Source organism: Crinia signifera, chromosome 6 (genome assembly GCF_055691185.1).
Source record: "Crinia signifera chromosome 6, ASM5569118v1, whole genome shotgun sequence".
Taxonomy (NCBI): domain Eukaryota; kingdom Metazoa; phylum Chordata; class Amphibia; order Anura; family Myobatrachidae; genus Crinia; species Crinia signifera.
In genome coordinates, this window is record NC_139222.1 from 3,892,415 (window position 1) to 3,953,362 (window position 60,948).

Below are 60,948 nucleotides of genomic sequence, written 5' to 3' on the forward strand. Positions count from 1 at the left end.
ACATTCAAGGTTACTATCTTTAGTTCAGCCATAGCATTCCATGGAACAGTGGTGATTGGTAGATTTCCTTCTTCTCAACAATAACAAGCAATAAAATACAGTGCCTCCAAATGAGATTAACAATCTTCGTGACACATATAACTCTGACAAGGGGAAAAAACACGAGGGGGAGACAAGGGGTAAGCAGGGGGAATGGGAGAATCCGGGGGGCCGGGAGCAGGGCCACCACAACCATTATACTGGAAAAAAGCAAACATTGAGTGAGTAAGGTGGACCAACCCCGACGTCCCAGCATCCCACATAGAACGTATAGTAGTAAATACAAAGAAAGACCTCCGGAGTCCCAGCAGCAGAAGCGACTGCTGGGTACCGCATCCCCTGGGGGGAAGCAAGTCACAAACATATAGCATTAGGCTCGCCCCAGCCTTATATATATATATATATATATATATATATATATATATATATATATATATATATATATATATATATATATATATATATATATATATATATATATATATATAAACTTTTCGGGGCCAACGTGGAGGGGGGGGGGGGGGGCGGGGTGCCAATACAGATCCCCATCCCCCTCCCGGGCACCGGGGTAAACATTCAAAACACGCCAAACAGTAAATTCAATTCTTAGTAATCAACTAAGCGCCATAGCAAACAAGGATCAATGCAGCATATCAAACTTGAATCAAACTTTTAGCAACGGATTATGGTTATGGCCCGGAATCCAGAGAGTATCAGGCCGTGTGAGAACGTCCAGCAGGGCCGCATGGCCGTATAGGTAAGTATCGCTGCAAGGAGAAAGGTATCAGGGCATCTGCCACACATAAGTGTGGTGAGAAATAAGTGATGTCCGTCCAGAGTTACAGATCCGGGTCCTCCTGCATGTTATCAGGGCCCGCCGGGGAAAAGGTAGCCTGAGCTTGGTCAAGTAAATAAGCCTCTGCATCCTGTACTGTGCTGAATTCTGTGAAAGAGTTTCCTGAGAATAGACGCAGCTTGGCGGGCTAAAGTAGGGCAAACTTCACTTGGTCTTTTACTAGCCTGGTGCAAAGTGGCGAGAATTCTTTTCTCGCTCTCGTGACCTCTGCGGAAAAGTCCTGAAATATCAGAAGTTTGTTTCCATTCCATTGTAGGGATCGGTTCTGTCTAAATGCAAACCACAGGGCCTCTTTGTGCTGAAAGTTAAGGCACTTAAATATCACAGCACGAGGTCTGTTGGTACGGCCATCACGGGCAGGGCCGAGCCTGTGTGCTCTCTCAATTGTCATGCCTGTACAGGCGTCTGCTACATTTAATAAGTCGGGGAGGGTTGTCAGGAGAAAGGCATATAAGTCAGGGCCTTTAAGTGTTTCTGGGAGCCCAATGATGCGGAGGTTGTTCCTCCTGGAACGATTTTCCAGGTCGTCCAGTTTGCTTTGCATGGCATATGAGGATTTCTGAAGCAGCTCAGTGGCAGATTTTAGGGCAGAAATGTCCTGAAAGGCTTCCCCCATGTGAGTCTCATTAGTGGTCACCCTTTTGGAGATCTGTTTAAGCTGTGACTTTATGTCTTGGACTGACTGCTGCAGCTTAGCAGCATGAGCATCCAGGATGGGGTTAATAGTGTCTTGTATGGCTCTGACTATATCTGCATAAGAGAGTGCAGGACCCTGAGATGAAGATGAGGGGGGGGTGAATAGCTCAGGTTGGGTGAGAGGTGTAAAAGTGTTCTCCCTGCCACTTACTTGGGGCTGTGCTGGTGCTGTCACAGCATGTATCTGCTGTGTGACTTGTGGTGCGCCGGCGGCCATCTTGGATGTGGCGCGCGGCGGAATGGAGGGCTGGAGCTGAGTCTGTGGGCTCCCCTGAGTGAGTTGTTTTTTCATTAGTGGCAGCGGGGGGTCTGCGGGTCCCTCTGGGTGGGAGCTGACAGTTTTCTGTAGTTGTAGGGCTGCTTGGCGAGGCTGACTGGTCCCCTGTGCGCCGGCGGCGGCCATCTTGGATGTGGCGCGCGGCGGAACGGAGTGCTGGCGCTGCTCCTGCGATCTTCCCTGCGCCAGGTATCTGTGCATTGGTGGCAGTGGGGAGTCTGCGGGACCCTCCAGGCGGCAGCTGGGGTGGCGAGGCGGCTGTGGGGCGGCGTGTCGGGGCTGGCAGGCTGGGGCAGAGACGGAGCTCAGCACAGTGCTGCTGCTCCCATGGGGGGCGGAAACGGAAGTCCGTCCCTTGCCGATGTATTTCAAGTTACACGGACATATAATCATGTACACAGCGTGTGTCGACAGACATCCTAGGATGTGGCGGATCTTGTATCTCTTATCTCCTATTGCATTTGTAAATTCTTTTGTTACTATCATGTGGGAGCAGGTGGTGCATTTGGGGCATTTGTTGTCAGGAACCAGTTTCTGTCTGTTTGGCATTTTTGCTCACTGGTGACCTCCAGTGGCAGGTCTGTTGCCATTACAGCTTTGTGTTCTGGGAGCTTAATTTATTCACTAGGCTGTGAGACATTAAGCTAATCAAGCACTTGCTGGAATCACCTGAGGCCTTTATAAGCCATGCTCTCCTGGGGATCTGGGCCAGTGATAGCTCATTTCCTGTCAGCTTTAGTTCCTGTCAGCTTCCTGGTTAAAGTTCCTGCTACATGTGCAGGGAACTTCTGTCTGGTCCTTTGTTTCGGTCTCCTGTCTGGATCCCAGGATATCCTCTGCAGCTCAGCTTCTTGCAGCCCTGCATTTAGCGTTCTATATGCTACCTTGGTCCCTGGAGTGTTTGGGTTTCTCCCTGTGGCTCCAGTTGTCTCCTGCGTCAGCATCTTCCGTGTCAGCGCCTCCTGTGTCTCCTGCGTCAGTGTCTTCAGTGTCAGCGCCTCCTGTATCTCCTGCGTCAGTGTCTTCAGTGTCAGCATCTTCTGTGTTCCCTGTGTCGACGTCTTCTGTGTCGGCGTCTCCTCACTCCTGCGTTCAGTGTTCCTGTCCCGGGACGGAGTCCACGTGAATTCCACCTTCTCCCTCTCTTCGTGGGTCACGTAAGTGCTCCTGTGGAGCCCCGGTTCTTCTTTCATGTCTGTTGTGGCCCGCCGTGGCCGTTCCCCTCCGCGGGACTGTTTTCTCTTGTTGTCAGGTTACGGTTTATTTTTGTCTTCTATTTTTCCCCCTATCTTGTTCCTTAGTCTCCGTCAGGTAGGGGTTTCCCCTTTCCTCTCTGCATCCGGTTTTGGGGAATATCCGTTTTCTGTTTTCTTGGTTCTGAGGATTCCCTATCTCCTGTTGGGTTTGCGACTCGGTCGCGTTGTCCCGTCCTTGGTCTGGTGCCGGTTAGACAAGGGTTCTTTTTCAGTTAGGCCCGTTAGTTAGAGCTGCCTCTTGAGATACCCCCTGGGTGATCGCTCACCCCTTGTCTCCACGTAACAGCTGGCTGCATCGGGGTCAGAGCCGGCGTAACTGGCTCTTTCGAACGCGGCGGCTACAGGCGAAGCCTAGCACTACCGCAGGGGTATTCCATCTGCCCGGGGGACTCAACAGAGTTAGTGTAGGTTTCGCTGTGGCCGTCCTAAACAGCGGTCCCAGCTACGGGCTCACGCCTGATCTCCAGCTCCCTGCCTCCTGCAGCACCACACCAGCATCCTCACGTCCCCTTGTCAGAGTCCCTGACTTCATCCGTGGGTAACACCCAAATCCGTAACATTTGTAGCACCCTGGAGTCTTAGAGAGAAATGTGCTACTGGATGGATTCATTGCAGAAATGTCAGCATGTACCACGAAGTCCTTAATATTTTTGCCTCTGGTGTGGCACACCATGGGTCTGAGATTTTTGAAGGATTTTAGGTGGTTGTCCGTGGACACTATGGGCCAGAGGGCCCTGGATGCCCGTGGGATGACCGGGCTGGTGGTATTAAACTTAACTGTCCAGGGGAGAACGTTGTCTGTATCCCTGTTTTTTTGGGACAGTAGTTCCGATCTCGGGATCGCTAGGATCTCTTGTTTCTGCAAGTTTAGTGACTCCGGCGGGTAACCCCTCTCTGTGAACTTCTTTATCTGTTTATCCAGTTCCATTATGGTGTTGGGTATATCACTGCTGATGCGTGCTGCCCGGATCATTTGAGACCTGTGGAGCGCCTTTACCAGTGCTTTTGGATGATGACTGGAAAATTTCAGCAAGGTGTTTTTATCCGTAGGTTTGCTGTACACGGATGTGTGTAGTTTGCCATCTTTGATAGTGACCAATACATCGAGATAGTTTATGGAAGTTTTCGAGTGCTGCGATGTTACTCGAATGGGGGAGTCTCTGGAATTGATGTAAGTTACTAGGTCTTGAAACGCTTCCTCGCTCCCGGTCCATAATAGGAACACGTCGTCTATAAAACGTGCGTACATGTTGATATAAGCTACCGTGTCAGGGTTGTCAAAGAACATTTTTTGTTCCTCCTGAAACATAAATACATTTGCGAACGACGGGGAGACATTGCTCCCCATCGAGCATCCTGTGAGCTGCAAATAATATTTTTTATCAAATAAAAAATAATTTCTCTTGAGAGATAGCTCCAGAAGTTTCAGGAATAAATCTTGATCGATGTTCTGAACATCTTCCCTTCTCAGAAATTCTGCCATGGCTTGCAGACCTGTACTGTGCGGGATGGACGTGTACAGGCTGCATATGTCTAGTGTGCATAGGATAGCCTCGGGGGGTACGGTCTCTACCTCCAGAATCTTTTTTAAAAAACTGGTGGTATCTTTAATGTATCTTACTTGCTTGGTAATGAGAGGCTGGAGTATTTCATCCAGAAATAAAGATATTGGTTGATACAGTGACTCTTGGGCCGATATTGTTGGCCGTCCCGGTGGATGATGTAAATCCTTATGCACTTTCGGCACTGTGAAAAAGAGTGGTACTTTAGGGTGGTCTTGAGTGAGGGCCCTTTTTAGTTTGCTCGAGATGGTTTCTTGTTCGACAGCAGTTTTTAATAAGGTGTCCAATTCCAGCTTGTATCCCTGCGTGGGATCTTGAGGCAGAAGACGATAGGTTTGAGGAGTGGACAGCTGTTGTAAGCATTCCTGTCGATAATAGTCGAGGTCTAACACTACTATGCCCCCGCCTTTGTCGGCGGGGCGGATCACTATATCGTCATAACTGCCAAGACTCTTTAATGCCGACCATTCCCCTCTGGTCATATTATAGTGTTGGGGGTTGTTCTTGTTGGAGCTGTCATATTTACAGACTGCTTCGTCTAATAGACGGGTGTAGGTTTTAATGGACGGGTTTTGTGATGTGGGATCGAAGCTGGATCTGGATCTTTTAGCTATGAATTTCTGGTGGGGCTCCTTAGTGGGTGCCATGGGTTGGTTCTGGAAGTGTTCTTTGAGTCTGAGTTTTCTGGAGTATCTAAATAAGTCAACTTTCCAGTCAAAGTCTGAGAAGGAGGTGGTGGGAGCAAAAGTTAAGCCTTTATTAAGAACTCTGGTTTCAAGTGGGGTTAGGATTCTGCGGGACAAATTGTAAATCAGATCTGGCTCCGGGGTTTTCGCCTTAGATGTTCTCTGGTTTTGGGCTCCCCTACGGGTGGCTTTCCTCTGCCTCTTGGTGGTCTTGTGGGCTTGGGGGTGGAGCCTAAAGGGATGCTTGCCGCTAGTTGTGCTCCCTCAGAATCTGCAGCTCCCCCTTCGGTATCGCTGTTAGATGAGGCAGTGGGACCGGAACGAGCTTCTCGCCTTCTGCGCCAACTCTGATTGTTTCTAGATGAGTGTGGGCGTACATCGTCTCCACCTGTGAGCCATCTGTACACGCGATTCTTTTCATAGTCGTCCTTCACGATCTGGAATTTGTTACGTTTGAATCTTAAGAGATCCCTCTGGTAAGTGTCCACCTGCGTTTTTAGCTTGGACATCCAGTCGTGGGAGGTGTCTTGAGTCAGGGTGGCACCGTTGGTGTCTTCAAACGTGGTGATAAGTTCCCTAGTTTTGCCCAGTTCTTTGCCTGATTCCTCTATCACCAAGATGATGAGGTCCAGGCTGCATTTATTTAAAATGCTTGTCCATTTTTTACAGAAGTCTGGGCTGTGGCGCCCGATGGTGGGCATGTTCCTGACCCGGAAGCCCCGGGGGATCATCCGTTCCCTATAGTAGTCGGAGAGAGACACTCCATGGAGGAGGAAGTCGATCTCTCTGCGCTTCAGTCTCAATAATTGGTGGTGTAGGTCTTCAGTTGTGGGGTTCCCATCGATCTGTGACAATTTGCTTTTAAACAGAATCCTGTCAGCCTCATCATCGGTGTAGCTGTGTAAGCTTAGTTTGTCCAGTTGTATCCCGCTGCATGCAGCCTGCTCATTGAATTGAGCAAGTACTGGTGACTCCATTAGCAGGGTGGGAATAGTCGGCTGCTGTGGTGGGTGGTGCCGGTGCTCAGTGGGGAGCAGTGGATGGTGCAGTTCTGTGTGGATTTGCACACGCTTCGGAATGAAGGTGTTAAACCTCAATTGTGCTCCGGGTGCCCTGGCTCGGGAGGGGATTGGGGTCCCCAAAGTAGATAGATGCGTATTCAGCCTGGCACTCCACGAGATGCTGTATGCAGCTGCCGCGGGTGCCTTCCAGTCCAGATAGATAAATAGTGATATAAAACAAATAGAGGCACTCCAGCGGTCTTGGTGAAAAATCCAAAGGTTTACTGTGAAACAGACGTTTCGGGGATATAAACACCCCTTCTTCAAGTGTACAATAACAAAAGTGAAGTGTGTAATGGCATACCTTTATACCGTGAGCATGGAGGATCTCGTTCCCCTGTCTGGCCGTCCCTGCGGCGTCTGACGCGACTTCCGGTTGCGTCAGTGGGAGGAAAGACGTCCTGCCGGTTCCTGGCGTCTGTTACCTGGCAACCAGGAGACGCATCCGGGCTGTCATGGCAACCGGGGGGCTGGACAGACTGCGGAGAGAAGAGAACAACATTACATCCAACAGACTGTGCAAACAACAATTTCAATAAAAACGATTAAAATTCAGAAAGTGTCTTTGATCACTGCTCCCTGCAATACGGTTTTGAAATCAGGGAGAAGCGGTGCGGTGAACTACTCTGTGTCCCGAAGGGTACAGGCTTGTGGATAGGATCGTGCTGGCATTCAAATAGGCCACTGGTGGGGAGGGATAGAATGCATGAGTGAGACATTGCTCCCCATCGAGCATCCTGTGAGCTGCAAATAATATTTTGTATCAAATAAAAAATAATTTCTCTTGAGAGATAGCTCCAGAAGTTTCAGGAATAAATCTTGATCGATGTTCTGAACATCTTCCCTTCTCAGAAATTCTGCCATGGCTTGCAGACCTGTACTGTGCGGGATGGACGTGTACAGGCTGCATACGTCTAGTGTGCATAGGATAGCCTCGGGGGGTACGGTCTCTACCTCCAGAATCTTTTTTAAAAAACTGGTGGTATCTTTAATTACTGTTAAAGAACTACTGTCCCAAAAAAACAGGGATACAGACAACGTTCTCCCCTGGACAGTTAAGTTTAATACCACCAGCCCGGTCATCCCACGGGCATCCAGGGCCCTCTGGCCCATAGTGTCCACGGACAACCACCTAAAATCCTTCAAAAATCTCAGACCCATGGTGTGCCACACCAGAGGCAAAAATATTAAGGACTTCGTGGTACATGCTGACATTTCTGCAATGAATCCATCCAGTAGCACATTTCTCTCTAAGACTCCAGGGTGCTACAAATGCCCCAAATGCACCACCTGCTCCCACATGATAGTAACAAAAGAATTTACAAATGCAATAGGAGATAAGAGATACAAGATCCGCCACATCCTAGGATGTCTGTCGACACACGCTGTGTACATGATTATATGTCCGTGTAACTTGAAATACATCGGCAAGACCGTCAGAACTATCAGAGACAGAATGGCCCTCCACAGGTCCGCCATAAAAGCAGCCCTCGAGGGCAAACAATCGGACCAACCAGTGGCAAGACATTTCTCGGAGAAGGGCCACAAACTACATGAGCTAAAACATATTGTCATCGACCAGGTACCTCTGAGCTTAAGAGGTGGAGACAGAGCAGGGGCTCTGCTGCGTAAAGAAGCAAAATGGATCTACCTGCTCAATACCAGCAGTCCGAACGGCCTCAACGAAAGAATGCCATTTAATATCTTCATCTGAAGCCCTCTGCCCACTGCTATCCTGCACATCGAAGCGACACGGGACGGATCACATTCCCCGAAGAGTTAATAAGGACACAGCAAGTACTCAGCCGACCAGCTCTATGAGAACAAACCCCCATAGCATGGACTGGGAACCACTTTAAAAGCTGCATCTTTTAGTCACTTTATTTCACATGACGCCGCAGGAAGGCTGCTATGTCCTAGATAGCAATACCTGCAGGGTGCCATTTTCATTTTTATTTTTCCCTGCACCCACTCCACAACGAGAGGGGGCACACTCATGCATTCTATCCCTCCCCACCAGTGGCCTATTTGAATGCCAGCACGATCCTATCCACAAGCCTGTACCCTTCGGGACACAGAGTAGTTCACCGCACTGCTTCTCCCTGATTTCAAAACCGTATTGCAGGGAGCGGTGATCAAAGACACTTTCTGAATTTTAATCGTTTTTATTGAAATTGTTGTTTGCACAGTCTGTTGGATGTAATGTTGTTCTCTTCTCTCCGCAGTCTGTCCAGCCCCCCGGTTGCCATGACAGCCCGGATGCGTCTCCTGGTTGCCAGGTAACAGACGCCAGGAACCGGCAGGACGTCTTTCCTCCCAGTGACGCAACCGGAAGTCGCGTCAGACGCCGCAGGGACGGCCAGACAGGGGAACGAGATCCTCCATGCTCACGGTATAAAGGTATGCCATTACACACTTCACTTTTGTTATTGTACACTTGAAGAAGGGGTGTTTATATCCCCGAAACGTCTGTTTCACAGTAAACCTTTGGATTTTTCACCAAGACCGCTGGAGTGCCTCTATTTGTTTTATATCACTATTTATCTATCTGGACTGGAAGGCACCCGCGGCAGCTGCATACAGCATCTCGTGGAGTGCCAGGCTGAATACGTGTATATATATATATATATATATATATACCTGGCACTCCTCCAGCAGTACAGGTAACCCAGGTGCCTTCAGGAACAAAAGTACAGGATAGTAAAGAGACAACAGCGGCACTCTGGGGATTTTTTGAAAAAATATATTTTCAGCAAAAAAAGCTTCCAACGTTTCGGGGTATGTGACACCCCTTTGTCAAGGTTATACGTGCAAACATTGCACGTATAACCTTGACAAAGGGGTGTCACATACCCCGAAACGTTGGAAGCTTTTTTTGCTGAAAATATATTTTTTCAAAAAATCCCCAGAGTGCCGCTGTTGTCTCTTTACTATCCTATATATATATATATATATATATATATATATATATATATATATATATATATATATATATATATATATATATATATATATATATATAAACGATTGCGACCATTGCTTACTCCTGCGGATCTTTAGCTGGATCTTTGGATGCTACCTGCTGCAGGGAACGTAAGAAGATCTGTTTGGATTTTTGTGCGTTTTGGGGCGCTCGGTTGCTCAGATATTCGTGCTCTTGGGCGCGTTTGCGTGGGTGGGTATTTGGGAGTCGGTGCGTTCACGTGCTCTGTTGAGTTAGGGCACTCAGGGATTCAGGTGTTCGGGCGATCATGGATTTGGGTGTTTGGCGCAGCAGACAATGTTTTACAGTACAGTAACTTACAGCCCCGTATGGACTCCAGTGACCTCACCGTCCTCCTGAACCACTCCCGGGTGGCCCTCTGGTAGGCCCAGACTTTCTCTTGGTTGCTGGCGACAGGTCGGTCCTGACAGCAAACCAGGAGCTTCAACTCCCCACTAGTGTGGGGGTGCTCTCTCCTACCTGCCATAATGGACTGAAAACTGGGTAAGAGGTGCGTGTGTGCTTCCTGCGCCATGCACGCATCCCCCCTCCAAAAAAAGCTCTCACTCTAAGCATGGAGGGAGGCACACCTATTTATTAGCTACGGGAACTGCAGGACGCTAGGTTTATGAAATACTTTTCCTAGGGGACTGGGACGCTTCACTGGAGCCCTGTACTGTACTGTACACCGATCCGCTGCTGGATTAGTGGAGTATTATCCACCCAGTGGCAGAGATGTGTACTGCATGCATATTGTATGGTGTGACTATAAAATGTTATCTCTGTGGCTTCCTTATTTCTGTTTCCATCTGTAAATGAATAAGGGCTCAACGCAATAGACCCACAATTCTATATATTGTTATTCAGCTTAAGTAGCTGTATTCAATGGCCTAACAGTTACCAGAAATGTTTTCCCTGCTCATGTAGCAGTATGAACCCCCCCCCCAATTAAATCATTAAATCCCTTCGATTTGGAGATTTTAGTAGAAGTAAATAGCTAGCAGAGAGCAACCATCACCCGGACTGGATCCGAAGAGTCACAAGAAGCCAGTTTACACATGTAAAGGTGCCCATACGCGGTGCAGGGGTGCTGTGCGATGCGCTCTCCCGCGGGCATCTCATCACACAGCACATAAAGTCTGTGCAGTCTGTGTTTTTATAACTAGATTGCATTGCATCTAGCTCAAAGCGCACAGTACCTTAATCCATTGCATGCATTTACAACTAGATGCGACGCAATCTAGTTCTCTCTCCGTGTATGGCCAGTGTAAGAAGGAACTGCTCCACCATGGCGGATTATACCAATCAAGGACATCATATAAATACACAATTTGTAGAGGAAAAATACAACAAACTAGAAGTTGAAAAATAATTCCAAGATTTAAAGGAAAAAACAATAGATGGTTTTCTGAGAGATGAAGAGACGAAAGATAAGAAAGAAAGAGTGCGGCCAAACAGGGGAGACACGATACATAAACATAGGCAGCAACCAGCCAGCGTGTTCAGGAATTCCAGGGACCTGGGGAAGACACTAGTAAGACTCATCTGACCGGCCAAGTGTCATCCACCCTACACACCGCCCAGGGCCATTGTCATCCACCCTATACACCACTGAGGTCCAAGTGTCATCCACCCTATACACCACTGAGGTCCAAGTGTCATCCACCCTATACACCGCTGAGGGCCAAGTGTCATCCACCCTACACACCGCCCAGGGCCAAGTGTCATCCGCCCTATACACCACTGAGGTCCAAGTGTCATCCGCCCTATACACCACTGAGGGCCAAGTGTCATCCACCCTGTACACCACTGAGGGCCAAGTGTCATCCGCCCTATACACCACTGAGGGCCGAGCGTCATCCACCCTATACACCACTGAGGGCCAAGTGTCATCCACCCTATACACCACTGAGGGCCGAGAGTCATCCACCCTATACACCACTGAGGGCCAAGTGTCATCCACCCTATACACCGCCCAGGGCCAAGCGTCATCCACCCTATACACCACTGAGGGCCAAGCGTCATCCACCCTATACACCACTGAGGGCCAAGCGTCATCCGCCCTATACACCACTGAGGTCCAAGCGTCATCCACCCTATACACCACTGAGGGCCAAGTGTCATCCGCCCTATACACCACTGAGGGCCGAGTGTCATCCGCCCTATACACCACTGAGGGCCGAGTGTCATCCACCCTATACACCACTGAGGGCCAAGTGTCATCCGCCCTATACACCACTGAGGGCCAAGTGTCATCCACCCTATACACCACTGAGGTCCAAGTGTCATCCACCCTATACACCACTACACCACTGAGGGCCAAGCGTCATCCACCCAATACACCACTGAGGACCAAGTGTCATCCACCTTATACACCACTGAGGGCCAAGTGTCATCCACCCTATACACCACTGAGGGCCAAGTGTCATCCACCCTATACACCGCTGAGGGCCAAGTGTCATCCACCCTACACACCGCCCAGGGCCAAGTGTCATCCGCCCTATACACCACTGAGGTCCAAGTGTCATCCGCCCTATACACCACTGAGGGCCAAGTGTCATCCACCCTGTACACCACTGAGGGCCAAGTGTCATCCGCCCTATACACCACTGAGGGCCGAGCGTCATCCACCCTATACACCACTGAGGGCCAAGTGTCATCCACCCTATACATCACTGAGGTCCAAGTGTCATCCACCCTATACACCACTGAGGGCCAAGTGTCATCCGCCCTATACACCACTGAGGTCCAAGCGTCATCCACCCTATACACCACTGAGGGCCAAGTGTCATCCGCCCTATACACCACTGAGGGCCGAGTGTCATCCGCCCTATACACCACTGAGGGCCAAGTGTCATCCACCCTATACACCACTGAGGGCCAAGTGTCATCCGCCCTATACACCACTGAGGGCCAAGTGTCATCCACCCTATACACCACTGAGGTCCAAGTGTCATCCACCCTATACACCACTGAGGGCCAAGTGTCATCCACCCTATACACCACTGAGGGCCAAGCGTCATCCACCCTATACATCACTGAGGTCCAAGCGTCATCCACCCTATACACCACTGAGGTCCAAGCGTCATCCACCCTATACACCACTGAGGGCCAAGCGTCATCCGCCCTATACACCACTGAGGGCCGAGTGTCATCCGCCCTATACACCACTGAGGGCCGAGTGTCATCCACCCTATACACCACTGAGGGCCAAGTGTCATCCGCCCTATACACCACTGAGGGCCAAGTGTCATCCACCCTATACACCACTGAGGTCCAAGTGTCATCCACCCTATACACCACTGAGGGCCAAGTGTCATCCACCCTATACACCACTGAGGGCCAAGTGTCATCCACCCTATACACCACTGAGGGCCAAGTGTCATCCACCCTATACACCACTGAGGTCCAAGTGTCATCCACCCTATACACCACTGAGGGCCAAGCGTCATCCACCCAATACACCACTGAGGACCAAGTGTCATCCACCTTATACACCACTGAGGGCCAAGTGTCATCCACCCTATACACCACTGAGGGCCAAGTGTCATCCACCCTATACACCGCTGAGGGCCAAGTGTCATCCACCCTATACACCACTGAGGGCCAAGTGTCATCCACCCTATACATCACTGAGGGCCAAGCGTCATCCACCCTATACACCACTGAGGGCCAAGTGTCATCCACCCTATACACCACTGAGGGCCAAGTGTCATCCACCCTATACACCGCTGAGGTCCAAGCGTCATCCACCCTATACACCACTGAGGGCCGAGCGTCACCCACCCTATACACTACTGAGGGCCAAGCGTCATCCACCCTATACACCGCTGAGGGCCGAGCGTCACCCACCCTATACACCACTGAGGGCCAAGCGTCATCCACCCTATACACCGCTGAGGGCCGAGCGTCACCCACCCTATACACCGCTGAGGGCCGAGCGTCACCCACCCTATACACCACTGAGGTCCAAGTGTCATCCACCCTATACACCACTAAGTCATCCACCCTATACACCGCCCAGGGCCAATGTCATCCACCCTGTACACCACTGAGGGCCAAGCGTCATCCACCCTATACACCACTGAGGGCCGAGCGTCACCCACCCTATACACCACTGAGGGCCAAGTGTCATCCACCCTGTAGGCCACTGAGGTCCAAGCGTCATCCACCCTATACACCACTAAGGTCCAAGTGTCATCTGCCCTATACACCACTGAGGGCCGAGCGTCATCCGCCCTATACACCACTGAGGGCCAAGTGTCATCCACCCTATACACCGCCCAGGGCCAAGTGTCATCCACCCTATACACCACTGAGGTCCAAGCGTCATCCACCCTATACACCACTGAGGTCCAAGTGTCATCCACCCTATACACCACTGAGGGTCAAATGTCATCCACCCTATACACCACTGAGGTCCAAGTGTCATCCACCCTATCCACCACTGAGGGCCAAGCGTCATCCACCCTATACACCACTGAGGTCCAAGTGTCTTCCACCCTATACACCACTGAGGGCCAAATGTCATCCACCCTGTACACCACTGAGGGCCAAGTGTCATCCACCCTATACACCACTAAGGTCCAAGTGTCATCCACCCTATACACCACTGAGGGCCAAGCGTCATCCACCCTATACACCACTGAGGTCCAAGTGTCATCCACCCTACACACCACTGAGGGTCAAGTGTCATCCACCCTATACACCACTGAGGTCCAAGTGTCATCCACCCTATACACCACTAAGGTCCAAGTGTCATCTGCCCTATACACCACTGAGGGCCAAATGTCATCCACCCTGTAGACCACTGAGGTCCAAGCGTCATCCACCCTATACACCACTAAGGTCCAAGTGTCATCTGCCCTATACACCACTGAGGGCCGAGCGTCATCCACCCTATACACCACTGAGGTCCGAGCGTCATCCACCCTACACACCACTGAGGGTCAAGTGTCATCCACCCTATCCACCACTGAGGGCCAAGTGTCATCCACCCTATACACCACTGAGGTCCAAGCGTCATCCACCCTATACACCACTGAGGGCCAAGTGTCATCCACCCTATACACCACTGAGGTCCAAGTGTCATCCACCCTATCCACCACTGAGGGCCAAGTGTCATCCACCCTATACACCGCTGAGGGCCAAGTGTCATCCACCCTATACACCGCTGAGGGCCAAGTGTCATCCACCCTATACACCGCTGAGGGCCAAGTGACATCCACCCTATACACCGCCCAGGGCCAAGTGTCATCCACCCTGTACACCACTGAGGTCCAAGCGTCATCCACCCTATACACCACTGAGGTCCAAGTGTCATCCACCCTATACACCACTAAGTCATCCACCCTATACACCGCCCAGGGCCAATGTCATCCACCCTGTACACCACTGAGGTCCAAGCATCATCCACCCTATACACCGCCCAGGGCCAATGTCATCCACCCTGTACACCACTGAGGTCCAAGCGTCATCCACCCTATACACCACTGAGGTCCAAGTGTCATCCACCCTATACACCACTAAGTCATCCACCCTATACACCGCCCAGGGCCAATGTCATCCACCCTGTACACCACTGAGGTCCAAGTGTCATCCACCCTATCCACCACTGAGGGCCAAGTGTCATCCACCCTATACACCGCTGAGGGCCAAGTGTCATCCACCCTATACACCGCCCAGGGCCAAGTGTCATCCACCCTATACACCACTGAGGGCCGAGCGTCATCCACCCTATACACCACTGAGGTCCAAGTGTCATCCACCCTATACACCACTAAGTCATCCACCCTATACACCGCCCAGGGCCAATGTCATCCACCCTGTACACCACTGAGGTCCAAGCGTCATCCACCCTATACACCACTGAGGGCCGAGCGTCATCCACCCTATACACCACTGAGGTCCAAGCGTCATCCACCCTACACACCACTGAGGGTCAAGTGTCATCCACCCTATACACCACTGAGGTCCAAGTGTCATCCACCCTATCCACCACTGAGGGCCAAGTGTCATCCACCCTATACACCGCTGAGGGCCAAGTGTCATCCACCCTATACACCGCTGAGGGCCAAGTGACATCCACCCTATACACCGCCCAGGGCCAAGTGTCATCCACCCTGTACACCACTGAGGTCCAAGCGTCATCCACCCTATACACCACTGAGGGCCGAGCGTCACCCACCCTATACACCACTGAGGGCCAAGTGTCATCCACCCTGTAGGCCACTGAGGTCCAAGCGTCATCCACCCTATACACCACTAAGGTCCAAGTGTCATCTGCCCTATACACCACTGAGGGCCGAGCGTCATCCGCCCTATACACCACTGAGGGCCAAGTGTCATCCACCCTATACACCGCCCAGGGCCAAGTGTCATCCACCCTATACACCACTGAGGGTCAAATGTCATCCACCCTATACACCACTGAGGTCCAAGTGTCATCCACCCTATCCACCACTGAGGGCCAAGCGTCATCCACCCTATACACCACTGAGGTCCAAGTGTCTTCCACCCTATACACCACTGAGGTCCAAGTGTCATCCACCCTATACACCGCTGAGGGCCGAGTGTCATCCACCCTATACACCACTGAGGGCCGAGTGTCATCCACCCTATACACCGCTGAGGGCCGAGTGTCATCCACCCTATACACCGCTGAGGTCCAAGTGTCATCCACCCTATACACCGCTGAGGACCAAGTGTCATCCACCGTATACACCGCCCAGGGCCAAGTGTCATCCACCCTATACACCCCTGAGGGCCAAGTGTCATCCACCCTATACACCACTGAGGGCCGAGTGTCATCCACCCTATACACCGCCCAGGGCCAAGTGTCATCCACCCTATACACCACTGAGGGCCAAGTGTCATCCACCCTATACACCGCCCAGGGCCAAGTGTCACCCACCCTATACACCGCTGAGGGCCAAGTGTCATCCACCCTATACACCACTGAGGGCCAAGTGTCATCCACCCTATACACCACTGAGGTCCAAGCGTCATCCACCCTATACACCACTGAGGGCCAAGCGTCATCCACCCTATACACCACTGAGGGCCAAGTGACATCCACCCTATACACCACTGAGGTCCAAGCGTCATCCACCCTATACACCACTGAGGGCCAAGTGACATCCACCCTATACACCACTGAGGGCCAAGTGTCATCCACCCTATACGCAGGGCTGCCAAGAGAAATCCTGGGCCCCGGTACAACAACTTCCTGGGGCCCCCACGGACGGAGCCTCCGCACACTCTACGGACATGTTGTTACGCCACTGCTTCCAAGGTGGATACACGCACAACAATTTATACTGTAATGCCTATTACACATGTCACACACCCATTACATATTATACCACATGCCATAATGCTCATTACACGTTATGCCACACACGTAATGCTCATTGCATATTAAGGGGTTAACATGCTCTGCCAGGGGTTAGCATTCTCTGCCAGGGATTAACCTGTCTGCCCTGATTTAAATGCTCTGCCAGGGGTTACATGCTCTTTGCAAAGGATTTACACATACCCTCCAACATGGCCCATTCCATTAGTTACAAAATGCTCTGTTCCTGGACTTCCCTGCCAGTGGCAGTTACAGATGTGAGCCTGCAGCACAGTCCAATATTCAAAAAGGGGGGGTCATATATACTGCCACCCCAAGCATCACTGTCCTGGACTCACTGGCAGTTGATGTGACTGCCCCTCTTTGAATTTTGGACTGTGCTGGAGTCCAACCTCTGTAACTACCACTGGCAGGAAGTCCAGGAACAGAGCATTTTGTACCTAATGGAATGGGTCATGTTGGGGGTACTTGCCACCAAATAAAAAAAAACCTGTGTGTCCAGAACAGGGCCCCCCTGACAGGCCCGGGTAAATTGTACCTGCTCCCCCCCTCTCTCGGCACCCCTGCCTATGCGCCCAGGGCCAAGTGTCATCCACCCTATACACCACTGAGGGCCAAGTGTCATCCACCCTATACACCACTGAGGGCCAAGTGTCATCCACCCTGTACACCACTGAGGGCCAAGTGTCATCCACCCTATACACCACTGAGGGCCAAGTGTCAACCAACCAATACACCACTGAGGGCCAAGCGTCATCCACCCTATACACCACTGAGGTCCAAGTGTCATTCACCCTATACACCACTGAGGGCCAAGTGTCATCCACCCTATACACTGCTGAGGGCCAAGTGTCATCCACCCTATACACCGCTGAGGGCCAAGTGACATCCACCCTATACACCGCTGAGGGCCAAGTGTCATCCACCCTATACACCGCTGAGGGCCAAGTGTCATCCACCCTATATACCGCTGAGGGCCAAGTGTCATCTACCCTATACACCGCTGAGGGCCAAGTGACATCCACCCTATACACCGCTGAGGGCCAAGCGTCATCCACCTTATACACCACTGAGGGTCAAGTGTCATCCACCTTATACATCACTGAGGACCAAGTGTCATCCGCCCTATACACCACTGAGGGCCAAGTGTCATACACCCTATACACCACTGAGGGTCAAGTGTCATCCACCCTATACATCACTGAGGGCCAAGTGTCATCCACCCTATACACCACTGAGGGCCAAGTGTCATCCACCCTATCCACCACTGAGGGCCAAGTGTCATCCACCCTATCCACCACTGAGGGCCAAGTGTCATCCACCCTATACACCACTGAGGGTCAATACATCACTGAGGGCCAAATGACATCCACCCTATACACCACTGAGGGCCAATATCATCCACCCTATACACCACTGAGGGCCAATACATCACTGAGGGCCAAATGACATCCACCCTATACACCACAGAGGGCCAAATGACATCCACCATATACACCACAGAGGGCCAAGCGTTATCCAGCCAATACACCGCTAAGGGCCAAGTGTCATCCACCCTATACACCACTGAGGGCCAAGCGTCATCCACCCAATACACCACTGAGGGCCAAGTGACATCCACCCTATACACCACTGAGGTCCAAGTGTCACCCACCCTATACACCGCCTAGGGCCAATGTCATCCACCCTGTACACCACTGAGGGCCAATACACCACTGAGGGCCAAATGACATCAACCCTATACACCACTGGGGTGGCAGGACGGTAACACACAGGGGGACACAGGAGGGTAACACACAGGACGGGGGCACAGGACGGTAACACACAGGGGGGGCGAAGGACGGTAACACACAGGGGGGTGACAGGACGGTAACAGAGGGCGGGCACATGACGGTAACACACAGGGGGGCACAGGACGGTAACACACAGGGGGGAACAGGACGATAACACGCAGGTGGGCACAGAACGGTAACACACAGGGGGTGACAGGACGGTAACACACAGGGGGGGCATAGGACTGTAACACACAGGGGGGGGCACAGGACGGTAACACACAGGGGGGGGCACAGGACGGTAACACACAGGGGGCACAGGACGGTAACACACAGGGGGGCACAGGACGGTAACACACAGGGGGGCACAAGATGGTAACACACAGGGGGGGGGCACAGGACGGTAACACACAGGGGGGGGCACAGGACGGTAACACACAGGGGGCACAGGACGGTAACACACAGGGGGGCACAGGACGGTAACACACAGGGGGACACAGGACGGTAACACACAGGGGGGCACAGGATGGTAACACACGGGGGGCACAGGACTGTAACACACAGGGGGCACAGGACGGTAACACACAGGGGGGGCACAGGACGGTAAGACACAGGGGGGGCACAGGACGGTAACACACAGGGGGGCACAGGACGGTAACACACAGGGGGCACAGGACGGTAAAACACAGGGGGGCACAGGACGGTAACACACAGGGGGGCACAGGATGGTAACACATGGGGGCACAGGATGGTAACACACAGGGGGGCACAGGATGGTAACTCACAGGGGGGCACAGGACGGTAACACACAGGGGGGCACAGGACGGTCACACACGGGGGGGTACAGGACGGTAACACACGGGGGGGCACAGGACGGTAACACACGGGGGGGCACAGGACGGTAACACACGGGGGGGCACAGGACGGTAACACACATGGGGGGCACAGGACGGTAACACACATGGGGGCACAGGATGGTAACACACAGGGAGCACAGGATGGTAACACACAGGGGGGCACAGGACGGTAACACACAGGGGGGCACAGGACGGTAACACACGGGGGGCACAGGACGGTAACACACACGGGGGCACAGGGACAATGAGCACATCACACAGACAGAACAGGGATATCACCACCTGTCAGGGGACATCACCAGCTGTACACAATGTAGCTGGCTGCACAGTGCCACCATAGGCCTCCCAGCATACACACACTATGGGGACACTCACTACCATGGTAACAGGAATTCTGGTCACTAAGGGGTTACCATGCAGATCAGTCACCGCGGGGGAGGGGGGTCCTGCACTCATATACCGCCCCCTATATCACTAATCATCCTCCACACGCACAGCTGGGAACCCCAGGCCGGAGCCCTCTGCAGCGGGGACACCTCCGAAACCCGGGACAGGCCACTTCCGGTCTCTGCGTTCCACACTACTTCCGCGTACCAGCAACACACTTCTGGATTGTGCGTTCCAGCGTACTTCCATTAAACTTCCTTCCGACTCTCTTTCAGCGTAACACGTTACACCTGGCCTAATCCCCGCCCCTTCTGCTTCATTACAACTTCCGGGTCATAATGGGACGGAGCACAGATGAGAGTACAGGTAGTTATACAGAGGGAGCAGCCTGTGGTGTCCTGTTGTTATTATTATTATACAGGGGGAGCACACTGTAGTGTCCTGTTATTATTATATAGGGGGAGCAGCCTGTGGTGTCCTGTTATTATTATACAGGGGGAGCTGCCTGTGGTGTCCTGTTATACAGGGGAGCAGCATGTGGTGTCCTGTTATTATTATACAGGGGAGCAGCCTGTGGTATCCTGTTATTATTATACAGGGGCAGCAGCCTGTGGTGTCCTGTTATTATTATACAGGGGCAGCAGCCTGTGGTGTCCTGTTATTATTATACAGGGGCAGCAGCCTGTGGTGTCCTGTTATTATTATATGGTGGGAGCAGCCTGTGGTGTCCTGTTATTATTATACAGGGGGAGCAGCTTGTGGTGTCCTGTTATTATTATATAGGGGGAGCAGCCTGTGGTGTCCTGTTATTATTATACAGGGGGAGCAGCCTGTGGTGTCCTGTTATTATTATACAGGGGGAGCAGCTTGTTGTGTCCTGTTATTATTATACAGGAGGAGCAGCCTGTGGTGTCCTGTTATTATTATATAGGGGGAGCAGCCTGTGGTGTCCTGTTATTATTATACAGGGGGAGCAGCCTGTGGTGTCCTGTTATTATTATATAAGGGAGCAGCTTGTTGTGTCCTGTTATTATTGTACAGGGGGAGCAGCTTGTGGTGTCCTGTTATTATACAGGGAGAGCAGCTTGTTGTGTCCTGTTATTATTATACAGGGGGAGCAGCCTGTGGTGTCCTGTTATTATTATATAGGGGGAGCAGCCTGTGGTGTCCTTTTATTATTATACAGGGGGAGCAGCCTGTGGTGTCCTGTTATTATTATACAGGGGGAGCAGCCTGTGGTGTCCTGTTATTATTATATAGGGGGAGCAGCCTGTGGTGTCCTGTTATTATTATATAGGGGGAGCAGCTTGTGGTGTCCTGTTATTATATAGGGGGAGCAGCTTGTTGTGTCCTGTTATTATTATACAGGGGGAGCAGCTTGTTGTGTCCTGTTATTATTATACAGGGGGAGCAGCTTGTGGTGTCCTGTTATTATTATATAGGGGGAACAGCTTGTTGTGTCCTGTTATTATTATACAGGGGGAGCAGCCTGTGGTGTCCTGTTATTATTATACCGGGGCAGCAGCTTGTGGTGTCCTGTTATTATTATACAGGGGGAGCAGCCTGTGGGGTCCTGTTATTATTATACAGGGGGAGCAGCCTGTGGGGTCCTGTTATTATTATACAGGGGGAGCAGCCTGTGGTGTCCTGTTATTATTATTATACAGGAGGATCAGCCTGTGGTGTCCTGTTATTATTATTATTATTATTATACAGGTGGAGCAGCCTGTGGTGTCCTGTTATTATTATACTGGGGAGCAGCCTGTGGTTTCCTGATATTATACAGGGGGAGCAGCTTGTTTGTGTCCTGTTATTATTATTATACATTGAGAGCAGCCTGTCGTGTCCTGTTGTTGTTATTATTATTATACAGGGGGAGCAGCCTGTGGTGTCCTATTATTATTATTATTATTATTATTATTATTATTATACAGGGGGAGCAGCCTGTGGGGTCCTGTTATTATTATACAGGGTAGCAGCCTGTGGTGTCCTGTTATTATTATACCGGGGCAGCAGCTTGTGGTGTCCTGTTATTATTATACAGGGGGAGCAGCCTGTGGGGTCCTGTTATTATTATACAGGGGGAGCAGCCTGTGGGGTCCTGTTATTATTATACAGGGGGAGCAGCCTGTGGTGTCCTGTTATTATTATTATACAGGAGGATCAGCCTGTGGTGTCCTGTTATTATTATTATTATACAGGTGGAGCAGCCTGTGGTGTCCTGTTATTATTATACTGGGGAGCAGCCTGTGGTTTCCTGATATTATACAGGGGGAGCAGCTTGTTTGTGTCCTGTTATTATTATTATACATTGAGAGCAGCCTGTCGTGTCCTGTTGTTGTTATTATTATTATACAGGGGGAGCAGCCTGTGGTGTCCTATTATTATTATTATTATTATTATTATTATTATTATTATTATTATTATACAGGGGGAGCAGCCTGTGGGGTCCTGTTATTATTATACAGGGTAGCAGCCTGTGGTGTCCTGTAATTATTATACAGGGGGAGCAGCCTGTGGTGTCCTGTTATTATTATACAGGGGGAGAAGCCTGTGGTGTCCTGTTATTATTATACAGGGGGAGAAGCCTGTGGTGTCCTGTTATTATTATACAGGGGGAGCAGTCTGTGGTGTCCTGTTATTATTATATGGGGAGCAGCCTGTGGTGTCCTGTTATTATTATACAGGGGGAGCAGCCTGTGGTGTCCTGTTATTATACAGGGGAAGCAGCCTGTGGTGTCTTGTTATTATACAGAGGAAGCAGCCTGTGGTGTCCTATTATTATTATACAGGGGGAGCAGCCTGTAGTGTCGTGTTAATATACAGAGGGAGCCGCCTTTGGTGTCCTGTTATTATTATACAGTGGGAGCAGCCTGTGGTGTCCTGTTGTTTTTATTATTATACAGGGGGAGCAGCCTGTGGTGTCCTATTATTATTATACAGGGGTAGCAGCATGTGGTGTCCTTTTATTATTATTATACAGGGGGAGCAGCATGTGGTGTCCTGTTGTTATTATTATTATTATACAGGGGGAGCAGCATGTGGTGTCCTGTTCTTCCTATTATTGTACAGGGGGCCTAACTGGTGACTCCGGGTTACATATCTGTGTTACATGTGCTCTCTGTGACGTGTTACATGTATTATATTTATTCCTAGGGGCTCCAGCTGTGAGGAACCAGAGTCTTTATTACACGTCACACGTTCTGTATTCTTACTGATTCCCTGAGGATGGACACGGACAGGGGTCCCAGGACTGAGAGGATAATAACTATCACCCTGGAGATCATCTACCTGCTGACCGGGGAGGTGACAGTGACATCACTTATATCTATAGTAATAATACCGGGACGTGACCGGGGAGGTGACAGTGACATCACTTATATCTATAGTAATAATACAGGGACGTGACCGGGGAGGTGACAGTGACATCACTTATATCTATAGTAATAATACAGGGACGTGACCGGGGAGGTGACAGTGACATCACTTATATCTATAGTAATAATACAGGGATGTGACCGGGGAGGTGACAGTGACATCACTTATATCTATAGTAATAATACAGGGACTTGACCGGGGAGGTGACAGTGACATCACTTATATCTATAGTAATAATACTGGGATGTGACCGGGGAGATGACTGTGACATCACTTATATCTATAGTAATAATACAGGGAGGTGACCGGGGAGGTGACAGTGACATCACTAATATCTATAGTAATAATACAGGGACGTGACCAGGGAGGTGACAGTGACATCACTTATATCTATAGTAATAATACAGGAAGGTGACAGTGACATCACTAATATCTATAGTAATAATACAGGGTCGTGACCGGGGAGGTGACAGTGACATCACTTATATCTATAGTAATAATACAGGGACGTGACCAGGGAGGTGACAGTGACATCACTTATAGCTATAGTAATAATACAGGGAGGTGACATCACTTATATCTATAGTACAAATACAGGGATGTGACCGGGGAGGTGACATCACTTATATCTATAGTAATACAGGGATGTGAATAGGGAGGTGACAGTGACATCACTTATATAAAAAGTAATAATACAGGGACGTGACCGGGGAGGTGACAGTGACATCACTTATATCTATAGTAATAATACAGGGACGTGACCGGGGAGGTGACAGTGACATCACTTATATCTATAGTAATAATACAGGGAGGTGACAGTGACATCACTTATATCTATAGTAATAATACAGGGATGTGAAAGGGGAGGTGACAGTGACATTACTTATATCAATAGTAATAATACCGGGACGTGACCACAGAGGTGACAGCGACATAACTTATATCTATAGTTATAATACAGGGAAATGACCGGGGAGGTGACAGTGACATTACTTATATCTATAATAATAATACAGGGACGTGACCGGGGAGGTGACAGTGACATCACTTATATCTATAGTAATAATACAGGGAAGTGACAGTGACATCACTTATATCTATAGTAATAATACAGGGAAGTGACAGTGACATCACTTATATCTATAGAAATAATACAGGGACGTCACCGGGGAAGTGACATCACTTATATCTATAGTAATAATACAGGGATGTGACAGTGACATCACTTATATCTATAGTAATAATACAGGGATGGGAATAGGGAGGTGACAGTGGCATAGCTTATATCTATAGTAATAATACAGGGATGTGACAGGGGAGGTGACAGTGACATCACTTATTTCTATAGTAATAATACAGGGACCTGACCGGGGAGGTGACAGTGACATCACATATCTGTAGTAATAATACAAGGATGTGACCGGGGAGGTGACTGTGACATCACTTATATCTATAGTAATAATACAGGGACGTGACCGGGGAGGTGACAGTGACATCACTTATATCTATAGTAATAATACAGGGACGTGACCGGGGAGGTGACAGTGACATCACTTATATCTATAGTAATAATACAGGGAGATGACCGGGGAGGTGACAGTGACATCACTTATATCTATAGTAATAATACAGGGAGGTGACCGGGGAGGTGACAGTGACATCACTTATATACGTGACTGGGGAGGTGACAGTGACATCACTTATATCTATAGTAATAATACAGGGAGATGACATCACTTATATCTATAGTAATAATACAGGGACGTCACCAGGGAAGTGACATCACATATATCTATAGTAATAATACAGGGACGTGACAGTGACATCACTGATATCTATAGTAATAATACAGGGATGTGACCGGGAGGTGACAGTGACATCACTCATATTTATAGTTATAATACAGGGATGTGACCGGGGAGGTGACATCACTTATATCTATAGTAATACAGGGACGGGACCGGGAAAGTGACAGTGACATCACTTATATCTATAGTAATACAAGGACGTGACCAGGAAAGTGACAGTGACATCACTTATATCAATAGTAATAATACAGGGAAGTGACCAGGGAGGTGACAGTGACATCACTTATATCTATAGTAATAATACAGGGACGTGACCGGTGAAGGTGACAGTGACATCACTTATATCTAGAGTAATAATACAGGGACGTGACCGGGGAGGTGACAGTGACATCACTTATATCTATAGTAATAATACAGGGACGTAACCGGGGAGGTGACAGTGACATCACTTATATCTATAGTAATACAGGGACGTGACCGGGAAAGTTACAGTGACATCACTTATATCTACAGTAATACAAGGACGTGACCAGGAAAGTGACAGTGACATCACTTATATCTTTAGTAATAATACAGGGATGTGACCGGGTAGGTGACAGTGACATCACTTATATCTATAGTAATAATACAGGGATGTGACCGGGGAGGTGACAGTGACATCACTTATATCTATAGTAATAATACAGGGAGGTGACAGTGACATCTCTTACATCTATAGTGATAATACAGGGATGGGACCGGGGAGGTGACAGTGACATCACTTATATCTATAGTAATAATACAGGGACGTGACCGGGGAGGTGACAGTGACATCACTTATATCTATAGTAATAATACAGGGAGGTGACAGTGACATCACTTATATCCATATAAATAATACAGGGATGTGACCGGGGAGGTGACAGTGACATCACTTATATCTATAGTAGTAATACAAGGACATGACCGGGGAGGTGACAGTGACATCACTTATATCTATAGTAATAATACAGGGACGTGACCAGGGAGGTGACAGTGACATCACTTATATCTATAGTAATAATACAGGGACGTGACCGGGGATGTGACAGTGACATCACTTATATCTATAGTAATGATACAGGGACGTGACCGGGGAGGTGACATCACTTATATCTATAGTAATAATACAGGGACATGACCGGGGAGGTGATACTGACATCAATTATATCTATAGTAATAATACAGGGATGTGCCCAGGGAGGTGACATCACTTATATCTATAGTAATAATACAGGGATGTGAAAGGGGAGGTGACGGTGACATCACTTATATCTATAGTAATAATACAGGGATGTGAATGGGGAGGTGACAGTGACATCACTTATATCTATAGTAATAATACAGGGACATGACCGGGGAGGTGATACTGACATCAATTATATCTATAGTAATAATACAGGGATGTGCCCAGGGAGGTGACATCACTTATATCTATAGTAATAATACAGGGATGTGAAAGGGGAGGTGACGGTGACATCACTTATATCTATAGTAATAATACAGGGATGTGAATGGGGAGGTGACATGACATATCCGTAGTAATAATACAAGGATGTGACCGGGGAGGTGACATCACTTACATCAATAGTAATAATACAGGGACGTCACCAGGGAAGTGACATCACTTATATCTATAGTAATAATACAGGGAGGTGACAGTGACATCACTTATATCTATAGTAGTAATACAAGGACATGACCGGGGAGGTGACAGTGACATCACTTATATCTATAGTAATAATACAGGGACGTGACCGGGGAGGTGACAGTGACATCACTTATATCTATAGTAATAATACAGGGATGTGACCGGGGAGGTGACAGTGACATCACTTATATCTATAGTAATAATACAGGGACGTGATCGGGGAGGTGACATCACTTATATCTATAGTAATAATACAGGGACATGACCGGGGAGGTGACAGTGACATCACTTATATCTGTAGTAATAATACAGGGATGTGACCAGGGAGGTGACAGTGACATCACTTATATCTATAGTAATAATACAGGGACGTGACCGGGGAGGTGACAGTGACATCACTTATATCTATAGTAATAATACAGGGACATGACCGGGGAGGTGACAGTGACATCACTTATATCTATAGTAATAATACAGGGATGTGACCGGGGAGGTGACAGTGACATTACTTATATCTATAGTAATAATACAGGGAGGTGACCGGGGAGGTGACAGTGACATCACTTATATCTATAGTAATAATACAGGGACGTGCCCCCTCAAATCCGAGTTACAAAGCCTGCTTCCATGTAACTGGAACAGGAAAAAGATTAAATACCTCGGGATATATCTCACGCACCACCATCACCAACTCTTTCAAGCTAACTTTCCGCGACTATTAGACGCCATTAAAAATGACTTAACCCAGTGGTCCATATATTTCATTTCTTGGATTGGAAAGATAAACTCTATTAAGATGAATGTCCTCTCACGTCTCCTCTATCTATTTCAAACCCTTCCTATCTACATCCCCCAATACGTATTTAAATCCCTACAACACCAAAGCTTACAATATATTTGGGACAAAAAACGCCCCAGAGTAAGACTCAAATTACTTCAACGCTCCACCACTCGGGGAGGGTTGGGGATCCCAGATTTCAAGAAATATTACCAAGCCGCTCAGCTTTCACAGATGGTCCAATGGTGCAACCCATGGGGGGCAAGCAAAGTATGGGTAGCCATTGAAACAGCGGAACTGGGACTAGCCACGTTGTCCTCTCTGCTATGGATTTCCAAAGCTAATCGCCCACGCGCAATTCTGTCACAGCCAATAATTTCACATGCACTAACCACCTGGGACAGACTTAATAAAACCTATAGCTTAGCCCCCCCTCCGTCCCCTCTAATACCATTATTTCACAATCCAGAATTCCCCCCAGGGATGGGTAAATCCACTTTTACAAACTGGCTAAAAGACAAGATATACTATTTAAATGACATTTCAGACAAGTCCAGCTTTCCCCAATTCTCAGATGTCCGTGAGGGCACAACAATTCCGAACATAGACTTCTTCCGCTACTTACAAATTAGACACTTCCATTCAAAAACTGTGGCCATTATTACCTCCAGACCACTCTCCTCATTTGAGTATATTTGCTGGAAACGCACCACCTCCAGAGGTTTGATATCCGCAATTTACTCCCTTCTGGACCCCGGTTCCCCCTCTCCCCGAGCTCCACACGAACTCGCCTGGGAAAGAGACCTAAACCAATCCCTAGATGACGAAGACTGGGAAGAGATCCGCGATAACGCCGCCAAAAGTTCAATGTGCGTTCGGATCAAAGAAAACATATATAAACTCCTATTCCGCTGGTACTATGTGCCCTCACGACTACATAAGATGTTCCCTGATTCTTCAGATAGATGCTGGAGAGGCTGCCCGCTAGAGGGTAGCTTCCTCCACATCTGGTGGACATGTCCGAGGCTAGCTATCATTTGGAAAGAGGTAGGAACCCTACTCTCAAAAATGTTCGGTATAGACGTCCCCTTAGATCCTAAATACTTTCTCCTCCCGCTAAACATCCCTACACTTTCAAGACATCAGAATAAGTTACTCCGACATGTCTCCTCAGCAATGACATGCCAAATTGCAGTAGACTGGAAAAACCCCAACCCGGCCCCATTCCAGGCGATACTTTCCCGTGTCTGGTACGTCTATAAAATGGAATATATGACGGCATTAATACGCAATTCATTAAAATCCTTCCATAAGGTTTGGTCACCATGGCTAGATTCTCAAGACTCTCCCCCCCCGTATGAGCTATAAACAAGATGGCCCGTCTCCCCCCCCTAATTCTCCCCTCCCTCCTTACTCCCCAACCCCCCACCCCCCGCCTCTTACTCTCCTTTCTTTCCTCTTCTGTCAGGGTCCCCTGACCCCTGTTATACCAAAAAGTTAAAAAGCACAATGATATAACAGAATCTCTTAGAAATCCGCATCATTTTATCATTCCATGTTTACAAAAGGTTCTCTGTTACTTCAACATGTCTCTATATGTGTTTTTCCCAATAAAGTGTGTTTAAAAAAAATAATACAGGGACGTGACCAGGGAGGTGACATCACTTATATCTATAGTAATAATACAGGGACGTGACCGGGGAGGTGACATCACTTATATCTATAGTAATATTACAGGGAGGTGACCGGGGAGGTGACAGTGACATAACTTATATCTATAGTAATAATACAGGGATGTAACCGGGGAGGTGACAGTGACATCACTTATATCTATAGTAATAATACAGGGACGTGCTCGGGGAGGTGACAGTGACATCACTTATAACTATAGTAATAATGCAGGGAGGTGACTGTGACATCACTTATATCTATAGTACTAATACAGAGACGTGACCGGGGAGGTGACAGTGACATCACTTATATCTATAGTAATAACACAGGAATGTGACCGGGGAGGTGACAATGCCATCACTTATATCTATAGTAATAATACAGGGACGTGACCGGGGAGGTGACAGTAACATCACTTATATCTATAGTAATAATACAGGGAGGTGACAGTGACATCACTTACATCTATAGTGATAATACAGGGACGGGCCCGGGGAGGTGACAGTGACATCACTTATATCTATAGTAATAATACAGGGACATGGCCAGGGAGGTGACAGTGACATCACTTAAATCTATAGTAATAATACAAGGATGTGACTGGGGAGGTGACATCACTTTTATATATATATATATATATATATATATATATATATATATATATATATATAGTAATAATACAGGGATGTGACTGGGGAGGTGACAGTGACATCACTTACATCTACAGTAATAATACAGGGACGTGACCGGGGAGGTGACAGTGACATCACTTACATCTACAGTAATAATACAGGGACGTGACCGGGGAGGTGACGGTGACATCACTTATATCTATAGTAATAATACAGGGACGTGACCGGGGAGGTGACAGTGATATCACTTATATCTATAGTAATAATACCGGGATGTGACCGGGAGGTGACAGTGACATCACTTATATCTATAGTAATAATACAGGGATATGACCGGGGAGGTGACAGTGACATCACTTATATCTATAGTAATAATACAGGGACGTGACCGGGGAGGTGACAGTGACATCACTTATAACTATAGTAATAATACAGGGAGGTGACAGTGACATCACTTATATCTACAGTAATAATACAGGGATGTGACCGGGGAGGTGACGGTGACATCACTTATATCTATAGTAATAATACAGGGATATGACCGGGGAGGTGACAGTGACATCACTTATATCTATAGTAATAATACAGGGACGTGACCGGGGAGGTGACAGTGACATCACTTATAACTATAGTAATAATACAGGGAGGTGACAGTGACATCACTTATATCTATAGTAATAATACAGGGATATGACCGGGGAGGTGACAGTGACATCACTTATATCTACAGTAATAATACAGGGATGTGACCGGGGAGGTGACGGTGACATCACTTATATCTATAGTAATAATACAGGGATATGACCGGGGAGGTGAGGGGATCTGGGATTGTAGATAATGAAATTTCCTAGCACGGTGCCTGTCTCATGCCTGTACTTAAGGCATGCAATCAACACGATGGACCCGATTTTTTAATCTCATGGATCTTATGCAAAATTGTGAGCCCCCAATACCCATTGTTAACGCCACCCCACTATTGACGCGTCCTCCGACCTTTTCATACCCCCACTATCCACGTCGTAAATGTCACTGCGCTTGCCACACTATATAACATCAACTCCACGCTGATGTGGATAGTGGGGGTATGAAAAGGTCGGAGGACGCGTCAATAGTGGGGTGGCGTTAACAATGGGGGGGGGGGCATTTCACCCATGAGAGGGGGTTAGCAATTAAAATTGGGGTTTTGGGGCCTTTTTACATTGATTCCAATATAGAAATCTCGTCGATTGCATCATCTCTCACAGAGATATGTGCTAGGAAAGCAGTACCTTGAAATTTGCTGTCTCCCCCAATACACAGGATTACACAGTAGTGAAGAAGACATCCGGTGAGTGTGAGACACCCAGCAGCCGTCCCCGTGTGTCAGGAGGACTGAGCAGGACCCAGAGCCCCATCACGGTGCCTCCACCTCACTCACTGATACATGAGAGGCACAATCACCAGAAGATCCTGGAACTCACCAACAAGATCATTCAGCTGCTGACCGGAGAGGTGACTGCTGGGAATGGGACATTATACAGTAACACCGGGGGATGTGACCGGAGAGGTGACTGCTGGGAATGGGTGTGATGGCTTGTCTTTTGAGCCCCAGGAAAGTTGAAGTACTTTAGACATCACACCACACAGTTACGCTGACCGTCAGACAGATGATGGTGAAGCAGATGTGTTTTTAATATCAGCTGTTGCCTTTTTATACATAAAGTCACCATTTCTTTACTCCCATAAAGGAGTGTTCATTACAAAAAACATGCATATTCATATACAACACACCCCTTAAGGTGGGGTTAACAATTAAAACTTTGGTTCGACATGAGTAACGTAAGAATACGTAAGATAAATGGTATCTCTTATATCCATTAAAGGAGCGAAGTTCTATAGACTGGGAGTTGCTTCTATATTATGCTGACTCTTGCAGTAAGTCTAAGTAGAACATACGTCTTTTGTTTAAACATATGAGGTCTCACATTCCTGTACTATCTTGGTTTACATTGAAGGGGCCCATTTTCAGTAATGTCTAGTTTTTCTAATGGAAACTGGACTTAGAGAGATAGGTACAATAAAATTTAAGCAATACTTAATACTGGCTAGCAAGTCTAATATGATATAAGAAATATAATGTTAAGTACTATAACTCTATCAGGTGTTATACAGTAACACTGGGGATGTGACCGGAGAGGTGACTGCTGGAATGGGACGTTATACAGTAACACCGGGGGATGTGACCGGAGAGGTGACTGCTGGGAATGGGACGTTATACAGTAACACCGGGGGACGTGACCGGAGAGGTGACTGCTGGGAATGGGACGTTATACAGTAACACCGGGGGATGTGACCGGAGAGGTGACTGCTTGGAATGGGACGTTATACAGTAACACCGGGGGATGTGACCGGAGAGGTGACTGCTGGGAATGTGGCATTATACAGTAACACTAGGGGATGTGACAGGAGAGGTGACTGCTGGGAATGGGACATTATACAGTAACACCGGGGGATGTGACCAGAGAGGTGACTGCTGGGAATGGGACGTTATACAGTAATACCGGGGGATCTGACTGGAGAGGTGACTACTGGGAATGGGATGTTATACAGTAACACCGGGGGGATGTGACCGGAGAGGTGACCGCTGGGAATGGGACGTTATACAGTAACACCGGGGGATGTGACCGGAGAGGTGACTGCTGGGAATGGGACGTTATACAGTAACACCGGGGATGTGACCGGAGAGGTGACTGCTGGGAATGAGGCGTTATACAGTAACACCGGGGGATGTGACCGAAGAAGTGACTGCTGGGAATGGGACGTTATACAGTAACACCGAGGGATGTGACCGAAGAGGTGACTGCTGGGAATGGGACGTTCTACAGTAACACCGAGGGATGTGACCGAAGAGGTGACTGCTGGGAATGGGACGTTCTACAGTAACACCGGGGGATGTGACCGGAGAGGTGACTGCTGGGAATGGGATGTTATACGGTAACACCGGGGGATGTGACAGGAGAGGTGACTGCTGGGAATGTGATGCTATACAGTAACACCGGGGAATGTGACCGGAGAGGTGACTGCTGGGAATGTGACGTTATACAGTAACACCGGGGGATGTGACCGGAGAGGTGACTGCTGGGAATGGGTGTTAAACAGTTACACCGGGGGATGTGACCGGAGAGGTGACTGCTGGGAATGGGACGTTATACAGTAACACCGGGGGATGTGCCGGAGAGGTGACTGCTGGGATTGGGACGTTATACAGTAAAACCGGGGGATATGACCGGAGAGTTGAGTGCTGGGATTGGGACGTTATACAGTAACACCGGGGGATGTGACCGGAGAGGTGACTGCTGGGAATGGGACGTTATACAGTAACACCGGGGGATGTGACCGGAGAGGTGACTGCTGGGAATGGGACGTTATACAGTAACATGTGACCGGAGAGGTGAGTGCTGGGATTGGGACGTTATACAGTAACACCGAGGGATGTGACCGGAGAGGTGACTGCTGGGAATGGGACGTTATACAGTAACACCGAGGGATGTGACTGCTGGGAATGGGACGTTATACAGTAACACCGGGGGATGTGACCGGAGAGGTGACTGCTGGGAATGGGAAGTTATACAGTAACACCGGGGGATGTGACCGGAGAGGTGACTGCTGGGAATGGGACGTCATACAGTAACACCGGGGGATGTGACAGGAGAGGTGACTGCTGGGAATGGGACGTCATACAGTAACACCGGGGGATGTGACTGCTGGGAATGGGACGTTATACAGTAACACCGGGGGATGTGACCGGAGAGGTGACTGCTGGGAATGGGACGTTATACAGTAACATCTGGGGATGTGACCGGAGAGGTGACTGCTGGGAATGGGACGTTATACAGTAACACCCGGGGATGTGACCGGAGAGGTGACTGCTGGGAATGGGACGTTATACAGTAACATGTGACCGGAGAGGTGAGTGCTGGGATTGGGACGTTATACAGTAACACCGAGGGATGTGACCGGAGAGGTGACTGCTGGGAATGGGACGTTATACAGTAACACCGAGGGATGTGACTGCTGGGAATGGGACGTTATACAGTAACACCGGGGGACGTGACCGGAGAGGTGACTGCTGGGAATGGGACGTTAAACAGTAACACCGGGGGATGTGACCGGAGAGTTGAGTGCTGGGATTGGGACGTTATACAGTAACACCGGGGGATGTGACCGGAGAGGTGACTGCTGGGAATGGGACGTTATACAGTAACACCGGGGGATGTGACCGGAGAGGTGACTGCTGGGAATGGGACGTTATACAGTAACATGTGACCGGAGAGGTGAGTGCTGGGATTGGGACGTTATACAGTAACACCGAGGGATGTGACCGGAGAGGTGACTGCTGGGAATGGGACGTTATACAGTAACACCGAGGGATGTGACTGCTGGGAATGGGACGTTATACAGTAACACCGGGGGATGTGACCGGAGAGGTGACTGCTGGGAATGGGAAGTTATACAGTAACACCGGGGGATGTGACCGGAGAGGTGACTGCTGGGAATGGGACGTCATACAGTAACACCGGGGGATGTGACAGGAGAGGTGACTGCTGGGAATGGGACGTCATACAGTAACACCGGGGGATGTGACTGCTGGGAATGGGACGTTATACAGTAACACCGGGGGATGTGACCGGAGAGGTGACTGCTGGGAATGGGACGTTATACAGTAACATCTGGGGATGTGACCGGAGAGGTGACTGCTGGGAATGGGACGTTATACAGTAACACCCGGGGATGTGACCGGAGAGGTGACTGCTGGGAATGGGACGTTATACAGTAACATGTGACCGGAGAGGTGAGTGCTGGGATTGGGACGTTATACAGTAACACCGAGGGATGTGACCGGAGAGGTGACTGCTGGGAATGGGACGTTATACAGTAACACCGAGGGATGTGACTGCTGGGAATGGGACGTTATACAGTAACACCGGGGGACGTGACCGGAGAGGTGACTGCTGGGAATGGGACGTTAAACAGTAACACCGGGGGATGTGACCGGAGAGGTGACTGCTTGGAATGGGACGTTATACAGTAACACCGGGGGATGTGACCGGAGAGGTGACTGCTGGGAATGTGGCATTATACAGTAACACTAGGGGATGTGACAGGAGAGGTGACTGCTGGGAATGGGACATTATACAGTAACACCGGGGGATGTGACCAGAGAGGTGACTGCTGGGAATGGGACGTTATACAGTAACACCGGGGGATCTGACTGGAGAGGTGACTACTGGGAATGGGATGTTATACAGTAACACCGGGGGGATGTGACCGGAGAGGTGACCGCTGGGAATGGGACGTTATACAGTAACACCGGGGGATGTGACCGGAGAGGTGACTGCTGGGAATGGGACGTTATACAGTAACACCGGGGATGTGACCGGAGAGGTGACTGCTGGGAATGAGGCGTTATACAGTAACACCGGGGGATGTGACCGAAGAAGTGACTGCTGGGAATGGGACGTTATACAGTAACACCGAGGGATGTGACCGAAGAGGTGACTGCTGGGAATGGGACGTTCTACAGTAACACCGAGGGATGTGACCGAAGAGGTGACTGCTGGGAATGGGACGTTCTACAGTAACACCGGGGGATGTGACCGGAGAGGTGACTGCTGGGAATGGGATGTTATACGGTAACACCGGGGGATGTGACAGGAGAGGTGACTGCTGGGAATGTGATGCTATACAGTAACACCGGGGGATGTGACAGGAGAGGTGACTGCTGGGAATGTGATGCTATACAGTAACACCGGGGAATGTGACCGGAGAGGTGACTGCTGGGAATGTGACGTTATACAGTAACACCGGGGGATGTGACCGGAGAGGTGACTGCTGGGAATGGGTGTTAAACAGTTACACCGGGGGATGTGACCGGAGAGGTGACTGCTGGGAATGGGACGTTATACAGTAACACCGGGGGATGTGCCGGAGAGGTGACTGCTGGGATTGGGACGTTATACAGTAAAACCGGGGGATATGACCGGAGAGTTGAGTGCTGGGATTGGGACGTTATACAGTAACACCGGGGGATGTGACCGGAGAGGTGACTGCTGGGAATGGGACGTTATACAGTAACACCGGGGGATGTGACCGGAGAGGTGACTGCTGGGAATGGGACGTTATACAGTAACATGTGACCGGAGAGGTGAGTGCTGGGATTGGGACGTTATACAGTAACACCGAGGGATGTGACCGGAGAGGTGACTGCTGGGAATGGGACGTTATACAGTAACACCGAGGGATGTGACTGCTGGGAATGGGACGTTATACAGTAACACCGGGGGATGTGACCGGAGAGGTGACTGCTGGGAATGGGAAGTTATACAGTAACACCGGGGGATGTGACCGGAGAGGTGACTGCTGGGAATGGGACGTCATACAGTAACACCGGGGGATGTGACAGGAGAGGTGACTGCTGGGAATGGGACGTCATACAGTAACACCGGGGGATGTGACTGCTGGGAATGGGACGTTATACAGTAACACCGGGGGATGTGACCGGAGAGGTGACTGCTGGGAATGGGACGTTATACAGTAACATCTGGGGATGTGACCGGAGAGGTGACTGCTGGGAATGGGACGTTATACAGTAACACCCGGGGATGTGACCGGAGAGGTGACTGCTGGGAATGGGACGTTATACAGTAACATGTGACCGGAGAGGTGAGTGCTGGGATTGGGACGTTATACAGTAACACCGAGGGATGTGACCGGAGAGGTGACTGCTGGGAATGGGACGTTATACAGTAACACCGAGGGATGTGACTGCTGGGAATGGGACGTTATACAGTAACACCGGGGGACGTGACCGGAGAGGTGACTGCTGGGAATGGGACGTTATACAGTAACACCGGGGGATGTGACCGGAGAGGTGACTGCTGGGAATGGGACGTTAAACAGTAACACCGGGGGATGTGACCGGAGAGGTGACTGCTGGGAATGGGACGTTATACAGTAACACCGAGGGATGTGACTGCTGGGAATGGGACGTTATACAGTAACACCGGGGGATGTGACCGGAGAGGTGACTGCTGGGAATGTGACATTATACAGTAACACCGGGGGATGTGACCGGAGAGGTGACTGCTGGGAATGGGACGTTATACAGTAACACCGGGGGATGTGACCGGAGAGGTGACTGCTGGGAATGGGACGTTATACAGTAACACCGGGGGATGTTACCGGAGAGGTGACTGCTGGGAATGGGACGTTATACAGTAACACCGAGGGATGTGACTGCTGGGAATGGGACGTTATACAGTAACACCGGGGGATGTGACCGGGGAGGTGACTGCTGGGAATGGGACGTTATACAGTAACACTGGGATGTGACCGGAGAGGTGACTGCTGGGAATGGGATGTTCTACAATAACACCAGGGGAATGTGTCTGGGTGATGACTGTATCATTGTGTGTGTCAGGTGCCTATAAGGTGTCAGGATGTCACTGTCTATCTCTCCATGCAGGAGGGGGAGTATATAGAGGAACACAGGGGTCTGTACAAGGACGGGATGATGGAGAATCACCGGCCCCTCACATCACTGGGTAAGAGGAGACAATTATTGTACAGGGGAGAGCAGGTATGGGGGTCCCCTATATACACCCAGCATCTGATAATCACATATATACCTTGTCCTCAGTCACTGCGTGTCTCCTACAGATGGGCCCAGTAACAGGAATACCCCAGAGAGATGTCCCCGTCCTCTGTATTCCCAGGATAATCACATATATACAATGTCCTCAGTCACTGTGTGTCTCCTACAGATGGGCCAGTAACAGGGATACCCCAGAGAGATGTCCCCGTCCTCTGTATTCCCAGGATAATCACATATATACAATGTCCTCAGTCACTGCGTGTCTCCTACAGATGGGCCAGTAACAGGAATACCCCAGAGAGATGTCCCCGTCCTCTGTATTCCCAGGATAATCACATATATACCATGTCCTCAGTCACTACGTGTCTCCTACAGATGGCGCCAGTAACAGGAATACCCCAGAGAGATGTCCCCGTCCTCTGTATTCCCAGGATAATCACATATATACCATGTCGTCAGTCACTGCGTGTCTCCTACAGATAGGCCCAGTAACAGGAATACCCCAGAGAGATGTCCCCGTCCTCTGTATTCCCAGGATAATCACATATATACCATGTACTCAGTCACTGCGTGTCTCCTACAGATGGGCCCAGTAACAGGAATACCCCAGAGAGATGTCCCCGTCCTCTGTATTCCCAGGATAATCACATATATACCATGTCCTCAGTCACTGCGTGTCTCCTACAGATGGGCCAGTAACAGGAATACCCCAGAGAGATGTCCCCGTCCTCTGTATTCCCAGGATAATCACATATATACAATGTCCTCAGTCACTGCGTGTCTCCTACAGATGGGCCCGGTAACAGGAATACCCCAGAGAGATGTCCCCGTCCTCTGTATTCCCAGGATAATCACATATATACAATGTCCTCAGTCACTGCGTGTCTCCTACAGATGGGCCCGGTAACAGGAATACCCCAGAGAGATGTCCCCGTCCTCTGTATTCCCAGGATAATCACATATATACCATGTCCTCAGTCACTGTGTGTCTCCTACAGATGGGGCCAGTAACAGGAATACCCCAGAGAGATGTCCCCGTCCTCTGTATTCCCAGGATAATCACATATATACCATGTCCTCAGTCACTGCGTGTCTCCTACAGATGGGCCCAGTAACAGGAATACCCCAGAGAGATGTCCCCGTCCTCTGTATTCCCAGGATAATCACATATATACAATGTCCTCAGTCACTGTGTGTCTCCTACAGATGGGCCCAGTAACAGGAATACCCCAGAGAGATGTCCCCGTCCTCTGTATTCCCAGGATAATCACATATATACCATGTCCTCAGTCACTGCGTGTCTCCTACAGATGGGCCCAGTAACAGGAATACCCCAGAGAGATGTCCCCGTCCTCTGTATTCCCAGGATAATCACATATATACAATGTCCTCAGTCACTGCGTGTCTCCTACAGATGGGCCCAGTAACAGGAATACCCCAGAGAGATGTCCCCGTCCTCTGTATTCCCAGGATAATCACATATATACAATGTCCTCAGTCACTGTGTGTCTCCTACAGATGGGCCCAGTAACAGGAATACCCCAGAGAGATGTCCCCGTCCTCTGTATTCCCAGGATAATCACATATATACAATGTCCTCAGTCACTGTGTGTCTCCTACAGATGGGCCCAGTAACAGGAATACACCAGAGATGTCCCCGTCCTCTGTATTCCCAGGATAATCACATATATACCATGTCCTCAGTCACTGCATGTCTCCTACAGATGGGCCAGTAACAGGAATACCCCAGAGAGATGTCCCCGTCCTCTGTATTCCCAGGATAATCACATATATACCATGTCCTCAGTCACTGTGTGTCTCCTACAGATGGGCCAAGTAACAGGAATACCCCAGAGAGATGTCCCCGTCCTCTGTATTCCCAGGATAATCACATATATACCATGTACTCAGTCACTGTGTGTCTCCTACAGATGGGCCAGTAACAGGAATACCCCAGAGAGATGTCCCCGTCCTCTGTATTCCCAGGATAATCACATATATACCATGTCCTCAGTCACTGTGTGTCTCCTACAGATGGGGCCAGTAACAGAGATACCCCAGAGAGATGTCCCCGTCCTCTGTATTCCCAGGATAATCACATATATACAATGTCCTCAGTCACTGTGTGTCTCCTACAGATGGGCCCAGTAACAGGAATACCCCAGAGAGATGTCCCCGTCCTCTGTATTCCCAGGATAATCACATATATACCATGTCCTCAGTCACTGTGTGTCTCCTACAGATGGGGCCAGTAACAGAGATACCCCAGAGAGATGTCCCCGTCCTCTGTATTCCCAGGATAATCACATATATACAATGTCCTCAGTCACTGTGTGTCTCCTACAGATGGGCCCAGTAACAGGAATACCCCAGAGAGATGTCCCCGTCCTCTGTATTCCCAGGATAATCACATATATACAATGTACTCAGTCACTGTGTGTCTCCTACAGATGGGCCCAGTAACAGTGATACCCCAGAGAGATGTCCCCGTCCTCTGTATTCCCAGGATAATCACATATATACCATGTCCTCAGTCACTGTGTGTCTCCTACAGATGGGGCCAGTAACAGAGATACCCCAGAGAGATGTCCCCGTCCTCTGTATTCCCAGGATAATCACATATATACAATGTCCTCAGTCACTGTGTGTCTCCTACAGATGGGCCCAGTAACAGGAATACCCCAGAGAGATGTCCCCGTCCTCTGTATTCCCAGGATAATCACATATATACAATGTACTCAGTCACTGTGTGTCTCCTACAGATGGGCCCAGTAACAGTGATACCCCAGAGAGATGTCCCCGTCCTCTGTATTCCCAGGATAATCACATATATACAATGTACTCAGTCACTGTGTGTCTCCTACAGATGGGCCCAGTAACAGGAATACCCCAGAGAGATGTCCCCGTCCTCTGTATTCCCAGGATAATCACATATATACCATGTCCTCAGTCACTGTGTGTCTCCTACAGATGGGGCCAGTAACAGGAATACCCCAGAGAGATGTCCCCGTCCTCTGTATTCCCAGGATAATCACATATATACAATGTACTCAGTCACTGTGTGTCTCCTACAGATGGGCCCAGTAACAGGAATACCCCAGAGAGATGTCCCCGTCCTCTGTATTCCCAGGATAATCACATATATACCATGTCCTCAGTCACTGCGTGTCTCCTACAGATGGGACCAGTAACAGGAGTACCCCAGAGAGATGTCCCCGTCCTCTGTATTCCCAGGATAATCACATATATACCATGTACTCAGTCACAGTGTGTCTCCTACAGATGGGCCCAGTAACAGGAATACCCCAGAGAGATGTCCCCGTCCTCTGTATTCCCAGGATAATCACATATATACCATGTCCTCAGTCACTGCGTGTCTCCTACAGATGGGCCCAGTAACAGGAATACCCCAGAGAGATGTCCCCGTCCTCTGTATTCCCAGGATAATCACATATATACAATGTCCTCAGTCACTGCGTGTCTCCTACAGATGGGCCCAGTAACAGAGATACCCCAGAGAGATGTCCCCGTCCTCTGTATTCCCAGGATAATCACATATATACCATGTTCTCAGTCACTGCGTGTCTCCTACAGATGGCCCAGTAACAGAGATACCCCAGAGAGATGTCCCCGTCCTCTGTATTCCCAGGATAATCACATATATACCATGTCCTCAGTCACTGCGTGTCTCCTACAGATGGGCCCAGTAACAGGAATACCCCAGAGAGATGTCCCCGTCCTCTGTATTCCCAGGATAATCACATATATACAATGTCCTCAGTCACTGTGTGTCTCCTACAGATGGGCCCAGTAACAGGAATACCCCAGAGAGATGTCCCCATCCTCTGTATTCCCAGGATAATCACATATATACAATGTCCTCAGTCACTGTGTGTCTCCTACAGATGGGCCCAGTAACAGGAATACCCCAGAGAGATGTCCCCGTCCTCTGTATTCCCAGGATAATCACATATATACCATGTCCTCAGTCACTGTGTGTCTCCTACAGATGGGTCCAGTAACAGGAATACCCCAGAGAGATGTCCCCGTCCTCTGTATTCCCAGGATAATCACATATATACAATGTCCTCAGTCACTGCGTGTCTCCTACAGATGAGCCCAGTAACAGGAATACCCCAGAGAGATGTCCCCATCCTCTGTATTCCCAGGATAATCACATATATACAATGTCCTCAGTCACTGTGTGTCTCCTACAGATGGGCCCAGTAACAGGGATACCCCAGAGAGATGTCCCCGTCCTCTGTATTCCCAGGATAATCACATATATACAATGTCCTCAGTCACTGTGTGTCTCCTACAGATGGGCCCAGTAACAGGAATACCCCAGAGAGATGTCCCCGTCCTCTGTATTCCCTGGATAATCACATATATACCATGTCCTCAGTCACTGTGTGTCTCCTACAGATGGGCCCAGTAACAGAGATACCCCAGAGAGATGTCCCCGTCCTCTGTATTCCCAGTATAATCACATATATACCATGTCCTCAGTCACTGCGTGTCTCCTACAGATGGGCCCAGTAACAGGAATACCCCAGAGAGATGTCCCCGTCCTCTGTATTCCCAGGATTGTACAGAGGAGAATCACAGGACCCCACAGGAGGATCAGGTAGGTGGGATTTAGGGTCTTGCCAGGATACCAAAGTGACTGTCACTATATGATCTGTGTTACGAAGAGAGAACATTTGATTGATAAAATGTGTATAATATACAGGAAGAGGAAGATACGGATGTGAGGGGTGACCAGCGGTGTATGGAGAAGAAAATCGCTAAAGATATCAGCACAGGTGAGTCACATATTCTACTTGTTCTGTTTTTACACATCTGACATTGTCCTCTGTCAGTACAGACTAATGAATCAAATATATCTATTCAGTAGGGGAGTCAGGATCCATCAGCCCCTATTATACTCCTGCTCTCCCCTCACATCATGTCACTGTGTGTTACCAGCCCAGAGATCTGACCAGTCTCCTCCCCGCACTCTCTGGTGTATCTCATACATCAGGAGCCATCAGCCCCTATTATACTCCTGCTCTCCCCTCACATCATGTCACTGTGTGTTACCAGCCCAGAGATCTGACCAGTCTCCTCCCCGCACTCTCTGGTGTATCTCATACATCAGGAGCCATCAGCCCCTATTATACTCCTGCTCTCCCCCTCACATCATGTCACTGTGTGTTACCAGCCCAGAGATCTGACCAGTCTCCTCCCCGCACTCTCTGGTGTATCTCATACATCAGGAGCCATCAGCCCCTATTATACTCCTGCTCTCCCCCTCACATCATGTCACTGTGTGTTACCAGACCAGAGATCTGTCCAGTGTCCTCCCCGCACTCTCTGGTGTATCTCATACATCAGGAGCCATCAGCCCCTATTATACTCCTGCTCTCCCCCTCACATCATGTCACTGTGTGTTACCAGCCCAGAGATCTGACCAGTCTCCTCCCTGCACTCTCTGGTGTATCTCATACATCAGGTGCCATCAGCCCCTATTATACTCCTGCTCCCCCCTCACATCATGTCACTGTGTGTTACCAGCCCAGAGATCTGACCAGTCTCCTCCCCGCACTCTCTGGTGTATCTCATACATCAGGAGCCATCAGCCCCTATTATACTCCTGCTCTCCCCCTCACATCATGTCACTGTGTGTTACCAGCCCAGAGATCTGACCAGTCTCCTCCCCGCACTCTCTGGTGTATCTCATACATCAGGAGCCATCAGCCCCTATTATACTCCTGCTCTCCCCCTCACATCATGTCACTGTGTGTTACCAGCCCAGAGATCTGTCCAGTGTCCTCCCCGCACTCTCTGGTGTATCTCATACATCAGGAGCCATCAGCCCCTATTATACTCCTGCTCTCCCCCTCACATCATGTCACTGTGTGTTACCAGCCCAGAGATCTGACCAGTCTCCTCCCCGCACTCTCTGGTGTATCTCATACATCAGGAGCCATCAGCCCCTATTATACTCCTGCTCTCCCCCTCACATCATGTCACTGTGTGTTACCAGCCCAGAGATCTGACCAGTCTCCTCCCTGCACTCTCTGGTGTATCTCATACATCAGGTGCCATCAGCCCCTATTATACTCCTGCTCCCCCCTCACATCATGTCACTGTGTGTTACCAGCCCAGAGATCTGACCAGTCTCCTCCCCGCACTCTCTGGTGTATCTCATACATCAGTAGCCATCAGCCCCTATTATACTCCTGCTCCCCCCTCACATCATGTCACTGTGTGTTACCAGCCTAGAGATCTGACCAGTCTCCTCCCTGCACTCTCTGGTGTATCTCATACATCAGCAGTCATCAATCAGAGCAATATGTCCCTCCTGGAGAGGGTCATGTTGGGAGGTATGCTAATGCAGTGCCAACATGGAAGAAAGGCAGCAAAACTAAACCTGAAAATTATAGACCGGTCAGCCTTACATCCATTGTGGGAAAAATATTAGAAGGAATAATAAGTTTGTCAAAAATAGATCATGTCAGACATTTAATTAGCTTCTATGAGGAAGTCAGTAGGGGGCTGGACTTAGGGAAATCTGTTGATGTAATACTGCTTGATTTCACTAAAGCTTTTGACACAGTGCCTCATAAAAGGTTGGTAATGATACTAGGTAATTTAGGGTTAGGAGATAAAATTTGTAATTGGATTAAAAACTGGTTACACAATTGGAGACATAGAGTGGTGGTAAATTGCATACATTCCAGCTGGGGTAAGGTCCAAAGTGGAGTCCGGCAAGGTTCAATATTGGGACCCGACTTGTTTAATATATTCATTAATGATATTGGAAGTGACATAGTGAGTAAAATTGCCATATCTGTGGACGACACAAAGTTGAGTAAGGAAATTAACTCAGGAGAGGATGTGGGAACATTACAAAGTGACTTAAATAACCTGTAAAGGTGGAAAATGCAGTTTAACATTGAAAAATGTAAAGTAATTCATTATGGGAACAAAAATGAACAAGCTTCTTATAGGCTAAATGGAGTTATTATAGGGAATTCTGCTGTAGAGAAGGACTTGGGGTCATCATAGATGAAAAATTGGGTAATAGTGCACACTGCTCAAGTGCAGCAGCAAAAGCAAACTGGACACTGGCATGCATTAAAAGGGGCATGGATTCAAGGGATGCCAATCACTAGAATACACAGATAGGTTATACCAGGCTGAATATGTTATCACTGGAGAAACGGAGGCTGAGAGGTGATATGATTACTATGTTCAGATACAGGATTGGGAATCATATGGAACTGGGAGATGATTGGTCAGTAACAGGCCTATACTTAGGACACGCAGCCATGTACTGAGGCTGAGAGGTGATATGATTACTATGTACACATACAGGATTGGGAATCATATGGAACTGGGAGATGATTGGTCAGTAACAGGCCTATACTTAGGACACGCGTCATGTACTGAGGATGAGAGGTGATATGATTACTATGTACATATACAGGATTGGGAATCATATGGAACTGGGAGATGATTGGTCAGTAACAGGCCTATACTTAGGACACGCGGCAGGTACTGAGGCTGAGAGGTGATATGATTACTATGTACATATACAGGATTGGGAATCATATGGAACTGGGAGATGATTGGTCAGTAACAGGCCTATACTTAGGACACGCGGCAGGTACTGAGGCTCGAGGAAAATAAATTCTGTACTGAATCAAGAAGAGGATTCTTCACCATTAGAGCAGTAACATTCTGGATCTCATTGCCGGTGGGGTGGTTACAGCAACTACTGTTACTGACTTTACATCAACACTGGACGCATTTTTGGCCACTAAGGCAGTGGTTCCCAACCCTGGTCCTCAAGTACCCCCAACAGTGCACGTTTTCCAGGTCACCCAGCAGGTGCACATTGTAGAGTTTGGGGTCTCTCTGATGTGTGTGTGTATATATATATATTATATCATATGATATAGATTATATTATATATTGATACAACACTTTATGTATTTAATATCTGCCTTTATACTATAATAGGCCTACAAGATAGGTTGACTTGTAACTAGAGGGGCAATATAATCACTAGTCAATCACACAGAGATGTACTTCACATAAACGTTTGGATACATATAAGTGTGATTGACCCACAGGGTAAATACTGCTATATCTACTGTCTGGGAGCTAAACCATTAAAATATACTTTACACATATATTTTATCCCAGCTCATTGACTATGTGAAAATTATGTTACAGAATACAATTGTCAACCAACCTTGCAGTCCCTATACAATACAGTGCAAGATATACATATACTGATCTCTTATGAGATATTAAGAGATCCCAACAAGAGAATTCGAGACACGGAATGTCAGCTCTATTAAAATGATACTTTATTCTAGATACACAAATAATACAAGATAAGAAACACAATGATAATAAGTCCTATAATACTATACGCTTCCTTATTTATGGTACCTACATAACAAACAAAACACTTATACTAACCTACACAATACACATACTATACACTTGCAAGAATATTTTGAGGGTAAATCTGAATAACTACCTGACGTCTCAGGAAACCTTCCTTCTCAGCTGTCCCTCTGGTCTGAACTGACTACTAACTGTCCACACCTCCCTTATATTACAGACTTTCCCCATTGAGTTTGCCTGTTCTCAGGGCATTATTGATATTCCCAGATGTCAAGTTTTATGGTCTTCCTGTTTGTTCAGATGTTATAGGATGTGGGCATGGTGGGACCTTGTGTTTGATGGCATTTTGACATTGTTTGTTCTCTTTGAAGTGCGCCTGGTTTATTCCACCTCTAGGGTGTGACTATAAACAGTTGTATCTTGTCCTGTAATATAACTAGACAATAGTTCGCTTGCATTTGTTAGATGTATATTACAGGTTTGACTGGGGTTAATTGACTCTCATGCCTACATATCTGTTCGCATATCAGGTGGGTTTTGTTCTATTCAATTTATATCCTGGGAAGTGGCGTACATCAAATGTTTTAGCTTAACTTAGTTAACAATGGTGTATATGACTGGGGAAGCAACACCTCTATTTACTAACGAGCGTGTCCTTGACATTTTGTTTCCCTTGGGGCTACAGGAAACCTAGATTGTGTTGGGAGAGAGAGATCAATCAGATTGAATTGTTACATGGGGATTCTTCTGATTACTTGCAAGTGTCTCCTGTCTACAATACAATACAGCCTGTCTAATATACATTGGCCCACAATTTTGCCTTCCAGCACAAACTACATAAATACAAATATTGTTCCATTCTGTAAACATTTAACTTATATACCCATTCCATTTATAACTACATTACATGGTAGTATCAAGATGATATTTAATTTCTCCGCAAGCCGATTAATATGGCAACAGTACCCCGCTTGTGGCCAGGAGAATTGATGCTGATGGCCACACATACATTAAGATAATGATTGCACATATCTAGCGTCTATCAGGTTTTCAAGTTTCCTACGTTCATGTCTCATAAGACGTTTAAGCCATAATATTAGTAAAATTAGAGTGATTAGCAAGATTGTTTGTCCGATTAACAAGCCCTTTAAACTCAACTCAAGCCAGGTGTTGGTCATGGCGATTTCAAAATCTCCATCATGAAGTAATTCATTCAGGGTGGTATCTGCCTTCTTGACCATGTTATTAATTTGGACTATGTGTGTGTCTTTCCTATCCAGGAGTTTCTCTAAATTTAGGGTTAATGAGTCTATGTGTATGTTGAACGCAGGTGTATATTCTCCAAGATTGGAGATTTCTGGTTCACTATCAATATTTATGTCCTCTTCATAAACAGGAATTGGGGTGATTACAGTCTGACCAATAGAGGTATACTCATGTGGACTGAAACAGAAATTTGGGTTTGGCACTGGACACGACTTTCCCCCATACCAGAACTTCTTGTGGTTTGTGACCACGCAGTACTGTCCATTCATGTTGTATGTAACCTTAGTTGTTGGAGTTCTCCACTTCGTTAGCTGCACTGGACATGCAACGTCCCTGGTCGTGTAGCTGGCCGATGTGTTTGTACTGTGTCTGGTCTCTCTCAAAGCTTTGCTGTGAGTGAAGTTTAGTCCATTTATATCCGTAAGCAAGGTGCTTGGCGTACTTGATTCCAGACCGCAGATTGGTGTCTCAATTTCAAAAACATTGCAGCGGCACAAATATCGATTGTCCTTGACTGCACAGCAAGCAGTATGCGGTACTTTCCATGTGTCATTGACTTGGACCAGCAGTTCTGGAAGGTTCAGCCGCTCTTTGTAAATGTCCTTTTCCAAATATCCAATAGAGTGGACAGTACACAGTTTATCAAAGACAGCTTTGTCTGGCTCGAACACTGGGAGAGAGATTGTAAAGGAAACATACAGTATATCATTCACTGCACAAGGATGTTGCTTGTTGTGGCAATGAGGTGAACCTCTGTTTGGGTGTGGGGTCACAGCACCTAAGTTCCGGATCGTAGAGATAGGCAGGGGTCTGCAACCGTCATTCAGGGTATTTTTCCCAAGTCCAGTGTTAGATTGTGAGCAATACCACTTGGTCAGATCACTATCTCTAAAAATATCAGGAATTCTACCAGATTGTATGTCTCTAATTACATGTGTGATTGTATTGAGGACATAAGTACCATATGCAGTGCATATGATCTCTTTACCTATATGATTTTGTGTGGCTTCCCTATTGTTGAGCTCAATGATTTCATTGATCTTGGCTTGGGTCTCTGAAAACAATCTTGCTATATCATGCATGTTATAAACAGTAAATTTTTCTTCACTGGCCAGACCCTCAATACCCTGCAGGACAGGCTTCAGGACATATTGCCCCTCTTTCTGCTCAAAATTTCCCACGTGTCTGCGGATTACCTCCAAATCAGCCCTATTCCAAATTGACATCCCGGAACCAAACAGTCCAGGGATGGATCCAATGATGCCATCTAGGCTTTGTAATTTTCTAGATCTAAAAATACCTTTTTGGTGAGGGTTAGCCTGTCCTGTGTACGGGTCTTGAGTTCTGCTCTGGTGAGAAGTAACAATATCTACTAATAAGGAAGCGTAAAACAAAGAAACACTACTATTTACACAATGACCGAATTCTGCCATGTTCCATTTTGACAAGTTGAGGACTACTGGCACATGAATATATTTTACATTGTTTATGAGGGAACCAGGAATGGAAGTAGCCGTAAGTCCACTCATGGGCCCTTCACTGGTTTGTGGGCATGCAATTGGCGTAGGAGATGGAAATATTGTTCCCTTGGTTGTGGCAATTGTTGGGTTAGGGGCTACCTTTCGGGAGACATTAAGCATGATGCTTCCCGGGACATAAGTTCTTTGCACAGTGGGTGGACTTCCATATGTAGGAATGGGAATGATGAAACCATAGGTCCAGGTTCCTGTGTCTGTGAGCTTTGCGTGGCTAAGCAATAAGGATCCATTTGGGAAAACGTGTACTCTACCGCGATGCTGTGGCGAGTTTCCTGCGCTTCCATTATCCCAGGCTTTGTATCCTTTATGCTCTGGGCCCCACCAGGATACTTGTTCTCCCGTTGTGCCGTGTACAGACACTGGAAGGAGGATGGATTCTCCCTCTCCGCAATGGATCGGATTGGCTTCCACTCTGATTGAAATATTAATTTCACTGGTACCCTGGAGTTGGAGGCTCATCAGAAACGACAGGATCAGACTTGGGATTCTCATTTTCCTGTAAAATAATAAAAAAAACAATTATGAGGAGAGAAGAAAGATGAAATTGTATGAGGAGAGGAAATGTGAATTATTCAGTTGATCCATCTCCTTTGTACAGTTTCATTTGATTGGCATGTACCCATTTGTCCTGCACTTTCTTTGTGTCTTTGATTCTGATTTTATACACTGAGGGACTCAGTCTATCTATTATTACAAATGGTCCTCTCCACTTCTTGCCCAGACAATGTTCTGTGGGGCGGAGTTCTAAAAGCATAACTTTTTCTCCCACTTCCCAACAATTCTCCTTTACCCCTTTGTCAAAACAGGCCTTAGCTTTTCTCTGCGCTTTCCCTAGGTGTTGTGCTGCAAACAGATGAACCTCTGTGAGTGCTTTTTCCAGTTTTGTAAGGTACTGGTCCATGGACAGCCTATCAATAGTGGGGGTGTGCAGGTCTATCCAGAGATGCTCAGGCAGCCTCATTTGTCTTCCTGTCATTAACTCAAAGGGCGTTAATCTAGTGGCTGATGATGGTGTGGACCTTATCGCCATTGCCACTAGGGGTAACAAATTATCCCAATTCTTGCCATTTATGTCCACAAGCTTTCTTAACATTGTTTTGATATGTCTATTAGCTCGTTCTACCTGTCCTGAAGATTCTGGGTGATATGAAATGTGGAAGCTTTGTTTTATTCCCAGCATCTTTAGGCAACTTTGCATCACATTTCCTGTGAAATGTGAGCCCTGGTCTGATTCAACTGATGCTGGAAGACCCCACCGTGTGAAAATCTGCTCAACCAAGATTTTAGCTGTGCTTAAAGCAGTGTTATTTTTAGTAGGAAAAATTTCTACCCATTTTGAAAATAAGTCAGTCACAACCAACACATATTTGTTACTTTTAGTTGTGACCGGCAGAGGGCCCATGTAATCAATTTGCAATGCATTCCAGGGACCTTCCCTCCTCTGTATTCTCAAGGGAGCATTTATCTTTCTAGGCGCTGGGTTAACTTGAGCACATACCACACAGTTGTCACAGTATTGCTGTACATCTTTCCCCATGTCTGGCCACCAACCTACTGTTTTTAGTCTCTGGTGTGTTTTTTCTACACCCTGGTGTCCCCCTGTAGGGAGGTCATGTACAAGATAAATCATTTCATGTCTGTACTCTCTTGGGACCACCCATGTTACATCTTCCCCGTTGTGGATAAGGAGCTCCTTGTCCTTGGTTAATGTAAGGTTGTGTATGTATTTTGCCAATGTGTTTCCCTCTGTTAAATTTAATTCCTCATTTCTAAATTTTTGAATGATTTCCTTAATTTCAGGGTCCTGCCTTTGAATCTCTGCAATGTCTGGTGCATTTACCATTTCTGGCCTTTTTGTTACTGCACATACAAGAGGGCACACAGTTGATTCTGTGCTTGCTTTTGGTATCTGCCATGGCTCCCCCTCTTGTGCCCCTTGTTTGGCTAACAGGTCAGACATTTCATTGTGCTCATGGTGTGGTGATGTGAGGGAATGTCCTTTGACTTTGCAAACCCAGGGGACATGTGCCAGGTTCTGTGCCAAAGACACTATGTACATGAGGAGGTCTGCATATTTCAGAGGGCTTCCATCAGATGAGGTATACTGATGTGTGTGCCAAAAGGGCAAAAATTCTGTAAGGGCGTTACATACCCATGCTGAGTCAGAGTACAATGCAATCTCATTTTTGTGGTCTTTAAACAATTCAAGGGCATGTGCTATTGCTGCCAGCTCAGCATACTGTGCAGACTTTACATCGCAAGAGCGAGACACAGACTGTGGTGTGGTCTGAGGCTGTAGTATGTACAGACCAAAACCTGCATGGGGTGACCCTTCTATGTAAAAACATGAGCCGTCCGTAAATATCTGAGTGATGTGTTCAGGGGCTGTAGCCTCCTGTGACATTGCTCTAAAGAAATGTTTTGAATGGTCAGCTGGGGGTAATTCACATGTGTGTGGTACTCCCTGGTAAATGAGTCCATATGCGCAAGCAGATGGGCTGGCAGTAGCTTTCACTGTAATGTCCCTATCCTGCAACAAAAGAGCCCAGTGAGCTAATCTGGCATTAGAAACATTTCCATCTTTGATCCTGTCTGTGAGGAGGAACCTTGTTGGTGTGTGAGTGGAATGTAAGATGATTGGGTTAAGGCCTATCATGTATGTGAACAATTTCACTGCCCAAAATGTGGCCAGAAGGTGTTTTTCACATGCAGAGTATTTTAATTCCACAGGTGTTAGCAACTTTGATGCATAGGCTATGGGCCTTTGTTGTGCATGTATGTCCTGTGACAAGACTGCCGACATGGCTGTCTCTGTTGCTGCTGTCTCTATGTGAAAAGGTAACTGAGGGTTTGGATTTGCAAGGGCAGGTGCACTAGCTAGTGCTTCCTTTAAGGTTTCCACTGCCTTTGTGTGACTAGGGGTCCATTCCCATTTGACATCCTTTTTAAGGAGCGTGTAGAGAGGTGCAGATGCTTGCGCAAAGTTTGGAATAAAAGTCCTAGAGTAATTTACCAACCCCAGGAAGGATCTCAGTGTTGGGATGCTGACAGGAAGAGGGAGACGAAGGATGGTTTTTACCTTATCTGCCGATATTGCTCTCCCATCAGATGTGACATTGATCCCCAGAAAGGAAACCGAGTCGCACAAGAGTTGCGCTTTAGATGGGTTACACTTCAAACCTGCGTCTTTGAGGATGCCGAGGAGTTCTCTCAGTAACCGGAGATGCTCTTCCTTTGTCTCTGTCACTAGCAAGAGGTCATCTACATACTGTAACAAATTCTTATGGGAAGAAAAGTCCGTTAAAACATCTCGCATGGCAGTGTGAAAGAAACTGGCACTATTATGGTACCCTTGGGGAAGACACGTAAACGTATATTGTTTTCCCAGAAATGTAAATGCAAATTTGTACTGACACTTCTCAGATAGAGGCAGTGACCAATAACCATTTGAAATGTCTAAGACTGTGAACCATTTATGTTCTGGGCTTAGCATTTTCAGGACGTCTGGCATTGATGCCACTGTAGGTGCGCAGCTATGAGTGAGGCCATTGAGCTTGCGGTAGTCAATTGTAAGACGCCAGGAACCGTCCGGTTTCCTTACTGGCCATATTGGGGCATTGTTTGTGGATACACATGGCCTAATTACATGCTGCTCTAACAGAGAGTCAATTGTCTCTTGAATGAAGCATATAGCCTCTTGTGGGAAATTGTACTGCTTTTGTGGGGGAGGGTCAGGACCATTGACATCAATCAATCTGTTTACCTTTCCACAGTCATGTTTATGTTTAGCAAAGGCATCCTGAAATTCTTCAAGCAATGGCAGAATTAAGTCTTTGTCAGGGTGATTAGCATTAGCCTCAAGTACATTGTATTTAGCATTGTTGGGTTTTACCTCTGCAATAACATGGGAATCTGGTATTATTACAATCTCAGGCATTGTGTTAGGAGGACTTTGCAGGAGTAAAAGATTAGTCAGATCCAATACACATCCATTAGGGATCATAAAATCAGACCCTAACAAATTAGTCTCATTAGGCAGTGAAGCTAATGCAAACGTGTGTATAGCAGACACATCTCCTATTTGTATTGGAAGAGGTTTTGACAATACGGTATCTACATTATTTCCTGCAAAGCTTTGAAGGTGAATTGTTTTGCCTGCTGACAGAGGTGAACGTTGTGGTTGGTCATCGTGTAGGATAGATATTGCGGCACCTGTGTCTAGTAACATTGTGTGTTGGTGGCCCCTGACCATAACTGAGACTTGTGGGCGCCCACACCTATCTAAAGTGATTGGTGCAACTATCCTTGGGGCCACTGATAGTCAATTTTTATCTTTTTGTGGGTCGGCTTGCTGCATTTTGTTTGCCTTTTCTAAATTGTCATATTTTTCCTTTATGGCCTGTAGCTGGTGTCTTAGCTCAGTGTAAGTGGGACCCTGGTATTTAAACTCTGAGTCCTTAGCTCTGTCCCCAAAGTGTTGTGGGTAAGCCGTGTGTCGGTTCCAAGCACCATCATTTGAGTGGCCTTGGTAACCTCTTCCTCCTCCTCTAAACATGGGTCTGCTTTTAAACATTCCCCCTCTCCTTTGTGACCCTGTGTTCCATTGTGGATTAAAGGGAGTATTTACTTCTCCTGGAACTTGGGGCCCTTCAACTACCACATGTCTGTTCTCTGGCTGTAATGCTGCAACCCTTTTTACAAAACATTTGTCATTTTTCTCTGCCATTTTGCGTTGTTTACTGGCCTGAACTGCTTGAAAGGACCGCTGCATTAACCCCATTATTTTATCATAGCTATGCTTTGTGGTGTCTATCAAGTGCTCACACTTAGCTTTTATTGTTGGATGTGAGTTATGCACTAACAAATTTTTAAAATCTTTGCTGTTCTTGTTGTTGTTGTTGCTGTTTCCAGCACTATATGCTGCCCATAACCTATTTGCATATATTAATGGGTTCTCCTCAATTTGCTGTTTAATTTCATATGCTACCATTGAGCCTGACACTGAAGGGTTTATTATCTTTTGAAGCTCCTCTATTGTTTCCTTATATGTACCCTTTCCTTCTTTAATTAGATCGGGCAGAGCACTCCAGGCTGCTAAGGGGATTGTTAATTGTAATACCTTAACCTGGTCAGTGATGTTTCTGATTCCTAGCAGTTCACATCTCTGCTGGACATTAACTGCATGGGATGTGATGTGTTCACCTGAATTCATTTTCCCAATCATATCTGCCACTCCCATAAGTGTTTTTATGGGTTGTGGGGGGTGGTTGGCGCTAGGGGCCCTGGAGTGAATGGCCTCCCCCTCGCTATTGAACCCCAGTAGGGTGTCCCTACTCTCAGTGTGGAGTGCTGGTTGTCTATAGGGCCTGTGAGTCTCTATTTCCGTCTGCTCTTCATCACTACTCCCTTCACCTATTAATATAGAGCACTCCCTGTTCCCTGCTGACTCTGCAAACTCTCCCATTGCTATGGGCAACCTAGGGGTATATTCATTAGAATTCCCCTCTCCCCAGCAGTTCTCTCTCTCCTCATGATTTGGGTCCCATTGTTCCCTTTCATATGCATATACAGGACATGGGCCTGTAGCTGCAGCTCCTATTTTAGTGTTTGCAGCGATGTGTCCCTTTAAAACAGATACATCCTGTCTAAGCTGCATCTCCCTGTCCATACAAGGGGCATGGTCAACTACCTTTCCTTTCATACACTCTGCAAGATGATTCTGCATAACTTTATAAGCACTTATTATTTCATCTCTTTCTGTTGTAACCTCTGTTAGTGCTTTCCTACACTCTGTTGCTTCTCTTTGAGCAATTTTATGCTTTTGAATGACTTCATTCTGGGAGATTTTACCCATGTCATTAAGTGTTGTTAACGTTTTAAGTTGAACATTTAACTGCTCTATTTTTTCCTTGTTTTCTGTTTCTTTTAAATTAGATTCTTCCCTACATTTTTGGAGGGTTTCAGCTAAACTGCTTAGCTTGGTATTCATAGCCATACATGCTGCATACAAGCCTGCAATGGCCATGCCTTTCTGTTTATTTTTCTTTGATGATTTGATTTCATCATCAAACAATCCCTGGACATAGCTCCAGGGGTTTTCATTCAATTTTGCATCACAAGCAAAGTCTGTACACTTTTGCTTTGTGATGTATTTCACTACAAAACTGTCAATATTTGACATTGTAGCCATTTTACAGTTTTATTCCCTTTCCTTTAAATGTATTCTATCGCTAAGAATCACAAATTATGTTTATTTGGGAATAATATTTACTACAATTTTACACGTGGTGTCCTCTCTTATCTGTTCGCTAGCCTGATAAGTTACTCTAACACCAGTGTTTTGATTTCTATATTTTAGGCCTTTTTAGATCTGTCTCATTTACAACCTATTCCACTGTGATCTTGTACATTTGGCAACAGGCGTCTAGCCTTTTGTGTTGCTTCTAAAAATATTGTATCAGTTAAAATAGATACTGATCATTCCAATTGTCCCTTCGTGGTCGCCAATTGTAGAGTTTGGGGTCTCTCTGATGTGTGTGTGTGTATATATATATATTATATCATATGATATAGATTATATTATATATTGATACAACACTTTATGTATTTAATATCTGCCTTTATACTATAATAGGCCTACAAGATAGGTTGACTTGTAACTAGAGGGGCAATATAATCACTAGTCAATCACACAGAGATGTACTTCACATAAACGTTTGGATACATATAAGTGTGATTGACCCACAGGGTAAATACTGCTATATCTACTGTCTGGGAGCTAAACCATTAAAATATACTTTACACATATATTTTATCCCAGCTCATTGACTATGTGAAAATTATGTTACAGAATACAATTGTCAACCAACCTTGCAGTCCCTATACAATATAGTGCAAGATATACATATACTGATCTCTTATGAGATATTAAGAGATCCCAACAAGAGAATTCGAGACACGGAATGTCAGCTCTATTAAAATGATACTTTATTCTAGATACACAAATAATACAAGATAAGAAACACAATGATAATAAGTCCTATAATACTATACGCTTCCTTATTTATGGTACCTACATAACAAACAAAACACTTATACTAACCTACACAATACACATACTATACACTTGCAAGAATATTTTGAGGGTAAATGTGAATAACTACCTGACGTCTCAGGAAACCTTCCTTCTCAGCTGTCCCTCTGGTCTGAACTGACTACTAACTGTCCACACCTCCCTTATATTACAGACTTTCCCCATTGAGTTTGCCTGTTCTCAGGGCATTATTGATATTCCCAGATGTCAAGTTTTATGGTCTTCCTGTTTGTTCAGATGTTATAGGATGTGGGCATGGTGGGACCTTGTGTTTGATGGCATTTTGACATTGTTTGTTCTCTTTGAAGTGCGCCTGGTTTATTCCACCTCTAGGGTGTGACTATAAACAGTTGTATCTTGTCCTGTAATATAACTGGACAATAGTTTGCTTGCATTTGTTAGATGTATATTACAGGTTTGACTGGGGTTAATTGACTCTCATGCCTACATATCTGTTCGCATATCAGGTGGGTTTTGTTCTATTCAATTTATATCCTGGGAAGTGGCGTACATCAAATGTTTTAGCTTAACTTAGTTAACAATGGTGTATATGACTGGGGAAGCAACACCTCTATTTACTAACGAGCGTGTCCTTGACATTTTGTTTCCCTTGGGGCTACAGGAAACCTAGATTGTGTTGGGAGAGAGAGATCAATCAGATTGAATTGTTACATGGGGATTCTTCTGATTACTTGCAAGTGTCTCCTGTCTACAATACAATACAGCCTGTCTAATATACATTGGCCCACAATTTTGCCTTCCAGCACAAACTACATAAATACAAATATTGTTCCATTCTGTAAACATTTAACTTATATACCCATTCCATTTATAACTACATTACATGGTAGTATCAAGATGATATTTAATTTCTCCGCAAGCCGATTAATATGGCAACAACATATTATTCAGACACACATAAAGGTGGAGCTAATTATGCCACTTGTGATTCTGTGTGGAGACCTGGAAAACATGCACTGTTGGGGGTACTTGAGGACCAGGGTTGGGAACCACTGCACTAAGGGAATCCTATAGATATGACTTACTCAAGTCAGTAGTTACAAGTCAGATAGGTTGAACTCGATGGCCTAACATATTTTTTCAGCCTTAATTACTATGTTACTATGTCACTGTGTTACCAGCCCAGAGATCTGACAGTCTCCTTCCCACCATCAGCCCCCGTACCATTATCCCTCCTCCACCAGCCTCCGTACCATTTTCCCTCCTCCTCCTCCACCAGCCTCCGTACCATTATCTCTCCTCCTCCACCAGCCTCCGTACCATTATCTCTCCTCCTCCACCAGCCTCCGTACCATTATCTCTCCTACTCCACCAGCCTCCGTACCATTATCCCTACTCCTCCACCAGCCCCCGTACCATTATCCCTACTCCTCCACCAGCCCCCCGTACCATTATCCCTCCTCCTCCACCAGCCCCCGTACCATTATCTCTCCTACTCCACCAGCCTCCGTACCATTATCTCTCCTCCTCCACCAGCCCCCGTACCATTATCCCTCCTCCTCCACCAGCCCCCGTACCATTATCCCTCCTCCACTAGCCCCATACCATTATCCCTCCTCCATCATCCCCCAGGCTATTATCCCTCCTCCTCCATCATCCTCCGTACCATTGTATCCCTCCTCCATCATCATCCCCCGTATCATTGTATCCCTCCTCCACCAGCCCCGTACCATTATCTCTCCTCCACCAGCCTCCTTACCATTATCCCTCCTCCTCCACCAGCCTCCATACCATTATGCCTCCTCCAGCCCCCCATACCATTATCCCTCATCCTCCATAAACCTCCATACCATTATCCCTCCTCCATCAGCCCCGGTATCGTTGTTCCTCCTCCGCCTGCCCCATACCATTATCCCTCCTCCACCTTATATGGTATTAGTGCTCCTGGTGGATCTGTGGGGCTTCTCAGGGCTTTGTCACCACCAGACTACTGCTTGGTGGTCACCTCCTGAGATCATTGTGTTATTTAAATATTATATTGTCTTTCAATCAGTTTTCCAAAGCCGTGTAATCTTATGTCATCGCTAATTATTGTTATTTGGCTTTGTTACATTTTATTCCCTGCAGATGGATGTAACAGCCGGAATGTCTCCGAGGATCACCTTGTTTCATCTCCAGATAGTGAAATAGAAGATATTATCCAAATGGAAGAAAATCCTATCGCCCCAGTTATATCGTCTGACCTTTCCGATCATGAGAAATGTTTTCCTGATCACTCTGGTATTGGTAGATCTGTAACCTCTATTAAAGAAGGTGCATTGCTTCGTTGTAAAGGTTACACAGGTTCTACACAGAACAACCCGATTATTACCCATCAGCCAGCTAAGGCAGGTGAGAGAACATTTCCATGTACTGAGTGTGGGAAATGTTTTACACAAAAATCAGATCTTATTAGACATCAGAAAAGTCACACAGGTGAGAAACCATTTATATGTACTGAGTGTGGGAAATGTTTTAAAAGTAAATCATATTTTGTTAGTCATCAGAGAAGTCACAAAGGTGAGAAGCCGTTTCCATGTACTGAGTGTGAGAAATGTTTTACAAGCAAATCAGAACTTGCTAGACATTTGAAATATCACATGGGTCAGAAACCATTTCTATGCTGTGAGTGTGGGAAAAGTTTTACACAGGAAAAATATCTTGTTGCACATGTGAAAAAACATACAGGTGAGAAGCCATTTCCATGTCCTGAGTGTGGGAAATCTTTTGCACACAAATCATATCTTGTTAGACATCAGAGAAGTCACACAGGTGAGAAGCCATTTGCATGTACTGAGTGTGAGAAATGTTTTACAAGCAAATCGGAGTTTGTTAAACATCAGAGAAAGCACACAGGTGAGAGACCATTCCAATGCTCTTTGTGTGGGAAATGTTTTTCAGTGAAATCACATCTTCTTAAACATCATATAAGTCACACAGGCGAGAGGCCATTTCAATGCTCAGAGTGTGGGAAATGTTTTTCCATGAAATCACATCTTGCTAGACATATGAGAAATCACGCAGGTGAGAAACCATGTCTATGCCCTGAGTGTGGGAAATGTTTTACACAGAAATTAGATCTTGTTAGACATCAGAGAACTCACTCAGGTGAGAAACCATTTTCATGCTCTGAGTGTGGGAAATGTTTTTCCTTGAATGCAAATCTTCTTACACATCAGAGAAGTCATGCAGGTGACAAGCCATTTTCATGCTCTGTGTGTGGGAAATGTTTTAAACACAAACAACATCTTGTTAGACATCAACTAAATCACACAGGAGAGAAGCCGTTTCCATGCTCTGTGTGTGGGAAATGTTTTACATGCAAATCTCATCTTAATAGACATGAGAAGACTCATATAGGTCAGAAACTATTTCCAAGTACTTAGGGGTAAATTTAGATAAGATGGGAGTTCTACCAATCAGATTCTATGGGGTAAATTTATGAAGGTCGGCCATATATGGTCTAAAAATACGAATGGAGAATATGGCAAATTGACAATCTTGCCGCTGTCTTCCGATTATTATTTTCTTAGCTGTTTGGATTTAGGTGCAAGAAATACAGCAACCAAATACGTACGAGACACCTGTAAATACCAGAAGAAATAAATAATAAAAAAAAATCTCATTGGGTCTCCCTGTATTTCTATAACCATCACCAGGCTCCTGGGCCGGTCCTGGTTCCCAAAATACGGGTGACAAAATGACTAGGGGTCCCCTGTGTTTCTATAACCAGGCCCAGCCAGCACGGTAATGCCACACCCGGGGAAGACTTTTTATACAAGTTCCCCGGCCAAAGCATAAACCCCTGACTGGTCAACCTGGGACTTTGGGGGAGTGAGGACCCTCCCCCCTCCGTACCACCCCCTACCTAGGCTGAAGCCTAAAGCTGTACCCGGTGCCCCTGGGTGGTGGGCATAGGGCTGATAAATCAATAGTTTAAAACTCTAAAATTTACACATGGCTAAGTTGTGGAACTACAAGTCCGTGAAAGCCTCCCTGCATGCCGGCCATTAAAGGGCCCGCTGGGTCTTGCAGTTCCAAAACGTAACCAGTTGTCCAATAATTCACACACACACACCATAGAAAATAAGAGTTTCATACACACTACAATCACTCACACATACTTACCTACAGGGTGCACCGAAGGCCAGTCCTCTTCTCCAGGAGGAATCCATAGGAGCACCAGTGAAAGGAAATTATACTCACCTTGTCCCATGGCAGAGATCGGTCCTCTTTGTTCCAAAGTAGGAATCCACAAGTTACAATAAAACAAACCGATGGGGCTTACACTTGCGGCTCCTTCCCTATACTGAGGGTTATCCCTGTGATGTCATGCACCAGGTCTTTCCCCAGCCAATCAGGAGCGGGCTCCGGGGGAGCGCTGCAGCTGATTGGCTGTTCGCAGCTCCATAGTAGCCCATGTTAAATTGCCATCAGTCCTGTATCCACCGACCAGGGGCACCGGGGACAGCCCTGGGCTTACCCCTATCTATTAGCTTCTAGAAGGTGCTACATAAATAAGTAGCATAATCTGCACCTGTGAGGCCGCCGTCGCTGCACCTGTGACTCCGCGGTCACTACACCTGTGACGCCGCCGTCGCTGCACCTGTGACGCCGCGGTCACTACACCTGTGAGGCCGCCGTCGCTGCACCTGTGATGCCGCGGTCACTACACCTGTGACGCCCCGGTCACTACACCTGTGACGCCGCGGTCGCTGCACCTGTGACGCCGCTGTCACTACACCTGTGATACCTTTCTGTGAATTTCTTTAGTAGATTAGTGCGATTGTGTATCTCGTATATTAAACCTTCATTTCTTATGTTTATACATATTCTACTGTGAATTATTGTGGATCCGAATTAGCCTTCATGTATCTGTTCCCCTCTTACTTATTACTTGGTGAATTATTATTGGTTTCCCCCATATATTGTGCAGAGGGAGAGACTTTATCCACTTGTTCCATATGTCATTAAATGTCATTATCCTGCTCCTACGAATGTGTACGTGTGTTTCCTGTAAGACCGGATAGTCCACCGGTGCTTTCCAACCCTCCAAGTCTGACCTGTGTCCACCATCCAGCTTAGCCAGTGAGCACATACCGTGTTTCCCCGACAATAAGACACTGTCTTATTTTTTTTTTCAGTCTAAAAATCACCATAGGGCTTATTTTCGGGGTAGGGCTTATTCACCCAGAGACATTCCATTAGATGGATGACTGCCACTAAAAAAATAAATGAATGTGATTGGCCATTTTTTTAATACATCGATACACAACCGGGCAGAAAGAGC

At 47.3% G+C, this 60,948-nt stretch overlaps 1 protein-coding gene across 1 annotated transcript; it reads left to right on the forward strand.

Moving 5' to 3' along the window:
• The first annotated feature begins 37,230 nt into the window (after positions 1 to 37,230).
• LOC146009835 (uncharacterized) lies at positions 37,231 to 60,652 on the forward strand. Its single transcript, XM_083150363.1, has 4 exons — positions 37,231 to 37,305; positions 41,885 to 41,982; positions 42,088 to 42,160; positions 57,747 to 60,652. Exons 1-4 carry the CDS (start codon positions 37,272 to 37,274, stop codon positions 59,042 to 59,044), a joined length of 1,503 nt encoding a protein of 500 aa, XP_083006489.1. The 5' UTR covers positions 37,231 to 37,271; the 3' UTR covers positions 59,045 to 60,652.
• The last annotated feature ends 296 nt before the right edge of the window (positions 60,653 to 60,948 follow it).

Coding starts and splice junctions, on each gene's coding strand:
- LOC146009835 (XM_083150363.1), top strand. CDS start 37,272: ATGATGGAGAATCACCGGCCCCTCACATCACTGG. Junction 37,306..41,884: donor CCGGCCCCTCACATCACTGG/GTAAGAGGAGAC, acceptor TGTCTCCTACAG/ATGGGCCCAGTAACAGGAAT. Junction 41,983..42,087: donor GGACCCCACAGGAGGATCAG/GTAGGTGGGATT, acceptor TATAATATACAG/GAAGAGGAAGATACGGATGT.